The sequence below is a fragment of the Cantharellus anzutake genome (genome assembly GCF_015039405.1).
Source record: "Cantharellus anzutake strain C23 chromosome Unknown EI90scaffold_74, whole genome shotgun sequence".
NCBI classification, from domain to species: domain Eukaryota; kingdom Fungi; phylum Basidiomycota; class Agaricomycetes; order Cantharellales; family Hydnaceae; genus Cantharellus; species Cantharellus anzutake.
The window spans coordinates 145817-217905 of NW_024067024.1; the positions used below are offsets into that span (position 1 = coordinate 145817).

At 49.3% G+C, this 72089-nt stretch overlaps 5 protein-coding genes across 5 annotated transcripts; 2 read left to right on the forward strand and 3 right to left on the reverse strand.

Annotated features, from left to right (window-relative positions):
* Positions 1–774: 774 nt before the first annotated feature.
* On the reverse strand, positions 775–3309 carry EI90DRAFT_3157815 (uncharacterized protein). Its single transcript, XM_039066141.1, has 5 exons — positions 2954–3309; positions 2824–2900; positions 2737–2764; positions 2638–2679; positions 775–2581 (listed from the first exon to the last, which is right to left on the reverse strand). The coding sequence occupies exons 1-5, from the start codon at positions 3018–3020 to the stop codon at positions 882–884; spliced, it is 1914 nt and encodes a 637-aa protein (XP_038910800.1). The 5' UTR covers positions 3021–3309; the 3' UTR covers positions 775–881.
* Positions 3310–5399: 2090 nt separating this feature from the next.
* EI90DRAFT_3131247 (uncharacterized protein) lies at positions 5400–7702 on the reverse strand (the record flags this gene model as incomplete). The annotated part of the gene is made up of 3 exons (XM_039064377.1): positions 5400–6238; positions 6301–7219; positions 7334–7702. 3 exons carry the CDS (start codon positions 7700–7702, stop codon positions 5400–5402), a joined length of 2127 nt encoding a protein of 708 aa, XP_038910801.1.
* A 3683-nt stretch (positions 7703–11385) lies between these two features.
* On the reverse strand, positions 11386–16163 carry EI90DRAFT_3131248 (uncharacterized protein; the record flags this gene model as incomplete). The annotated part of the gene is made up of 5 exons (XM_039064378.1): positions 11386–13866; positions 13924–15531; positions 15589–15739; positions 15791–15936; positions 15993–16163. 5 exons carry the CDS (start codon positions 16161–16163, stop codon positions 11386–11388), a joined length of 4557 nt encoding a protein of 1518 aa, XP_038910802.1.
* Positions 16164–18831: 2668 nt separating this feature from the next.
* EI90DRAFT_2937713 (uncharacterized protein) lies at positions 18832–19611 on the forward strand (the record flags this gene model as incomplete). The annotated part of the gene is made up of 2 exons (XM_039055186.1): positions 18832–19159; positions 19238–19611. 2 exons carry the CDS (start codon positions 18832–18834, stop codon positions 19609–19611), a joined length of 702 nt encoding a protein of 233 aa, XP_038910803.1.
* An 18978-nt stretch (positions 19612–38589) lies between these two features.
* On the forward strand, positions 38590–39261 carry EI90DRAFT_3131254 (uncharacterized protein; the record flags this gene model as incomplete). Its single annotated transcript, XM_039064379.1, has 1 exon — positions 38590–39261. One exon carries the CDS (start codon positions 38590–38592, stop codon positions 39259–39261), a length of 672 nt encoding a protein of 223 aa, XP_038910804.1.
* Positions 39262–72089: the final 32828 nt, after the last annotated feature.

Sequence of the window (72089 nt, forward strand, 5' to 3'; positions counted from 1 at the left end):
GGAACGTTTTGCCGAATGAACCTGAAAGCATTCGTTGCAGTGGTGCCGATAACAAAGGCGCCAGCCTATTTACTTAAGTTCCATATGCTTCACCACGAGGGCGGGTCAGGCCCAGTCCGAAGGTACCTGTGATTTAACAGTTTGAATCTCCTGCAAGCAGCCTATCGTTGTCTGGGTGCCATTCATGAGCCAAAATCTCGTATTCTGCATCCAAATTCTTGTGGAGCCAGGATCAGCGGATCGTACGATCTTTCATATCTACTGAAATAGTTGACGGCGCCTTAATTTCTACTTGTCCCCCGAGTTATATCGTGGATCAATTGCACGTTACAGTTGCAGAAGCATGCCGTATATGTAATTGCGCACCGCTAAAGGGATCTTGGGATCAGGATACCTGAGCGGATTGAGGAAATCATCATTTGCCGGCCATTCCAAGGTATCAGGCCATAATTACGTAAAAGCACGTATTGCAGAGCATAATCCGCTGAGCGATTGGGGCCTCGCCGATATCATTGGGACGGGATTTTCATTCCACTGGATTTTCGTGTTTTTTGGTCACTGCCGGCTGCTCTCATTCTTCAATCTACTGTTTCATCCGCATTGCCCTCAACATTGTTCATTCAAAGGCACCTGGACAAATAAGAAAGAGCGACAATTTTTGGTGCTGACGTTTTATTAGCGAAAGCTTATCAGCGAACTATACGTATACGAGACGCGCGAGATGTCGGAGTGTGGTCTTCATTAATGACTTGCTGAGCTTCAACCATAGTAGCTCCTTGGAAAGCATACTGTATTGAGCTAGCGGTACACCCATTTTTTGGGCATTTCTGACATAATTATGAATGCCTGCATAAAATTTATCCCTGTAATTCGTACAAGTGCTAATACCAACCTGCCCATCGCCGATAAAGCGCCTTCATCGTAGCGGTCTCCTCTTTTGTTTCCTCAAACTGGCCGTCATAACTATCCCCATAATAATGATAACCAAGGGTTACTCGATTAATGGCTTCTTGCTCTCGTTCTTCAATCTCCAACTTCAGCCTCCTCGCCTTCAACACTGTTTCCTCGAAGACCGAGGCTCGATCCTCACAGAGCTCCAGGAACTCCGTCGGATCTCCACATTGACAAGCATTCGCCCATTGCCTCCTCATGCGATCCGATGACAATGCGCAAAACCCAAACTGCGGGGAATTTCGCGGGTCGCACTGCATCACGTATTGGGCTAACGGGCTGGTACGAATAAGGTCGAAATAACACTCCTCGCAGGCAACGAAGCTGTTTCCGTTCCCATACCATATCCTGCTTTCGCTGTCGTCTGCGGGTAGCATAAGTGGGCAAGGAGGTAAGTCTGCCCTTTCCTGGGTGTACTGAAGAAGAATATCGAAGTTGCCAACGGCACCGGCTTCATCAATCTTTCGGAGAAGTTGAAGAAAGCGTGGCTGGCTGGGATTCAGATCACAGACTCTCCGCTGGGAATCTGCTTCTATGTCTGGGTCCACAGTGTCACGGTAGGGTGAGAAATGAGGCCCAAATCCGAAAGTGTAAAACATTGCATAGTAGCAACCTGGGCAAATATTACAGAGACTTGGGAAAGAGGTAATTCGGTACCATTTCCGGCCAATTCCACCCTCAGAAGTACAAGGGTCGCAATGGAGAATTACAAGGGCCACGTTGCACCATATGCTTGTAGTAAGACCCAGAAATTTGACAATATCCCATGCCATTCGAAGGCGATAATCACCCATTGCGCACGAGAGAAAGGGCTGGTCTTGGTCCGAGGGTGAGAAGGGCAACTCGGACGACGATAAGGATTTGAAATCTGTGGCTCGGTCGGAAGGAGCGATATGCGATGCGTAGCAAGGGCCGCAAACAGCAAGTGAATTGTCATCTAAGTCACCCCGAAGTCTCCACCACGCCCCGGAACGATCGCCACTCTTTTCGTAACATTCCTTCCCGAATTCGCTAGCTAACTTCTTTACAACCGCATTCCACCCGAGATCCCGATTGTTGGGAACAAATGGATCAAATACAAACCGACCCCATTCGCGACCCACATCGCAGGACCACACCTGGTCAGGTAGTTGCGTGCGCCAATACTTTCGAAAGTGGATATGATGAGGAGTTGCCATTACGATATCCTCATAACATGCACGACAAACGATAAAGCCAGACAAGGGACCGCTGGGACTGTTGAGATTCGCTTTGAGACTGAACCATTCCATGCGTGGTTCGGGGCCTGGGACGTAGTCCTCGGCCCCCAAGCAGTCTGGTATTGAAGCCCTGATTTCGAGATGTGCAATAAGTGCGGACAAGTCACCAGATTTGAGGACTCCCTCGAAGAGCAGTCGCACGCGTGGCGCCCAATAGCCACAATTCATTGGATGTGGTGGAAGAGCAGAAATTTCTCTAAACGCTTGGCTGAACCGAGTTGCGGCGATGTGCTCCTCATAACAAAACGAGCAGAAGGAGACCCCAGGCGCTGCAGAGAGTTCGTACCAAGTGGCCGAAGGCCAGACCACGAAGTTATTTTTCGGACAAGCGCGGGCAGGCAGTGTAGTAATTGGCTTTGAGATTTTCGAACCTGGTCGCGCAACGCTGAGAAGATGCGCATTGGGGAAAAAAGCATCATGAACTCACCTTGATGTTGCGCAAGGTCATATGCGGAACGTTTTGCCGAATCTAAATATCATTCATGAGTGTGGGCATCTCGTGGATAAGGGACCTAACGGCGCTGACCAATTAGAATTTCGTACGCCTCGCTGATCTGTTCAAGAAGCGGGTTCAGAACCCACTCGACCCAACTCGATGACACCTGCTACTTGCCAGCTTAAACCTCTCTGAAGCAGCTGCGTTTCCCCTATTCTTGTCTGGATGCCATATACGAGCCAAGTGCTTGTATTCTATACCCAATGATAAATAGTCGCTTTTGAGGCAGGTGATTAGCAATACGTACGATGTTTGATCGTGTCTGCTGAAGCTGTTGACGGAACTTCGAGTGCTTCATAGTAGTTCATGGTCATAAGTGAATGCTTCAGTAGTCCTGGTGCAATGGTTCCCTTTTGACTCCTGCCGAACCCATTTGTACCTTAAAATCAATTGCACTGCCGAATGGATTTGGGCGCTTGGTGTGTGAAGCAGTGGGAATGATATACTTGATGGCTATACTCATTGGTCCCGGCCAAGAAAATCCGACGACCGGATCAGAACCAGGCACCAGCCGCCATTATATGAAGTGTTGCAGCGAAGGAAAGGCTATGGCCACCGGAACAATTAATGCAGAATGCCTGTGGCTTGGGTTTTCCGACGCAGCTAAGGTCAGGCAAATTCCTTTATTTCTTTGTGTTTGTACCGGAGAGTCCGCGGTCTTGGACTCGTGAAAGTGCCATCTGCTCCGCATGCCGGGTGGCAGCTTACATCGCCACTCGCAGCTCGCCAAATCAATGTGCCCAGCATACCTTAGAGCAAACCTGAGGATACCAGTCTCGAGCATTTATTTCCCCATGTAGATGATTGACTGAAGGGTGCCACTCCGAAGGAAGACCCACCAGACTCACCAAGGAAGAACAACCCTAAACCTCACACAGTCATCTACCTCTGAAGCGTCGAGCAATTGGTGGACCAATAAAAAATTATTATTGTTTGTACGGCATGTGTGATTGCTGCATTGGAGCACGGGTGTCAGGGATCAATAGCTGTCAGAGGGGTGAGGGTACTGCAGAGACACAGCTGTGCCTCAGAATGGAAGGAATCATTGTATATGCATGCTGAGCTCAAGTGCACCACAACTTTCGTATCATATCCATGTCATCTCCTTCCCTTTCTCAACATCCTATCAACCATAATAATTAGACCCTCAATAAGTTAACAGCTCCGATAGATTAATCGCTAACGCGCTCGGGTCCAGTGCCATCTTCAGAAGAATTTCCCAGTTTGAATACGCAAAGTCCTTCATTCGTTCAGGTCGCTTCCTGTGAATAGGTTCCCCGGAAAGAGATGAGATTGTGAACATGGCTAGTGTTTCTTCCATAACGGCATGACGAATGGAGGGGGGCAGTGGGTATTGGAATATCAATGTCCATGCTTACCAATATCCTTTTTACTGACGCGATATCAATCAAGGATATCGTATATACCTTTTGTCTTGATGCTTACTTCATTGCCGGTTATAGCAGGCAGTCGCTATAAGCGATATTGGCGCTAGGTGTATAAAACACACTGTGCGCGGAATTTTTCACACTCCCTCAGATCTCTCATTCGAGACTGAGTCCGTGCATTTAGCTTATTTACTTTAGTGGGAGAGGTAAACCTGGCAGTACTGGGAAAGCAGTGTCATGCCAGCGTCACACCCGTTTACTGAGCTTTCATATTCCTAGATTATAGGTAGCACTGCATGTATGCGTTCACGCATGAACAGGAAACATCTTCATCCTCGCAGTATGAAAGTTCGCACAACATACGAGTACAGAAGCGCACAACTATGGTAGAGCCAAAAATATCAATACCAACCTGCCCGTTGTAGAAAAAGCCCCCTTATCGTAGCAGTCTCCATTGTTTCCTTAAGCGGGTCATTATAATTATGCCCAATTGCCCCTGTTCCCGTCCTTTAATCTCCAACTTCATCCTCATCCCTCTCAACACTGTTTCCTTACATAACTCCAGGAATTCCGTCGGATCCTCACATTCGCCCACTAAAATGGACGGACCTGGCAAAGAAAACTCATGATTCCAGACACCAGCATCCATTATCATTATGTAAAAGTGCTGCGGGGAAGGAAAGGCCATACGCATCGGCATAATGCCTATAGTTTCTTCGGCCTTGAACGAGTATGTCTGTGGGGATTCATATCGGACATATTTCTTTATGTACCGAAGAGCTAGAGCTAGCGTCTATAAATAGAGCCTCCAGTGTGGGTGGTCTCAAGGCCCGAAACTATGCGGTGCCCTCAGGTTGCTTTCATGCTAGCCATATTATCACAGGGAGCTGCTCTGGGCAGCGATGTGAGATAGCTGGCAAAGCCGACAGTCAATAGTCCTTCTATCATCTATGGGCTATTCAAGGAGAACATGCTCCCAAGCGTCGAGTAGGTGGCGAACCAATAATAACTATTATTCTATGTAGATGGTTTATAGGTCATGCATGATTGACACTGCAGGTTAGAAATCAATAACCAAGGAAGTAATGGGGCCAATATTGCAATAACACAGCGGTGCGTGTAAGGCGATGACAATTAAAATACGGTATGGGGCAGGGAACTGGCCCGCCGCCGCTGCATGACTTGACCCTCTAGCAGTGCGCGCAACCTAAGGGCACATCTTTGTACGATTCATTCATTTAGCATCTTCATCATTCAGGCAAAAGGAAGCAAGGATAAGGTGGAGTCGTCTCACCCACACCCACTTCAGGGGCCGTTATCTCCTCTCGTCCCTCTCCCTTCCCAATAAACAACGACACCTACATTCCTCGCACTTCCCGAACAGATAGAAAACACATTCCTCCCCTCAACCCTCCACTTCCCTGCTTCCCTCTCCTTTTTCGGATCCCATTCCCCTTGCCCATCCCCACTCCAACACTCCAACCTCTCCAACCCTTCCGCAACATATAGCACCCTATCAACAACGATCAGACTCTCAATAACAGGTCCCACGAGCGCTTGAAGAACATGCAGGAGTTCGATTTGTCTATAAAGTTTTTTGGGGAAGAGATCGTCTATCCCTGTCCTCGGATTTTCTTTACCTGCATTTGAGTGGTTATGAGAAGGCAGCGACGATGGTAGCGGGACCGTCGGAGGGAGATCAAATCGTTCCAACGCTATCTTCAGAAACGTCTCCCAACTCGAATACACAGAATCTCGCATCCGTCCAAGTCTCTTCCCGTGAATAGACATAGGACCTGAGCCTGGCAGCATCTCTCCCTCATCCCTATCGCCTTCACAACTGCCGCCGTAACCCCTATCACCATCACGATTATCATCCACTCTGACCACATCGTGACCGTGCACCCTTTGCACATACCTCCCCAACAGCGCACGGTAAACAACTTTTCGTCTAGCGAGGGATGCTTCGGACCATGATTTACCCGAGAGAACCCATTGAGAAGGAGATTGGCAGGCTAGTTGGAGGTGTTGGCGTGTTAGACGTGGGGTGGTAGTGGTAACGATGGAAGGTCCGGTAGACGAGGTAGAAGCGGAAGCGCCCTTTTCTTCCCAAAATTGATGGACGGCCTTGGAAAGTGGGAAGTCTATAATAATATATATTGTAAAAATGAGATAAAGCTTACGAGAAAATCTAAGACCCACTAACCTTCATCCGTCATTAAATTATAACAGCAACCCACCACAACAAGCGAAACGTCCTCGGCCTTCAACAGGTCTCTCACCTTTGAACCGGGCGAATCAGAACTGGAATCATCCGCCGTCGTACTGGCATGACTTCCAGATCGGTGGGTCGTAAGATCGAGGAACGAATGCAGTATAGAGGGCGTAAGTGATCCGCAGGCGTGTAATCCTGTTAGAAGCAAAGCTGTAGTACCTGGGCTATCACCCTCCGTATTATCTTGCGTTGCCGTACCAGAAATGTTCTCGCGGATCCAAGAATATATCTCCTTCCTAAGGTTGTCCCTCGATATCCGTGCCTGTTTATATGTTAGGGATCCAATAGTGTCCGTGGATCCCAGACCTGCGGCTTGAGAACAGGCGTCGTGGAAATCACCAGGGACAGGACCCGGGCCGGTGCCAGAACGACGCGTTCGACCATCCCGTTCCGCCAGCTTAATGTTTCCCCCCACATGCACTGCATCTCTCCGAGTAGCTCCCTCAAGCTGATGACTCTCTGACTCGATAACTAAGACATCAATTGGAGGCAACGATGTGACACCCAAATCCGGACTGCTCTGACTCTGCCGAGCGTAAGGGAAGGCCAATTGTCTCGAGAGGTATCCTTGACCAGCACCCACGTCAACCACACGATATCGGGGTCGAGAAGTGTCACCCCTTGGGTCACCGCTCTCGCCACCATTAGCCACCCGCGACTGCTGCTCTCCCAAAACTTCATAAATCACCTTCGATAGCTGTAGGACCTCATGTGCTTTCTTGGCTGTAAGTCCCTTATAATTAAGTCCTTGTGCTGCCCTTGGAGCAAAGATCGGCGAACCGACCGTCCGATCGAGAGAAAGCATACGAGCGTAATTCACTAGATTCACCAGTTCCTGAGGAGCAGATGGCTGACTAGCAGGTAGAAGACCGAGTTCGACATCGTTCAACCGACAGGACAGTCAAAGTCAAAGTCAAGGTCAGAGTTCACATTCGTTTCGCAGAAGAGAAAGATTCATACTGACAGGAAGGATTCCATCCTTAACCAGTCCTCTCAAAGCGTCGTCACTCAACCCCTCTGTACAAGAATCCAACGACCTGGTATTCCCTTCAACTTCACCTCTCGAGCTTAGTCTCTCTTCACCGCCACTTAACAGCTCTACCCATCCACCCCACTCAATCTTCCTTTGCATTAGGTCGGAAAGCGCGAACTGGTTAGGATGTAACCCCGTCAACTCCGCTACCATCGGTTCTGCAAGGAAAGAAATGAGATCGTGAACATAGTGGGTGAGCTTTTCTTTCGTAACAGTACAGGGGGTAGGGAAGGGGGAGGATGTAGACAGGGTGTGGTACTTGGGTGGTAGACCCGGTAGACTGATAGTCACTGTTGACATTAAGTAATTTGATGTCGACCAACTTGTGTGGCCGTCAACTCAGATCGGCCGATGCCGACAATCGTGAATCACGCAGTACTCTATTAGCGGTAACGCAGATAGGCACACCTGTATGCTATTTCTGTTGTGTCGTGCCTGAGTGCTCATGACTATTGGGTAGCCAGCATGCCGTTATTTAAAATTCTGTCAGTGAGTTTACCATCTTCAGTGGAACAATCATTTGTTGGGCTTCCATATGGCACAATCTCCTTATCATGTTCAATGTACACGCGATATGACGCTAGTGGGAGCGCCGCTCTAGTGACACACCTATTTTCTTGGCACTGCGATGACTCATCTCTTCTCCGGATCCTCTAAACGGTTCAATGGCTAACTCGCTCGCTCGAATCCGGCGGAGTGCTTAAGTGGCACTATTCTAGGATCCGGTCGAACGTGAATGCTGGTGTGGAACTTGCAATATTGTTAGAATGATACATGCCTAGGTACAAACTGTTCTATGCAGCTCCGGTCATATAGCATGATTCGCTCCCTCATGAAGGCCAACCCAAAACTGGCTTAGAAATGATTTCATTGACCGATGCATCCGGTCAACGCACTGCCCATCGCTAATGCAACACCCTGAACGTCATCAGCATCGCAGAGTCAAGGCGTAATCAACAATACAAATGACGACATCTGCGTCATTGACTTGTTGTGACACTGTGCCCTTCCCACAACGCGTACACACACGCATGGCTTATTACATCATCACGACGCCCTATTTTAACTGTATTCGTTTCATTGTCGGTCCGGTGATAGCCTGAGGACTGCGTGCGCATGTGGGGGCCGAAGATCTAATTGATGCACCTAGTTCAAGTTGGCCATGGCGTGATGACGTCTATGACACGACACCATTACCATGCATACGGTGCGTGCCGGCGTGCACGCACTTCATATTGGCTGCGAAATACCCAATCTCAACATAAACCTGATGCGCTAACAGGTCTGTGACACTCCGTGTCCACGCTCGACTCGAGATCCGATTGCGAGCGCGTATGAGTCCCGGAGAGCACAGCTACAAGTGCACGATGTAGCTTCCTAAAAGAGGAAAATCCCTGCCACTGGCATGAACTTCTAGGCAGGTCACCCGCCTCTATTAGAATGAACTTCGGCTCCCTACTGCAAGGTTCGCTCGGTCTCGGCTTTGTTCTGTACCTATTGGTCAAACTTCAGCTCACCATGACGACTGTTAGTATCTGTCCTGAATTGTGCAAATTTATGTCACGCGTGCAGGTGTGCATAGAGCGATTGGCCTCACTGTGGAACGACGCTGGTGGCCGTGGTTAGCAGTGATCACCGGGCCCCAGTCTACTCCCACATTACACCTGGAGGTTTAATCAGTGTGTGTCTGTTCTATGTGTAAGTCGAAGTGTATCTCGGATGCATTGTTACAACGTAACATCCAGCTCCGGAGGGTCGCTATGTTTACCCCAATAAAACAATGCTATGGCCAGGGTTAGTATCAAAGTGGTAACGCGGTCTATTATTTGCAGAACTGTACATAATGATCGACCAAGGGAAAGTATTCACGCATTGCAAGGAATCCCTTGCGTGTCAGGGACTTAAGAGATGGGCGAGTGAGCACAGGGTCGGCCGTAGATTTACTGTATAAAGGTCCTCGCATCACTGTCACGCGCGCCTCTCTAGGCAGGCCACCAGTCCGTATTTCATTAATGATAGAGCGCTCGTGCGCTTGCTCCCGGCATTATTACACGCTAATCGAACGGAGATGTATCCCTTCCCCGACTTCCTAATGACAACGATTGGCCAGCTCTTGGTGTGAGTTTGGCTTTCTCCTTCGCCCCGATGGATTATCTCTTCCCCTCTACCGTATAAGCCCCATGTTACTAGTCGCCCATTTTCCACCCCCTGTCGTCTCAGCACCTCATATAAACGTCGTTCCTCTGATCCCCATCATATTCTTGATGATCTCCGCTTGATGCATCACGCACTTGTGAACAACGTGCTCTTCAGGTTGGCATCTGCGAACTGTGCATTCAGGAAAGTCATTTGCATATCAGAGGAGCGATGGACTCTCCATCTCACTGGGTTTGCGCATTTTACAATTACAAATGGCATACTGCCCACTGCGGGTACGCGAATGCATGCGAAAACCATTCCCGTACGTCGCATGTATGTTCGTACGGCTCAAAAGAAGAAGATACAACGTTCATTATGGAGTAAGAGTGTCAATGCCAACATTTCCACCGTTGATGCAGCTTATGTATGGTAGCGGTCTCTTCGCTCGAATCTCCGATTCCTCGCCCACGTATTGCTATCTCTCGACTCATCTGCTTTGCCCTCAACACCGTTTCCTTGAAAGCCCAGGCTGGACTCTCACAGAAGTACGTGAACTCCATCAGGTCTCCACGTTGACAAGTATTCGCCCATTGAGTCATGTCATATTGAGGTGAATTTCGCGGCTTCGCGTATTGGGCCAACGGGCTATTACGAAATAACACTCCTCGCAAGCAATGAAGTTATCTCCGTTCCCGTACCATTGCATGATACCGGGGTGTTCCATACACTTTGCACGCGGACAAGGACATAAATCCGGACGCTCTCGAACGTATTGATCAAAATTGCCGACTTCATTAATCTTTTGGACAAGTCGAGGATGGCGAGGCACGTCAGGATTCAGAATACAGTCCCTCCGTTGCGGCTCTCTTTTGACGTTGGCGTTGTGATGATAGATTGAGAAATGAGACCCAAAACTAACGGTGTAGAAAAATGCGTAATAACAACCCGGGTGGCAAACGCTCAAGAGGTTTGGGGATGAAGTAATCCGATACCATTTCGCCTTGACATCTCCTTGGTAGGTGCGGGGTTCGTAATGGAGAGTTGCAAGGACTGCATCTCGCCATGCGCTTGCAGTAGCAGGAAACTGCAAATAGACCAAGCGGCCAGAAGGCAAATATCACTTAAGACGCGCGATAGAATAGGTTGATCCTTGTCCGAGGGCGAGACGGGCTGCTCTGATGACGATAAGAGTTTGGAGTCTGTGACGAGGTAAGAAGGAGCGATGCGCGACTTGAAGCAAGGATCACAGACAATGATAGACTTGACGTCTGAGTCATCCCGTCTCCACCACACACCGGCGCGATCCCCACTTTGTTGATAGCATTCCTTCCTGAATCGGCTGCACAACTCCGTCACAATCGCATCCCACCCAAGACCTTGATTGGCCGGAACAAATGGAATAAATACAAACCGACCCCATCCAACACACCTTTTATTCATCCCTCTTCACATCCTCGCTATGCAGCCCGGCACTCTCGTTGTTCGGTGTAGTCAGTGCTAGGACTCGTTCACTTGTTCAGTGGCATGCTCTTCTTGTGTGGTTCTGTTAATGAGTGACTTAATGGAAATACTTGACTCTCGCGATCTCGCTGTTCTTCAGCCGATGCTGGTGCTGGAGAAGTCACCAATCCCAAGGATCTCCTCGAGATCCAAATTCACTGAAAATACTTTCATGCCTTCGCGCACTTGATAGTGTTCATCTGGAACCCCACGACGGGGAATCAAGCTATCACGGAGATCATGCGGGCTTTTACTCTCGGTATTGAAGTCACGATACCTCAGCGGTGCGTAGTTTGCTGGGGGGGTCGATTCCAATTTGGTCTCCGTCATGTACAGTGTAGGTGTCATAAGTTTTGCATGAGAGTGCGAATAGCCGCTAGCTCATGATACCTTCCAAGACCTTCCAACGCGTCAGCGATACAGGAATATGACCATCGAAGATGATTTGTATAGACGTCAGGGTATTGAGAATGAAGTTGACGATAGTGTGATGTCGACTCTTCGCCCACATCAAGTGCTTCTGTATAGCGTCCCAGCTGTGAAAACAAGCGGGATAGAACTCGCAACGACAAGGCTAAATCAGAGGAATATGAGGTTGGATGAGTAATGTGTAGCAAACGCCAAAGAGAAATAGTTTCTTCTATGGAAGGCAAAGCATCGGTAGGGCGACCAAGGAGATTGAATGAGCAAGCGAGATTGTGGAGTGATCGAGCCAAATCTGGGGTGTATGATGTCGGGTGAACAGCAACGAGCTCGCGCCAGAGCTTCACACATTCTTCGATCACTGGGAGCGCCTCGGAATGACGACCCAGTTGGTCCAATGAAAAGTTAAGGCTTATGAGCGATTGAGCTAAATCTGGGGTATATGATGTCGGATGAACAGCAACGAGCTCGCGCCAGAGCTTCACACTTTCTTCGATCACTGGGAGCGCCTCAGAATGACGGCCCAGATTGTCCAATGATATCTTAAGATTCCGGAGCGATCCAGCCAAATCCGGGGTATATGATGTCGGGTGAATAGCAACGAGCTCGCGCCAGAGCTTCACGCTTTCCTCGATCACTGAGTATGCCTCGGAATGACGGCCCTGATTGTCCAATGATGCCGTAAGGTTGCGGAGCGATCGAGCCAAATCTGGGGTATATGATGTCGGGTGAACAGCAACGAGCTCACGCCAGAGCTTGACACTTTCTTCGATCACTGGGAGCGCCTCAGAATGGCGGCCCAGTTGGTTCAATGAAAAGTTAAGACTTATGAGCGATTGAGCCAAATCTGGGGTGTATGATGTCGGGTGAACAGCAACGAGCTCACGCCAGAGCTTCACGCTTTCTTTGATCACCAGGAGCGCCTTGGAATGAAGTCCTAGATTGTCCAATGATACCTTAAGGTTATGGAGCGATTGAGCTAAATCTGGGGTATATGATGTCGGGTGAACAGCAACAAGCTCACGCCAGAGCTTGACACTTTCTTCGATCACTGGGAGCGCCTCGGAATGATGGCCCAGTTGGTCCAATGAAAAGTTAAGACTTATGAGTGATTGAGCCAAATCTGGGGTGTATGATGCCGATTGAATAGCAACGAGCTTGCGCCAGAGCTCCACACTTTCTTTGATCACTGGGTATGCCTCGGAATGACGGCCCTGATTGTTCAATGATGCCCTAAGGTTGCGGAGCGATCGAGCCAAATCTGGAGTATATGATGTCGGGTGAACAGCAACAAGCTCACGCCAGAGCTTGACACTTTCTTCGATCACTGGGAGCGCCTCAGAATGGCGGCCCAGTTGGTTCAATGAAAAGTTAAGACTTATGAGCGATTGAGCCAAATCTGAGGTGTATGATGTTGGGTGAACAGCAACAAGCTCGCGCCAGAGCTTCACACTTTCTTCGATCACCTGGAGCGCCTTGGAATGAAGTCCCAGATTGTCCAATGATGCCTTAAGGTCGTGGAGCGATTGAGCCAAATCTGGGGTATATGATGTCGGGTGAACAGCAACAAGCTCACGCCAGAGCTTGACGCCTTCTTCGATCACTGGGAGCGCCTCGGAATGACGGCCCTGATTGTCCAATGATGCCCTAAGGTTGCGGAGCGATCGAGCCAAATCTGAGGTATATGATGTTGGGTGAACAGCAACAAGCTCGCGCCAGAGCCTCACACTTTCTTCAATCACTGGGAGCGCCTCAGAATGACGGCCCAGTTGGTTCAATGAAAAGTTAAGACTTATGAGCGATTGAGCCAAATCTGGGGTGTATGATGTTGGGTGAACAGCAACGAGCTCACGCCAGAGCTTCACGCTTTCTTCAATCACCAGGAGTGCCTTGGAATGAAGTCCCAGATTGTCCAATGATGCCTTAAGGTTGTGGAGCGATTGAGCCAAATCTGGGGTATATGATGTCGGGTGAACAGCAACAAGCTCGCGCCAGAGCTTAATGCTTTCTTCATTTGCCGGGAGTGCCTCAGAATGACATCCCAGATTGGTGAGTGATATGCCAAAATTGTTGAGCGATCGAGCCAAATCTGGGGTGTATGACGTTGGATCGACAGCAACAAGCTCGTGCCACAGCTCCACACTTTCTTTGATCACAGGGAGCGCCTCGGAATGACGTCCCAGGTTTTGCAATGATACCCTAAGATTGCGGAGTGATCGGGCCAAATCTGGCATGTAAGACTCTGAGTCTGCTGACACAAGACAACGGCAGAGTGTTACACAATCGTTTGCCAACTCATATGCCTCCTGAAATCTTGAAAAGAATTCTACATTCGCTCCCACTTTGTCAAGCACTCGAGTCAATGCGTGGATATCTTCCTTTGAAAAACGATTAATGCTCAACTGAACGTGAATGAGACTCATTAAGAATGGCTTATGAAGCTTGTTGACAATTCATACCTTGGCCCACTCGGGAAATGATGATACAGTGATGTACCCTTCTGTTCTCACACAGACTTCTACCCAGTGCATTATATACTGATTCAAGAATGTGCGAACCGATCCACTGAGCTCCTCCGGTGGCTCCTGAACCTTGATGAGGTGATACACGATATGCCGACATGAGTAACTGAGCTGTTCAGACAGCGTCTCTTGAGGGATATGTGGTAGTTCATCCTTTCTAGCCAAATCTTCAATCAGCCCCAAACCCCCCACACAGCAAAGATCCTTATTCAAGATTTCAGTGAAACGCAGGGCCATCTTCGCATTCACCCTCGTCGGATCCACCCCATAACGATGACAGTTGGGTGATTCAGGCTCGATTTGGCCCATGAGGAAGTCGCGGAAAGACTGGTGAATGATACGAATCGGCATGTCGGAATACGGGTCCCATGAGAGGAGGGGAGTAAGCTCAGATAATGTGTCACGGATGGAAGACTTTAGGAAGGGCGACAAAATTGTATCCCATGCTGAGATAGACAGTGGTTGTTGGGCAATTAAGACCGCTCCCATAACAATTGGGTAGTCGTGGACAAAATCTTCATCCTTCCAACTACACTTGTCCAGAATGCTTGTATACAGGCCATCCATCATTCCGTCAGGAGAAGCCGTTGATCGGTTGGTACCTATGTTGAGCAGCCTATCCAGTGTTCTCCTCGGATTCTTCCCGCTCAACTTCATATAGCGGAAGACAACGCTGATCCAAATGAACAAGCCACTCGCCTTCTCCGATATCTTGTGGACTAGCGCATCCGCTTCAATGAATTCACTCCTCAGACTAGGATGGGCATCCTTCAGTCCACGCAGCTGTGCGCGGATGTAAACGGAGCAGTCATGCTTGTTTGTGTTATCTAAGAGATCCATTCCGAGGCGTTCGATTGGGAAAGCAGGTGAGAGAAAACGATCGACGAGATCAAAATGTCTCGAGGTGGCGAAGAATTTGATGTTGGATGGCAATCTCGGCACCTCTTTCCGAAGTATATCGGCAAGGTATTCGAAGACTTGCGGCTCACACTCATCCAAAGCATCAACGATGACCACCACAGGACCACTGGAGGGCGATGCCCTCAGACGGAGAGGTTCAGCCACAAGCTTTTGGAATTGCACCGTGAAAGGTGCAGTCGTGAGGGTTGGATCATCCTTAAGAATGGATACAATGGAAGTACAGTATGAAGAATCGCGCGTTGCTAGTGATCGAGCCATGCCACTGAACAGGTGGTCCGGCCGTGACTGCTCGCCTGCTTTGAAGAAAAACGTCAACAACAGTAGTCCTTCGCTCGCACACCTTTCTGCGATTGAATGAGCAACGGATGTCTTGCCAGCCCCTGCCACCGCCGTCAGTAGCATCACCCGCCTCGCACTGTCCTGCGTGTTGCGACACCAGGTCATGATACGATCGATAAGATTTGTTCTAGTTCCCTCCAGGCACCCCTCAACTGGGTCATGATGGGCGATGGTCGGATATCGCAGTTCACTCAGAACTGAGTCGCTCTCTAGCCTGCGACTCAAACGGCCTTGATTATTTGCCATGTCTGTTACTTTGGCGCCAGTTGTCAGGTTAGTTCTCAGCTACACGGCCCCGATTGGTCAGGATAGTGGTGGAACAATAATGCGAGGAAGAGTTACCTGAAATGATGCTAAAGCTCTGTCGAGGACTTTCTTGAGATCGTCAATCCTTCCTGGATGCTTCAAGTGTGAGAAGAAATTGGTGACAGCGGACCGTTTCTCCATTTTTGCAACGATTGGTTTCATTTCGGTCGTAATCTGTTTAAGCGCGCTGTGAAATGTAAATGAAATAGCCTATCGACCGAGAATTAACTGCACGCACTCATCCAGCTTCTTGGCGTTCTCTAGCCAAGGTTTTGCTTCTTCCGTTGAGGTGTCATAGGACTCGATGGCCGCTAGTACTTCCGCTACAACGTCAACTACATATTTCCCAAACTCGCCCCATTCTTTCCTATCCGACTTGAACTTCTGTGTGTTACGAGCGATGAGCCTTGGTTCCTGATTCATCGTAACCCATCGCTTACTTGGACTTCATTGGAGATGAAGAGCGCGCCGCTAGTGGGACCTTTTAGGGGAGGGAATGCATCGGATGCAGCATTGATGGCTGTGAGAATTGGGATGGCGATGTCACCTCCTGCTGTGAGGATGCGATTGACATCTCGTCTGAGAGCATTAGCCTTTTCCTTGAGTGACATGGTTGACAGGGAACGGATCGGTGTAGAGCGCTAACGATACAGTGATAGTGAAGCAAGCATATACTGCACTGCCCTGTGAGGCACTACGGTTTTACTTATGGAAAAAGCCGACCTGTAGGACAGGTAGTCGCTCAAGATATTGTGATTCACCATTTGACATATCCGACTCGAATTGTGCAAGAGTGACGGGACGAGCATAACTCGAAGGGAGGCTGGTGGGTGAACCGCACGGATTGACCGTGCGAATCTCCGTGAATTGCTCATCGTTTCGCTGGTGTGCAAAGAGCAGAAGAAAAAGGCTAAGTCGATACCTCAGTTGACCGTCACTGACGCAAGCCCTAAAAGCAGATGTCAGCTGAGGAAACAAAAGAGCTAATTTCCGCAGCGGAAGCAGTTCTTCCACAACGCTTCCGCAACACTTGACGCCCTTTACACACTCAACGGCTTTACTCAACGTCCTTACATGAACGCCTAGACCGCATAGAACATCCGCAACCCAGCCCACCAACTGGCCCCAAGGCTTAACCACCACCAACCCAAAAGCGCGCTAACCTCAACCCTCAACGAACGCATGGTCCGCACCCACTCTCAACACGCCACCCTGCATCAAGTTCGCGACACCTCGTGTGATGCCCCACTGGCTCAAAGGACAGTGCTATGATGGTTCCATTGTCTTGTGCTTTTGGACGCGGAGACTAACCCCTACACTCCGGATCTGGCGCTGTGCACGAAGAGGAAACGGGGTTCCATATATATAGTCCCTGTGCTTGCGCTAGGAAGCGAGTTTATTCACATGTCCCTCTAGTGGCTGCCAGTTACACTGTATACATGGAGATTGAGAATCCCCCATCTCGCAAAGTCTTCGCAATGATTAGATTATACTCCCTGCGTCCCAATACATATGAACCAATCACGACTGTAATTACTCGCCTGCGGTGATCATCGACAAGCAACGCACATTTGAAATCTGTTTCAGCGACGGCCTTGGGTAACTCACCCACTTGATGTTTGCTGTCTACAGAGTTGGAACTCGCCGATCTGGCTGTTTTTGTCGCTCTGCCTGGAGTGGCAAACAACCATTAGTTCTCATGCGTACCCAGAACATCGCGGAGAGGAACAACAGGAATACGTCGTACGTTTGGTTAGGGCACTGATGGACTCGTATCTTGAGTATATCCCAGGTGAGAGGATACAGGGAAAGTGGTTTATGTTTTATATAACGCGGACATACGGAGGGCCTCCATTACCGTAATATAGAGGGTATGTCTCCCCCTGCTGCATCATAAGTTTCTGCATGAGCGTGCGTATAGCCGCGCGCTAGCTCACGATGGTTTCCAAGACCCCCCAATGCATCAGCGATACAGGAAATGTGATATACAAAGACCGTTTGCAATAGACGTCAGGGTAATCAGAATGAAGCTGACGATAGTACGATGTCGACTCTTCAACGGCGCCCCAGCGCCCCAGATAGAAGTCCCAATGTCAAGGCTAAATCAGGGGCATACAGGTAACGTATAGAAAATGCAACAGGGGAATGAATTCTTCAACGAAGGAGATAGGTGAGGCTAGATTGAATGATAGGCTAGCTAGCATCTAAGTCTCACGCTCTCTTCGATCACTGGAAGAGCCTCGAAATGACGTCTTCCTGGTTTGTCCAACGTAATCTTAAGATCCTCGAGAGATCGAGCCAAATATTGTGTGTATAATGTCGGATGAACATTATGTAACGAGCCCGCGCCAGAGCTGCAGCCTCTCTTCGATCACCGGGAGCGCCTCGGAATGACGTCGGATGAATAGCAACAGAGGAGTGCCTCTGGATGACGTCCCAGATTGGTTAGTAAGATTGATGAATGATCGAGCCAACTAGTCTGAGGTGTGTGATGTCGCGTCGGGTGAACAGAAAGACTAATGAATAATATGGATCAGCGTGACGGAATGATAGTTCCATGAGAGAATATAACGTGTCTCGGACTGGAAAGACTATATCCCACGCCGCAATAGATAGTGGCTGTTTGGCAACCAGGATCACCCCATAACTACAAGGGCCGCTGCGCTGCCCCTTGACCTTCCTTGTGCCATAGAGAAGAAGCAATATCAGTTTTGCTTGTTGGAATCATCCAGAAGATCCAACGCAAGCCGCTCAATGAGGGAAATCAGGTGGGAGAAAACGATCAACGAGGTCAAAATTGTATTGAGCTAGTTGACAAACGGTAATCGCCGTACCTCTTTTCTGAAGTATATCGGCAAAGACTTGTGGCCCGCCGCACTCGTCCAAAGCATCAACAATGACCACCACAGGATCACCGGAGGGCGATGCCCTCAGACGGAGAGAGGTTCAGCCACGAGCTTCTGGAATTGCACCGTGAAAGGTGCAGTCGTGAGGGTTGGATCATCCTTAAGAATGGATATGAATGATCAAAGCACAGTATGATGGATCGTGCGTTGGCTAGAGATCGAGCCATGCCATGCACTTAGCTCGAACCGACAATCGACAAACAAGGCTAAATAGGTCAAAACATCCGTGCTTCCCAACTGCTACATGTAAGAAGTGCTTTTCACTCGTTCCACACTGTAGGGCCACTTTCTGTTACATAAGTGGGCACAACCACAACCACAACCCACTCATCCAAGTTGCCGACCCCACTTGAACGGGATGGACTTTCAACCTATGTCTGATAAATTCGACCTGAACTGCTGGATACTTGGCGATGATGCTCGCCAAGTGTTCCCAGTGGAAATATCCAATACGAAGTCTGTCGGTAGCCTCATGGAAGCAATCAAAGCCAAGAAGAAGCTTGCAATTGGTCACATCGACGCAGACGCCCTCACACTCTGGAAGGTCTCCATCTCAATCGACAGCAGTTTCAAGGAGAATGTAGAGGAGGTTGAACTTGAAGACGAAGAAGCACTGCCGTTTATGGAGAAATTGTCCTGCATTTTCCCGGATCAACCTGATGATGAAGCCCTACACATCGTTGTTCTGTTCCCGCGTGTTGGTGAGTGATAGTTGGGAAGCTTCTCTGTTTGTGACCTATTTCCTCATTCACCGAGCCCCTTTTTAATGGCACAATTAGTCGAACTGTGCTGTCTCATTTGTAACGATGATGCTAGCCAAATCTTTCCGGTCAAAATTGCGATTACAGAGTCTGTTGGTACTCTCAAGGAAGCGATCAAAGACAAGAAGCTTGCTCTACAGCACGTGGACGCAGACAGCCTCACACTCTGGAAGGTTCCCCCCATCCGAATCGACGGCAGTTTCCAGGAGAATCTGAAGAAGGTTGAACTTAAAGATGAAGAAACGCTATCACCTGTGCAGAGGATATTCCGCATTTTCCCCCGTCGGCCTCAGGATGGACTTCTACATCTCATTATTCAGTCTCCTGGACCCGCGACTGACAGAAAGAGGAAGCGTGAGGATCCGGGTAGGTCTTCGCCACTTTTTATTTGAAGTAAAAATTTCTCATTTGTCTGCAGTGGATATCTCAAGGAAGTTGTTGGATAAATGGAATGTTCCACTCCCATTCATGCCTAACGCTACTGATCTGAGTATCCATCTGGATGCACCTCTTGATCCCGAGGAGAAAATCCCCATTTCCGATCTGGAATGGCGGGACCTTCTGCAAACGAACCTAATGATCCCTAAATATCATTGCTCTTCAGATGACCTTGAGATGCTCTTCGTCAAGAATGAGGATGAGAGGGCTAGATTCATCTTCCCCATATTACGGGCAGCAATCCTCCGGACTCCACCGGACTCATCAGGTACTGAAGATTCGTTCATTTCATTCTGGGACCGCAACATCCTGGATATTCTCACGACGTGTCTTGACGGGCCCAAGTGGATACGCAACAGCAATAGCGGTACGCATACTGGGTCTTTCAGGCCTGATTTTGGTCTCCTCTTGCAATTGGCCTGTTTATTCCGGGGGGAGGAGAAGAGGCCATCGTTTTCTGGAAAACATCCTTGTCAGGAGCTCACTGAAAAGACTCGATGGACCTATGACCCCGCTCCGTATGTGCTTGGTATGTGATTCTTTTTCCTTAGTACTTGTTATTGACCCATGTGTTCAGGCTACTATGCTGTTGGTGCTGATGTCACACTTGTAGCAATCCAGCCTGCACAGGGGGGGAACCAAATCGTTCTAAAAGACATTCTAGCAGCAGATCTGTCAACAATGCAAGGACGTATTAGAAATGCGGCAACGATGATTAGAATGGTCAAGGTTCTCCGGGCATTGGAATGTATTGTTGGAAAAGCTGTGGATGCTGATATGTTGATGTTGGAATGGTGAATATCTTTTGTGTATCTTGAACCTAACCCTGAGGTTAGCAATGGTGGAAAATCCATTGAATTTTATAAGAAGAAGATATGGAAGAAATATCCGGCAGAAGATGAACCTCATGGGCTTTCATGGGCTTCCATGGGTGTCCATGGGTGTTCATGGCCCCCCACGAAAGCCCATGAAAGCCCATGAAAGCCCATGAAAGCCCATGAAAGCCCATGAAAGCCCATGAAAGCCCATGAAAGCCCATGGAAGCCCATGAAAACCCATGGATATCCATGGAGCCCATGGGAGATATTACACTTTTCAGATGTTACTCTGCCTAACAGCACCACCCTCAGACTACCCAGGAGTGAACAACTTCGCCCAAAAGGCAAAGGAAAACCTCATGGCAGCACATGACATGATAATACACAATTGCACTGCCCAAACAATCCAGGCAAATAAGAAAAGACACCCAGACCCACCTTTGAGAAAAGGCGAGCTTGCATACTTATCCATGGATAAGTTGAACCTACCCAAAGGAAGGGCAGGCAAACTAAAGCCCCTGTATATAGGGCCTTATGAAATTCTGGAAACAGTTCCAGAGACATCAAACTACATCCTCAAGTTGCCACCACAACTTGAACAACATGGAGTCCACCCAAGATTCCACATATCTTGGCTCACACCTCACAAGCCGAATGACCAAGAAATCTTCCCAGATAGGGAAGTAAACATATTTTACGATTTCAGGGAAGACCCCAATCACAAAGCAGTAGTTTGCAAAATCTTAAACCACATGTGGGTTCATGAAGAACTCTGGTTTAAGGTCAAATGGGAGCTAGGGGACACCACATGGGAACCCCTAGGAAATTGCAATGACCTTGTCCACCTGGACAAGTACCTCACATTACAAAATGTGAGGGAACCAGAAAAACTCCCTATCAAAGAAGATAGGGAACTCTCGGCATCACTATGCCCCCAAAAATGAAGGTGGAAAAAGTGAAGCTGAAGGGTGATTGCCCACAGCCAAGAGCATGGGAAATTTTTGGGCAAGCAACTCACCCGGACAGCCACACCATGTGCCAGAGATCACATGGGCTAGGCAAGTAACTCGCCTAGAACCACAGGCTCATGTGTAAAACCATACACAATTGCAGTGAATCCCACACATGCAAGAACCAAAACCCCTCCCACCACCATGAGAAATGAAATGATGAAATGTCATTCTCTGGGGGAGGCAACCCTTGATTTGGTCTGAACAAGCTGCTGGACATCGAGATACAACAACCTGGGGAGCAAGGCACCTCGGAACAACAACAACACCAGGCGCAGATAAGCACCATGGACTATATGATGCATGTGGCACAAATGAGTGCTATGAACCAACAACCATCCACGATGCCAACAGGCACTGCATACCCCCAGCCTCCACAAAGGGGCTTCCAACCATATGCGGTGCAAACTGCACTGATGGTGCAACAAGTGTGTCAGGGCAATAGCCCTGAACCCCGAGTCACATGTAAATTAGATACATATAGTCATGTGGGCAAGCGGGAACCTCTGGGTAACTGCTTACACACCACCGTAAAATACACTATCTTGTATCACTTATGGCCTTGTGTGCTGAGCTACCCTAAGACCTCACACTTTTTTAAGTGCATGAGGTGTGTTTTACAACACAACCCACAACTCTACAATCTTAACATCTGACTCGGAAGCGCCTATGGCACCTAAACACGCCCGCAAGGGCAAGGTCGCATCTGCAGCAACACTAAAAAGAAACAAGTGGTTTATAAAGAAACTGCAATCTCCCATCATGGGAGATTCAAACCAAAAGCTGTCGTCAGACGACGATGAGGATCAACATGATCCGGCATTAGCAACCACCTCAGGGCTGGTCCCTGAAGGTTTTAGAAACTTACGTGGAGTAAGTGCGGGGCAAAATACCCCCAGAACTCCACAACATACCGATCTAACCCAAGCTGGGGAAGATCCCTCACCTCCTCACGAGTGTCAGGGTTCAGCACCCTGCCCTAGGGTGCCCCAGACTCCCCAACCAATCCCTTCCTTCCATTCCTTCATTGTTGCCTTGTTGTTGCCTTTCTGTGTTGTGTACACACGCGCGCACGGGATAGCGTGGGAACTTTCTGAGCGAGCAGCTCGCCCAGAATGTTCCCACGGGTCACAGCCACAGTTCTGGGCAAGCAACTCGCCCAGAACGTTCCCACGCTTACTGGGCACTGCCACCTGGATGTTCCCTCCGGGTCACACTACACAACTCTAGGAGCTGTATAGTTGTGGGCATGTGACCCATTCCTTTATATAGCAACCATGCGGGGAGATGAGACCTTTACCCTTCTTCTCATCTCATGCCCCGCATAGGCAAGTGTATATATTCCCTTTCTTTTACTATACATCTCATGCCCTGCATAGTGTGAGGACAGGCCAGATGGGGGTTGAGGTCAGGGAGCCTCCGAGTCCGAGGCCGGGCCCTGACAACGAGGTGATTGACTTGTGCAAAAAACACGTAAGCGCCGAACGATCAGCCCAAAAAGCTGATCGGATAGAGTTGCAGGAAACTCCAGGGCCCCACTATCCCCTGGAGTCCCCCCCTCACGTCCCCAAGTCAAGCCCCAAAGGCAGACAAAGGGAAACAAAGGGAAGAGCCTGTCAGGGCACGCCCCACCCGACCCTCGCTCCGCTCCCCGCTCCGCTCCCCCGCTCCGCACCGCTCCGCACCGCTTCTCCCTCTTCCTTTCTCCTTTCCCCTTTCCTTCTTTCTTTCTTTCTTTCTTTCTTTCTTCCTTTCTTTCTCACATGGACCACCTTTCCCGCTGCTCAATGTATCACCGGCGCGCATGCCCATTTCCCCTCTTGTATCTCACTGTTCCTATATCGCTGCCATCGCCGCCGCTGTAGGCGGGATAATCGCCCACGCGCAGAGCCGGCTCGGATACCCGCTTCCAACATTCAGAAACCACTTCCATTCACGCGACAACTCGATACGAATTTGGTATCCAAAAATAGTGCTAATTCGTATGATTCTGACGATACCAAGAACGTCCCAATCGGTGGAGATTTGACGGAGTTCTATGTTGGGCAAGTTAGGCATGGCAGGTCACGAGTATGTGCGGGCATGGGAATCTCAAGCGGCAACCCAGGATTCCAGCCTCACTCGTTCCCACGGCGTCTAATAAATTGGTAAAAATGCTTATTGGCTGTGTGAGAGTTATCTCCGGCTACATTTCCAATTTAGGCTCTTAATTCCGCAAATCCATTGAGAAATCGCTTATTTTCATATATTTTCATATTTTGCCATCATTTCAGTTATTGATCAATATTCTTTTATTGATACTGTTACCCTTTTTTATTATTTCGCCTAATAAGGTACCCAGGTGCCATATGGTACCAATATTCCCCATCTATTCTTTCTAAAAATAATTATTAGATATAATCCTGTACATACCGGATTTTTGAAAAGAAGTTCTCCCCTCCCCCAAAATTCTCTAAGGTGCTAGGACGTGCTAGAGTGGGTGTGAGTGTGTGGAATTCCAACAGTAGGAATAAGGGCAGTGATCTAGCTCACAACGAGTGAGTAGTGGACACTGAGCCCGGACCTTGCGGAAATCCCGGAGAACCCACCACGGAGTTAAGGATCGAGATAAGCAGAGTCTAGTCAAGAAGTAGGAGTTTTGGAGAGTTTGGCCCCACGAGCTTAGTCAGCATAGAGAGCCGCTAGCCCTCTTGCACCGCACTTACCCTGCACCCACAGCGGGCCCTCTCGGGATCTCCCGTGGAGGCACCCGGAGAGCCGTGGCTGTGTGTGAGGGTGATGTGGCACGCCCCACGTGACCGATCCCGCATGTATATAATAACAGCTGGAGTGGGAACCGAAGAAGTAGCCTTCTTCTCACATTCCCACTTCAGGCAAGTAGTGTAGCCTTCCCTTTTAATAATAACTCACATTCCCACTTCAGACTAAGTGGTTGGGGACACTCACCCCATGACGAGATCGCCGCTACGCACAGCCGCTACTCGTCCCACCGAGTCCCGCACACCGGGACCTCGCTGCTTTCAGAGCTGTCCCTGACAGAGCCCCCATGTCGGCTATCCGAAAAACTACTGGACTTGTTCCAGGTTCCGTCTGAATGGAGGATGGAAAGTGAAGATCAACTTCTTAGGCTGAAAGCCCGAGAAGGCACGAAAATATGCCCTGAGAGCAGGATCTCCCAGAGCGCGGAAGCTCCAAAAGAACTTCCGCTGTTTACACTCCCACACACCATGCCAGACAAGGCAAGGTCGCCAACCTCGGAGGAGGTCTCCGAGATAATGAAGAGGAGGCGAACTGAAATGAGGGAGTTCGCTGAGGAAGCCTTACATAAAAGTAAGGAAAAACCAGCAAACAGACCCCTCTATGAAAGGGAAGCACCCTCTGCAACGGCCTTGCCTAAACAAAGCGAGCGTGGAGTGTTCACTCCAAGAACCCATTCTGGAACCCCCAGAAGCGGAAATGTCAACTGGGGAGAGTCTCTGCTCGCCCAACCAAACTTCCTCCTGGAAAACCAGGAATCATGCATAATGAACGCGATAAACTCGATCCAAAAAAAGATTGAGGAAACGAACCATAATAGCATGGCTCGTCTAGAGATAACTCTAGAAAGAATGGCCAATGCAATTGATGCGTTGACTGAAAAAATCAGTGAACAAACAGACTTGCTGAAGGAAATAAATTTCTCACAAAAAAGTGAGGAAACAAATAAACACCCCTGGACCACGGTCCAGGACATAAATAGAACTCGTGAAAAATTCACAAAAAGAACCACCAGTGAAAGCACACTGGAATATCATCAGCGACTCGACAGAGATGCCAAGGAGATCCTTCTCCCAAGGATAGGAGAAGATGATACCGAAAGAAGGCATTGTTCAGAGATTAGGAGGAGAATTGGCACGTACCAAAGGTTCGGCCAAACGTCCACTTATGATGGACCTCTCGAACAGAGAGGTAACTCATTCACACCCTCTCAAAACAATGAGAGAATACAAATACAACTTCAGGCGAATTCACCTGAAACCAAAGAAATGCTGCAAGGAAGATTTCCCCCAGCAAAAACCCCCCCAAAGGAGAGATCTCCATTGGACAGCGACCCCGCGAAGGCAGGGGAGCAAGAAGAGTACCTGGAGAAATGGTACGAAAAGGCCATAAGAATGGCCGAAGTGAGAATACTCACTCCCTACCCAGAAGGAGTGAAACCAGAAGCCCTAAAGAATGGGCCGGCATTCCCTGACAAGAAATGGTCAGGGGAGAACGACATGGAATCGTTCTGGCAGTGGTTCACAGAACTACTGGGATTCCTCACCTCGCGAGGATGCAAAGGTCCCCAATTTGATGAAGTCCACCTGGACTGCTTGATTCGTGGATTAGGGGGGCCCACGTTCAACCTCGGAATTAGACTCCGAGACGAAACTCTCCTCAGAGGAGATGAGGGCATGTTCCTCGAAGTTCTCAACATATTGATGAGAACCTTCATCAAAGCCTCCGCCACGTTGAACGTGACAAAGAAATACTGCAACGTCAAATACGAAGCGGAAAAAGGCCTAAAACAGTTCTACTTAGAACTGTCAAAAGCAGCGTCCCAGATGGTGACGCTGCCAGACCAGGTGTCCTTCAACGCCAGGTTCCTAAACTACATTCCCCTCGAATGGAAGAGGGAAATGATTGCTCATGATAGAATCAGAGCAGACTTCTCCTCAAACGAGGAGATGTTAAAAGCAATATCCTGTGTAGACAAGATAATTGATGGGCTGAAGATGTCTTCAGTCTACAAATCAGGTTACTATACCCAAACAACGACCACGGCAACCACGAGCCATGGCAGAGCCCTCCCATCAGGAAAGAAGGCGGAAGAGCTGAAACCCAGATGGAAAGAGGATACATCCTCGAAAAACTCGAGGAAAACTGACCAAAAGTCAGTTCCAATTTGCGGCAAATGCGGCAAAATAGGGCAAACAAAAGATTGCCCAAGACACAATATAACGAGCGATGAAAAACCAAGGCACATAGCTGCCATGGAGATCGCAAACTCAACGGATGAAGAGTCGAAAGGCTCATCAGATGAGAAACCAGAGAACAACTCTGGTAACTCCAAGCATCAAGCTTCGAAGTAGAGGACCCATACGAAGGACCTCAATACTCACCCGACTCAGAGGGTGAGGAAGTCAACGTTGGGACCATAAGAATGGGCCCAATGTCAGTTGTCGACCACGATGACATAAATTATAAAATCAAACTGGCTGTAGCACACCAGTTAGAAAACACGGCAGACGAAAAAGTCGCCGAAGCCTTGGTGGAAGCACCAAGAAAAGACGCCTTGGGGAAATACACCAAAGTACCCAAGGAAAACAAGGACAAAGGGAAGAAGGACCAAAAGTCCATCGAAACCCAGTCCCCCTTGTTTGATGTGAAATTCCGCATCTCAAAAGATGCGGGAAAATACCCTGCAAACAGACCGCTCTCAACGAAGAGAATGCTAACGGCTCACATAAAAATAGCAGGCATAAAAGCCTATGCGCTATTCGATAGTGGAGCCGAAACGGATGCTTTATTGCCGGACTTTGTCCGTGTGGTCCACATCCCAATTCTCCAATTGGAGAACCCAGTCGTCCTTCAAATGGGGACGAAAGGAACAAGATCACAGATCCTGTTCGGAACCAACGTGGACGTTGAGATCAACGGCCACGTAGAAAAACACTACGATGTAATTAACATCGACAGATACGACGCCATCTTCGGCGCCCCCTGGTTAAACAAAAACCAGGTAAGCTTAGACTTCCGGTCCCACAAAGTGAGAACGGTGAACAAGGGCAACATAGACACCCTTGGAATAAGCGAAGACCATGTGACGAGATCACATGGATGGAAAACACAAGCAAGAGCCCGAGAACAACCAAAAAAGAAGCCCCCCTGACAGGGAGGTGGGATTGAAACACACCTCAGGGTAATCACAAGAAAATACCCTGAAGGTTGGCCCAATCCTAGTCCGGAAGGACTAGAACTTCCAGACGTACCACACCTGGAAGGTCTCTCCATGAACAACCCCGAGTTCGAAATACTCAGGGAGTGGTGGAGAGAAAAATTCGAAACCGTAATGGCGCCAGTGCCATTAGAAATGCCTCCCTTGAGGGAGGTGAACCATCGAATCCCGTTGAACGATCCGGGCAAGAAATTTCGGGAAAACACCCTGAGATGTCCCGCAGCACTGCAGGAAGCACTAGCGACCAAAATAGATCGCTATGTAAAAGCAGGATGGTGGTATCCTGCGAACAGCGAGCGAGCATGCCCGCTACTGTGCATCTGCAAAGCAGATGGATCTTTGCGCACGGTAATAGACACGAGGAACCGTAACTCAAACACGATCCTCGACGTCACACCAATGCCAGACATGCAACTGATCCAAGAATCAGTCGCCAGAGCAACATACCGATCCAAGATCGATATGTCGGATGCGTACGAACAAATACATGTGGATCCAGACGACGTCCATAGGACGACATTCTCCACGCCCCACGGGACGTACAACTTGAACACGATGCAGCAAGGAGACTGCAACGCTCCCTGCACCTTCCAGCGTGCACTGACCTGGGAACTATGAGGAGAAGTAGGCAGACGCCTACACGTCTGGTTCGACGATATATTCACCAGCACAAGCTCGGTGGAAAACCACAATAAAGCACTATTGTGGTTATTCACTTGCCTAAACGGGGCGAAATTCTACATAAGCCGGAAAAAATTCCAGCCATTTGCCCCAATCCTAGACATTCTAGGAAGCTGAGTGGACGAACAGGGCATCCACGCTCAAGCGGATAAAATGGAAAAAATCCGCAACTGGCGAGAGCCAGTAGACCACACAGGAGTCCTAAGATTCCTGGGAATGGTAGAATATCTATCGATATTCATGCCAAACATTAGCGGTTACACAGGACCACTGCAAACAATCTGCTCAAACAAGCAGACATTCAGGTGGACACCACTCCACCAGAAATGCTTCGATGAAATCAAACGTCTAGCATGCAGGGCTCTGATCCTGAAGCCCATCCAGTGAAACCCACCAGAAAGCCTCTCAGAAGAAGAGAGGACCAAACTCCACGTCTGGGTCATAACAGACGCATGCCCAGCGGGCATGGGTGCATTAATTGGACAAGGTGAAAGGTGGCAGACTTGCTGCCCAGCCGCATTCATGTCCAAAAAGTTCACCAACACACAAGGTAGGTACTTCGCCTACGAGCTTGAGGCACTGGGTGTCCTCAAAGCACTCATGAGATGGCAAGACAACCTCATGGGAGGCCATGAATTCACAGTAATCACGGACCACAAAGCTTTGGAATATTTCAAAGCGAAAAACCACAACTCAGGGAGACACCTGAGATGGCAAGCCTTTTTCGCAAGCTTCAATTGCAAAATAAAATATGTGGAAGGCCACAAAAACAAAGTGGCAGACGCACTCTCACGATACTACGACTTGTCAATGGACGAGGATCTGCATTTTGACGACTATGTGTCGGCAGACATCCACCTGGACAAAAATGCAGAAGACATTGTCCCCGACAGAATCGAGGAATACGAAGAACTGCTACTAAGCAGTACCCTGAGTAAAAACTCAGAGAGGAAGAGACTTGCAGCGATACGCACGAGAAACACCCTAGAGGAAGCTCTAGGGGGGAGCGCCCAAAATCTGGAAGAAATCATAACTCCAGAAGAGAACCTTCGAAAACAATTCGAAGAAAAAGACCTCATTGAGGCAATAAAATCTGGATACTTGAAAAGCCAGATCCACCGGGAAATCCTAGAGAACCCGGGGAATTTCAAAAACTTCTCTGTAAAAGATGGGCTGATAACCTGACTTGGAGAAGGAGGAACGACCCAAATAGTAGTCCCGAAAGGAAACTATGAAAGGAAGTCCATTCGGGGAATAATCCTCGAGAACATCCACGAAACACTTGGACACTGTCAGAGTCTGGAATATTGTCGGAGTCGGAATACTGTCAGAGATCTGGATTGCTGTCGGAGACTGAAGTACTGTCAGAGACTGGGGATATTGTTAGAGTCTGGCAGACTGTCAGAAGATGGATGGAAGACGGATTGGGTTCTGTCTGAGTTGAGGTCGGAGGTGATGCAGAGGTCTGTTGGAGCGCACACGCGGATATGCGGGCGGAAATATGCGGCGCGTCCGGAAGTGCTGTTCAAGGTTAGCAGAGTGGGATCGCGGCCTCAGCGACTCAGGTGGAGCGCTGTGCCCTGAGCTTGACGTTTGGGGGAGATCCCATATTTACGGACTGACACTTACAGTGGACTTCAAACAAGACTTGCGGGCGGAGCAGACCTATAGGAGGAGCATGGACTCCGCAAGCACGGACTCAGAGGGGGGGAAGCCCCCTTTGCAGAAGGAGAGACTCAGACCAGACAGGGGGGTACTCTGGTTGATTTCAGACTAAGGTCCCTGAAAGTATTTACAGGATATAAATAGGCAGGAGGGAAACACAGAAGGACCGGTCAGTCCGGCGCGGTCCGGCGCGGAAATAAGCAGGGATTGTCAAACTGAATGAAGGACAAGAGCCCGGGAAATGGGAGGCAATGAACTAAACAAAAGCAGATCAAGTGCCAATATTGGCAAGTTAAGTGAATGAATGGATGAACAATATAGGCACTCAGCAAGGAATGAATGGTATGCTGCCGAGTGACAAGATGGCCAGAGAAAAGCGGAGGTCAGCGCGCGGCGCTGATACAAGTCCGCAAATAAGCGGGGTCGGTGCGGTGCCGACACAAGTCCGCGAAGGGACATGGAAATCAGCACGGTGCTGACAAGTCCACAACAGAGGGTGGTCCATCAGTGCTGTCACAAACAAGGGCAGCATGATGGCCAGCAAGGTCGGAGGGGAGTGTTGGCCTGACCACAGGGTGTGGAGGGCAACCAGGAGTGGCAGAGGTCCAGAGGGTGTGGAGGTGGGCAGAGGTACAGATGCGGGTGGAGGTCTGGATGTGGGCAGAAGTCCGGATGTGGGTGGAGGTCTGAATGCAGTGCATGGTTGATAGGGCAGGGGGCCAGACATCGGATTGGGGGCTGGTTAGGATGGGTTTCGGGTCGGCGGATTCGCCTATCGGCATTGGTTCGCCACTGACGGAGCCCCGGGATTTGTCAGTCATGACAGACACCTAGGATCCAAGAAAACAGTGGAAACCCTCCGTCAACACTTCTGGAGAAAGGATACCCACAAGTTCTGCAGGTCTTGCGGAACTTGTCAAACGACAAAGAAAAGCACCAGGAGAAATCCCGGAATGCTTCACCCACTCCCGACCCCAGAGACACCATGGTCGTCAATAGCCATGGACTTCACAGGTCCATAGCTTGGGATATGATTACCTCTGGGTAATCATTTGTAGGTTGATGTCCAACGTCCACCTAATTCCAATAAAGACAACAATGAATGCACTAGAACTAGCATTCGTATTTCTTCATGAAGTTGTAAGACTCCACGGTCTACCACACTCGATCATATCAGATCGAGACTCAAAATTCACGTCAAAATTTTGGCACGAACTACACCGAATACTCGGTGTACAGTTGAAATTCACAACTGCATTCCACCCGCAAGGCAACGGCCAAGTGGAAAGAATGATACAAAAAGTAGTACAAATACTACGCACGATGGTTAGACCAGACCAACGCGACTGGGCAGCGAAACTGTCGATGGCGGAATTTGCGATCAATGTGAGCTCGAACACATCGACAGGATTTGCCCCGTTCGAATTAATCTACAGCCATATGCCAAAGATGTGCCTAACAGCACCACTCTCGGACTACCTGGGAGTAAATGACTTCGCTCAAAAAGCGAAGGAAAACCTCATGGCAGCACACGACATGATAATACATAATCGCGCTGCTCAAACAATCCAGGCGAATAAGAAAAGACGCCTGGACCTGCCTTTGAGAAAAGGCGAGCTCGCATACTTATCCACAGATAAGCTGAACCTACCCAAAGGCAGGGCAGGAAAACTAAAGCCCTTATACATAGGGCCTTACGAAATTCTGGAAACATTTCCAGAAACATCAAACTACATCCTCAAGTTGCCACCACAACTTGAACAATGCGGAATCCACCCAAGATTCCATGTATCCCAGCTCGTACCTCATGAGCCGAATGACCAGGAAATCTTCCCAAATAGGGAAGTAAACATATTCTACGATTTTGGGGAAGACCCTGATCGTGAAGCAGTAGTTCATGAAATCCTAAACCATGTGTGGGTTCACAACGAACTCTGGTTTAAGGTTAAATGGGAACTAGGGGACACCACATGGGAACCCCTAGGAAATTGCAATGACCTCGTCCACCTGGACGAGTACCTCACCTTACAAAATGTAAGGGAACCAGAAAAACTTCCTATCAAAGAAGACAGGGAACTCTCGGCATCACTACGCCCCCAAAAATGGAGGTGGAGGAAGTAAAGCCGAGGGACAATGGCCCACAGCCAAGAGCGTGGGAAAGTTCTGGGCGAGTAACTCGCCTGGACAGCCACACCATGTACTAGAGATCACATGGGCTTGTCAGGGACAGCTCCGAAAGCGGCGAGGTCCCGGGGTGCGGGACTTGGGGGGATGGATAGCAGCTATGCGTAGTGGCGATCCCGTCGCGGGGTGAGCGTCCCCAACCACTTAGTCTGAAGTGGAAATGTGAGTTATCATTAAAAGGGAAGGCTACACTACTTGCCTGAAGTGGAAATGTGAGAAGAAGGCTACTTCTTCGGTTCCCACTCCAGGTGTTATTATATACATGCGGGAATGGTCACGTGGGGTGCGCCACGTCACCCTTGCACACAGCCACGGCTCTCCGGGTGCTTCCATGGAAGATCCCGAGGGGGCCCGCTGTGGGTGCAAGGTGAGTGTGGCGGCGGTGGCGGCGGTATAGGGATGTAAGATACAGGAAGGGAGATGGGCATGTGCACCGATGATACATTGAGCAGGGGAAAGGTGGTCCATGTAAGAGAAAGAGAGAAAGAAAGAAAGGAGGAAAGGAGAACAGGAGAAAGGAAGAGGGAAAGGAGGGAGAGGCAGTGCGGAGCGGGGATCGGGCGGGGCATGTCGGGGCATGCCCTGACAGGGCTAGGCGAGTAACTCGCTGTCAGAGTCTGGATTATTGTCGGAGTCGGAATACTGTCAGAGATCTGGAATGCTGTCAGAGACTGGGAATATTGTTAGAGTCTGGCAGACTGTCAGAAGACAGATAGAAGACGGATTGGGTTTCTGTCTGAGTCGAGGTCGGAGGTGGTGCAGAGTTCTGTTGGAGCGTGCATGTGGATATGCGGGCGGAAATATGCGGCGCATCCGGAAGCGCTGTTCAAGGTTAGCAGAGTGGGATCGCGGCCTCAGCGACTCAGGTGGAGTGCTGTGCCCTGAGCTTGACGTTTGGGGGAGATCCCATATTTACAAACTGACACTTACAGCGGACTTCAAACAAGACTTGCAGGCAGAGTGGACCTGTAGGAGGAGCGCGGACTCCGCGAGCACGGACTCAGAGGGGGGAAGCCCCCTTTGCAGAAGGAGAGACTCAGACCAGACAGGGGGGTACTCTAGTTGATTTCAGACTGAGGTCCCCAAAAGTATTTACAAGGTATATAAATAGGCAAGAGGGAATATAGAAAGGCCGGTCAGTCCGGCGCGGTCCGGTGCGGAGATAAGCGGGGATTGTCAAACTAAATAAGGACAAGAGCCCGGGAACTGGAAACGAGGAACAGATCAATAAACAATAAGTGGCAAGGGTTATTGATGAATAACTGAATGAGATCAATAACCTAGTGCCAATAAAGAGGGGATCAAATGCCGATATTGGCAGGGAAGCAAACAATAAGTGGCACTTGGCAAGGAATGAATGATAAGCTGCCAAGTGACAAATGGCCAGAGGAAAAGCGGAGGTCAGTGCACAGCACCGATACAAGTCCGCAAATCAGGATGCGGGGTCGGTGTGATGCCAACACAAGTCCGCAAAGGGATGCGGGAATCAGCATGGTGCTGATGAGTCCACAACAGAGGGTGGTCTGTCAGTGCTGTCACAAAAGGACAGCATGATGGCCAGCAAGATATGGAGGGGAGTGTTGACCTGACCAGAGGTGTCAAGGACAACCAGAAATGGACAGAGGTTGCAGAAGGTGCGGAAGCGGTGCATGGTCAATAGAACAGACATTGGGTTGGGGCTGGTAAGGGTGGGTTCGGGTCGCGGAATCACCTGTCGGCATTGATTCGCCGCTGACAGAGCCCCAGGATTTGTCAGTCGTGACACTCGCCTAGACCACGTGAACCACAGGCTCACGTGCAAAAGAACACACAACTGCGGCGAATCCCATGCATGCAAGAACGAAAACCCCCCCCACCACCACGAGTAACATAACAACGAAATGTCGTTCTCTGGGGGAGGCAACCCTCGGTTCGATCCAAACAAACCACCGGATATCGAAATACGACAACCTGGGGAGCAAGGCTCCCCGGAACAACAACAACACCAGGCGCAGATAAGCGCCATGGATTACACGACGCACGCAGCACAAATGAGTGCTGTGAACCAACAACCATCTGCGTTGCTAACAGGCACTGCATACCCCCAGCCTTCCCAAAGAGGCTTCCAACCATACACGGTGCAAACTGCACCGATGGCGCAACAAGCGCCATTCCAGGGGCAGCATTTGCTGCTGCAGCCCCAGGCATACTCCCCAGGGAACTTCCCTGGCCAGATCAACCCCTGGATTAGCCAATTCGGCCCAGGTCCAACAACACCCCAGCCAAATGCAGGCTGGGAATCAGCCATCGCGTCAGCAGTAGCTGCTCAGACAGGTCGGCTCCGTGAGGAGCTGAAAGAGATGAAGTCCCTCGTAGGAGGGAGACAAGGGAGCGACAGCGGCTCCTCGTCCAGACCGTCCAAATGGGCATGGTCTGATAACTCGAGGGCATCAGAAGACGCCTGCGACCATTGCGCCCACTGGAAGCACGAATACAACAGAGCACGAAGAGATGCTGAGGGCATCTTTGACTCTCTGAAAGACACAGAGAGAGAAGTCGATCTCCAAAAAAGGGAGATCGAATTACTGAAACACGAGCTCAGAGAGGCATGCGCACTGGCAGACCTCGCTGCCAAACCCATCATGACGGGGGCCTCCCAAGTCAGGGGGAGGGGATACGGTTCCGGGCCTCATGAGACGCGACCCCACATGGGGACTAGCGCATCAAGGGGTGGGGCACCGACTATCCCGCCACCCCGTGGGCAGGCGACCCTGTCTGGGTTGCATAAGGGCCCGCCCTCAGAGGGGCAAACCCATGTTGAGGGGAAGAGGGAGAGCGGTAGGCAACCGATGGCAGACCCTAAAACGGGGACCACTGCCAGAGGCGGTGGGCCACTGAGTACCTCAGCACCCTATGGGCAAGCTACCCTGCAGGGAAGTGTCCACATGCTATATGAGACCGCCGAACTCAACGAGTTCGGCAAAGTCGAAGCTCCAGTCGACATAACAATTGACCCCAACTTCCCCATGAGGAGAATAGCGGGGTCAGAAGTGGTGCATGGCGCCGCATACGCTTGGTGGACAAGCATGAGTGGGAAAGAATTCGTACACTGGTACGAACAGGCCGAAGCTGCCTTCAAAAGCGGCAAGGTACACAGAACCCTTCATGAAAAAGCGAAGGAAACCGAGAAATACTTCTTGGGACTCCCGAGTATTGCAAGACTCGCGGAGGAATATAATTCCCCAGAGAATAAGGGAAAAATCTCCTGGGAAAGTCTAGGCAAAGCTGCCTACTTAAAGTCCCAGTTCAAACCACTCAGGACTCCTGAGGAATGTGCCACAATGTTATGGGAATGGACCTAGAATCTTATGGTCCATGACTATAGACAATCAAACCTTAGCCCCTTCAACTTTATTTCTTTGTCAAACCCCATGCCAAGCTTTCCCACTGGGTTTTGGTGCTGGCTGGGGGATTTGTTGAGTTTCAAGGGACTTCCTTTGACCATTATGATTTTTATATTAGATAGTTAGAAGTCATATGATGTATAAGGCAGATGCTGGAACTGTTCTCGATCATAAAATATACAATCTCAGACTATCACCCAGTGATTGTAACTGTCATCCCAGTGTGCCACCACCTGTAAACCTTCCCTGTAACATCTGACTTGGTCCATATTGATGTCTACATCAATATTCTTACAATCCATGAGGAAGCCTCAACGACCCAGTGAGTGCTCAGACACCAGACCTCACCCTTCCTGCTCCCACCCCCCCACTGGGTGGTTGAGCTCCCATTCCTACCCTTCCTGTAGTACCCTACCGAGTCCTACAACCCTTCCTCCCTTCTTGGGAGGGAGAAGTGACCCAGGCAGCCCCAGGATGCCTGGCCACGTACCCACGGGCCCAAATTCCCACGGTCACTCACTACCGTGCACTGGTCAACCAACCTGCCTGTCCCAACAAATCCCGCTACCGGTACGCTCCCTTGAGCGCCAAGTAACCGATAGACAACCACTGGGCTACTCCCTCAAGGAGTGCCAACTACCCACGCTACCGGTACGCTCACATGAGCGCCAAGTCACTGCTAGCCAACTGTTAGATGGCTCCCTCAAGGAGCCCCCATCATACCCACTGCTGGTACGCTCCTTGGAGCGCCAAGTTGCCACTAGCCAACTGTTAGGTGGCTCCCTCAAGGAGCCCCCATTATACCCGCTGCCAGTACGCTCCTCAGAGTGCCAAGTTACCATTAGCATGACACCACACCCGCTGCCGGTACGCTCCTCGGAGCGCCAAGTTACCGTTAGTACACCCGGTCTCAGATCTCCTCCTGCTCTCCCTTCAACGGCTATGCAGTCACCTCTATCTGTGAGCAGAACGGCTCAGGTTGGGTTCCCCGGAACCCATTCCTGTAACAGGCATGGTCTGGAGGAACCACTACCTGTCAGGGCACACCCACCCGACCCGGCTCCACCCACCCTCACCCGGTATCCCGCTCACCTCTATTCCTCACCCTTCATCACTCTTCCTCATTTGTTGTTCTTCCTTTTGTCCTTTTGTTCTTTCTTCTATCTTTATCTACATGGATGACCTTTCCCCATATCTATGTATTATTGACCTGCCTGTGATGCATGCACAACACACCCAGCCCTGGATGACCTGGATGGCCTCACAGTGCCACCCAGCACATGTGCATGCAGCACACACCCTCAGGATCCCCCACAGGGACACCCAGATGACTGCGGCTGTATGTGGGGTGACATGGCAAACCTCATGTGACCCAAGTCACATGTACATAAAGGTACCTGGGGTGGGAACCAAAGAAGTAACCTTCTTCTCATGGTTCCCACTTCAGGTAAGTAGCATAGTTTCCCCTTTTAATAACAACTCACGATTCCCACTTCAGTCTGAGTGGCCAGGGACCATCGTCCCACATCAGGCCCATCAGTATGCACACCTGCTCCACACCCTGCAACAGCCTCAGTGCCGGGCATTACACCCAGGCCCCCTCAACCCCAGACGCATCCCTGACACTACCTTCCTATTACGGAAGAAAACTGGCCTCAAAAACTGAGGCCAAAAAGTCCCCTGAAAGCAACCCAGTAGCCCCCTACAAGGCTATCAAGCCAAAGGGCACTGGTCCGAGAAGGGGCTAGGAGTCGGGTACCTATAGATGAACCTCCCATCAAACAGATGAAGATTCCCAGTGTTGGAGGAACCGTGTGCTATGGGAGGCCGGACAAGTTTCCGTACAGCCACATTCCCACGGTAGCGTGACTACTTGGTCACAACACCTTTTCTTCTTACTTATTTTGGTCATTTCGGACTTATCCGCGAAGTCCACAAACTATATTCATTCATTTGGATTAGTTTCCTTTTTCCCTCAGTTCTCGCGCATTAGCTTGAGACTGAGGTTAGTTACAACATTCTTTTACTCTGATTTCTTATACATTGTAACTCATTGTATATTACCTTATAGCTTTAGCATTAGGTAATATTATAGTTCTTGCACATTAGCTTGAGACTGAGCTTTAGCATTAGAGCAAGCGGTTATTCCGTTACCCAGTACCCTGGGTAATCCCGAAAAGGATTAGGCCTAAAAGAGCCATGAAGCACTACCAAGTGCCCCTCATCCCGCTCTTGTAAAAATGGAAGTGCACCAGGAAAGTGTGTTACCTGAGAGCAACTCCTAAATAAATACTAATAACTACACTACATAGTGGTTCTCTCCCACACTGCAGGCGCACCTACTACCCCTTCCCCACTGCCTAGCCCAACCACCATGCACTACAGAACACCCCAACAGTGTCCAGCGCACTCGATGTGGATATGGTAGCACACATCTCCAGGAACGGCCCCATCCCTGGGGTGAACCCCCAATACTCTACGCTCCCTGTATCTCTCAGCAATCACATGTGCCCCCCCCGGCCCCCAGGTGCCCACTGTCACGGCCGTGCATTCTGGCCTGTTAGCCACCTGTCCCGATGCTGCCCAAGCCCATTCCCACTATGCAAGCATGAGCGTGAGCCCCAACCTCAGCCCTATCCTCCCTGAGGACTCCCTGCTCATTCCCCCACTTGCCCTAGGCTCCCCTGCACCTGGCTGACTCCCCCACAGCCACACCAACCTTCCTGCCCCGAGTCTGCCTCCGGCACTGTGCCCAGCGCAACTCCTCTACCCCACCCACTTGGCCCCTACAGGGCCACTACCATTCCTGCACCCAACTCCGGCCCAACTCCGAGTCCAGTGCCGCTACGATACCATTGCCGCTATTGCAGCCCTACACTCCTTCCTTTATTTATCTGTTATTGTTTGTTTTGACCCTCGGTCATTGCCGGCCGCTGTGTGGCCAACCCCGCTCCTTGTTCCCTTTTGCTTCCGGACCCTTCGGCCTTTGGCCCAGGTCCGCTTCAATTCATTCTGCCTTCATATATATATCCTGTATACTACATTATAGTACTTTAGCTCTAATATCGATTTGACCACAACCTCTCAAGTCCTGACCCCAACAAGGCAACCCCAGTGAGTCTGAAATGAGGGCCACAAGACAGCTAGGGGGCACAGCACTCCTTTAGAGTCGCTGAGGCCAAATGCCCTACCCTCGGGCCTTGTTCGTGGCATCATGGCCATCGCGGCCTATAGCGGCCTGCAACAGCGACCTTCGGTGCCGACCCTGGACCAGTGTCTAACACCCACAAGCTCTACATCTGAAACTCTGAAACACCTCCGGTCCCCGGAATCCGCAAAAATCCAAGGCCCTACCCTCACCCCACCCTGTGTCATGTTCTGGGTCCCTGCTAACACCAACGACCCTTTCCTTGCAAATTACAATGCCTCAGTAGCTGTAACTCTACCCATTAACAACCGCCCAATTACTGCTACAATCGACACCAACAGCTCAACCATCGCCCCCTGCATAACTTGCTCCCCTGCACCCATGGACACCCCCACACAGGCCACCGCCACCGCTCTAAGACCCCTAGATGACAACCTGGAGTATAACTACATCAACCTCACAGGAGAGCTGGCTAACTTCCGCACCCACGGAGCCTGCCCAGCCTGCATCCTAGCAAACATTGATGAAACCCACTTCAACCAGTGGATTACAACTCCGAGAGCAATCCTAATCTACCCCCTCAATGCTAAACATAACCCCGAGAACGACCACAAGATGAGGGACGACCTCACAATCTTCCTAACCAGAGCTTTCCCCTTATTTGCCCCCTTTATCAAAGTCTTCCCCCATTGCCAAAGGATACGACCCCACTGGGGCTCCCTGGGGCTTCCTAATTGAGGGTCTCCACCCCTCCCATGCCCACCTTCTGGTGACCAGACACCTCTGGATGAGCTGCTCTATTTGCTTCATCGCCATCGAGCTGGCCACCTATTGCCCAACAAGCTATGTCATGACCCTTAAAGACTTAGGTGCGAACCTTGATGAAAGCGTGGTTGTTGCCAATGTGGTAGCCCAGAAAATCCAAGAACCAAACTCAATATTCAAAACCTTCCTCAAAAAAGCCAACATCGACAAGGACGATATCACAAGGATTGCCAACAGCTGTGTTGCAACCCCAAGAGGATATGGCCCTGCTGCCCACCTCTCTCATCTCACTGCAACGGAACACAGGAACCCCCCAACCAACATTGATGCATCCATGTGGGAAATCCACCTCCCATCCCCCTTCTTCCACATCATGGACCGTGCCCCAGGGAATATGAACAATATACATGACTGTCAGGGCAATAGCCCTGAACCCTGAGCCATATGTAATTACAAGATACATATATGTAGTCACATGGGTAAGCGGTGTAGGAGAAATAATGGTCACACTATGGAAACCCATTATGGAAATATGCCAGATAAATCACAAAACCTCATACAACAAGTAGATATGAGAAAATAGAAGGACCTGAATTTTAATGAATTTTAATGAATTATTATGACTATACGCGATAAATCGAAAGAAAGAAAATTAGCAAAAATATTTCAAGCTTAGCATCAACGAGACGGAATTCTCGGGGGAATTTATAGCAAATATTAAACAAAGAATTAGGACAATCGACCAAGATTTGACTATAAAAACAATCAGAGAACCTCCACGGAAGCTACTTTCCCATGTCCGCACACGTAGCCAAGGATGGAAGTACCATGGAACAAGGATTCCTCAGGAACTAATGCAAAATTCAAAGTTGTGTCTATAATAGGAAATGTAGATGTCCCCCAAATGGACCCAATAAAAGTAATTACAGGGGAAACTACCCATAAACAAGGGGGATATAACTAAAACTCCTGCAAAATGAGGACAATGTCTAAAAAAAAGCAAGTGCAAAGACTAACCAGTAACGACCGAGACAAGCTTGATAACCCATTAGAAAGGAAGGGATCTAATCTTAATCCTCCCAAATTTTCGTAATAAAAGGATCATGCATTAATGAGATATCCAATAACGGGAATAGCAACATCAAAAGTCTGAGCTCAGGGAAAAGACGATGTGTGCATAGGATCCATAATTAAAACATACAACGAAATTTACACGGAAATTATGAAAAATGGGGAACTATAGTTATGCAAATTTTCAGCCCAAACGGTCCAGCCATTGTGAAGTTATACCCATGACGGGAATATAGAAATCCGCATCATGTTTAATGACACGTGAGGGTGGCGATGCAAAGGGAACCGGCCGTCGGAACCGAGATCCGCACTTTGGCAGATTGCGAAGACCAATTTCTGTCCAAATAAGGAAGAGCCCGGTCAAAACAAAGCACGGAAAGTGCAAAACAACCTTAGATCATGAGGGAAAAATCTGAAATAAATCACAGAAGCCCATATGAAAGATATAAACACCTGCGCATATCATAAATCCCAAACAATTAAACGGAAACGGCACCCACATACGAACGACTATGGGAACGATGCATGTGATTACTGAATGTGCATGCAAACTTTTGCTAACTCAACGAATACCAGGAAATGGGACACAACTTTAGTACCATTGGAAAGGTGGGAATAAATGAAAAATTATGATACCAAGAACGTGAGAAAAAATTCAGAAATGAATGAGATACAAGGACATGAAGTTAGAAACCTGAAAACGCGCGGGTAGACAGCTTCAAGAGGTCCAGAGCCCTAAATAAAATACATAAAAATATGATATCTTCAAGGACAACCTACTATAACAACGAACAATACATATGGAGGATTAGGATGTGATAATACAAAGGGGAATCAGGGAATATGAACGAAATTCATGAAAACCACTAAACTACGACGGACCATGGCGGGAATTTTAGGGAACGATATTCTAATGAAGTGGAGAGCTATAACACATCCATTTGAGTAATTCTTGACTACTAGCAACTTTTTCTTTCGGTTTTAAACCTGAATAATTCACTCATTTACCATTTCAGTCTCATTTTAACTAAATGTCACTAAATAAAAATGGAATAAATCAGCTGAAGGTCTTGGCACAGCCATACGCATAGTAATGCGAAGTTTGAATTCAGAATCACCGAGTCATAGCAAATTTAATAATAGCTTAGGTGAGGGAGGACAATAAGGATTCTAGGTGCAGTCTGACCGCAGTAGAACTGCAGTTCAGCGCAGCAAAAGCACAGTAGAACTATAGCATGAAAATTTCATTTTTTATTCAGTTTGAGAAAAATACATTGTAAATAAATCCTGTAAATAGAAGGTAGAGCATGAAAAAGGAAGGTGACCCAAGGAGTATAAAAGGGAGACCCTTTCTGCGACTTTTCGCCCCCCTTAGAGGAGTAAGAAAATAGAGTATTATTTTTCTCAAGCATTTCTGGTTGTCACCCCAGTGCGAAAAAGTGATATACAGTTAAGATTGCCACTGTAGTAAAAGGCAGCAATTAAGGAGAGAAATATTTAGATATTTCAACAGGAGAGCTGGTTAACACTCCAGATTTCAAAGTGTAAACACAAAACAGTTATTTTGCTACTGTTAAAACAAGCAATAAAATAAGACAAAAATAAAAACAAACTCAAGGGACACTCCAGACACAATCCAAATCCATTAACTGAATAGAATCTTTGAAACTTCACCAAGTAGAAGATTTAATTCAAGTTAAATTCCAAATTAAACATCGCTACACAGAATTACACCTAGACAAATTAAGAAATTTCAATAAAGAAACAGCTCCACAGGGCTCGGTTTATCTGTAAGTCAATTCCCAGGAACTTTAAAACTAACCCATAAAAATAGAATTAGCCAAAACACTCGGATTGGTACTATATTTACAATAAATACTACTAGTACACTTCCCCATCCTAACTAAAGAACCAGGGAACAGCTTGGTGGTGGTCTCGTTTGAACCTCCCAACTGACCTTCCTTCGTTCTCTCCTTCAGCAGTAACTCCCATTAACTGCTTACACACACCATAAAATACACATCTTTGTATCACTTATGGCTCTGTGTGCTGAGCTACCCCACTGAGACCTCACAACAACCAATGGACTGGCCTCTTCAAACTCTCAACCTTCTCAGGCGACACAACTGGAAATGGCTGCACAGTTGGCAGTCTAATCTATTGCCACACATGCAAGGTGTCAGGGCACACCCACTGACCCGGGTCCACCCAGGTCCACCTGGCCACACCTCACCCACTGCCCCGCTGCCCATCCTTCTCCTCCCTCCTTCCCTCCTCTTTCTTTCTTCTCTCTCTCTTCTCTTTTCTTTATTTCATTCTTCCCACCATTCTCCTCCTGTTTATTCTTTCTATTTACATGGACTGCTTTCCCTTGCATCAATGTACTATTGACCCACCTGGCCCAGACACCCTGGACAGCTCCCCGCTGTGCCCAGCACACGTGCCTGCACTGGATGCCCTTGGGATCCCCCATGGGGACACCTGGATGGCTATGGCTGTCTCCAAGGATGACATGGCATCCATCATGTGACTCAAGCCACATGTACATAAATGTACCTGAAGTGGGAACCAAAAAAGTAACCTTCTTCTCACCTTTTCCACTTCAGTCTGAGTGGCCAGGGACAGCTGTCCCATATCAGGCCTGCCAGTACACATGCCCAATCTACCCCCTGCAAGGTCCTCAGCACCAGGTGCTATACCCGGACCCCCTCAACCCCGGACATGTCCCTGACACAAGGCCATCAATCACATCTTCTCTGTCTGCCTGATTCATGACCACTATGCATGGCACAAGCTCAACTCATCTGTGGGAAAGCCAGAACCCGGCCCCTCTACTCCCCAGTCCCCCCCACCCAACCGCAATGGGAAACCCTGTGGAAGAGGCAGAGGAAAAGGAAGAGGCCTAGGCCCCAGCAACCACACCTGGTCCTAATACCTGTCCCCACCCACTGTAAAACCTGGCCCAGTCCTTCCTTCCTTCCCCTCCCTCAACCTCTAAACAAGAGAGAATATAGTCCGGCCCCCCAATCAGCTGCTAGCTACTCCTTGTAATTACATCATGGCTATCCTTCTTTTTTCCTCCTCCTTTTACCTTCCCAAAATACAATCCCCCTCTCACATTTAACACTAACCAAAAAGATACAGAAAAACTAACCCCACTTAGTGTTGAAGTGTGAAGCATGAAGCTAGAGGTAATTCCGAAATAATAGAAAAGGATGGTGGCTGTCTGGGCAAGTCCCTCACCCGGCTGTGGGAATGTGGCTGTGTGAAAACTCACCCGGCCACAGCTCCCCTAGCACACTGTTCCTCCAACACCTGGACCATGAGTGCTAAGAATAGCCAGGTTGGTTCCACCATAACAGATGGTATCGTGGCCTCAGCAACCGCAATCCTGTGCAACCCTCCTGCCCCAAAAACAATGCCATGCTGTCATATCCGTGCATACCCGACCCTGACCCGACTTCCGGACCTCCACCCTCTTCCCTCTCCGACCCTATCTCCGTCCGCTCCGATACTCACCTTCGGACCTGACTACTCTCCTTTCCGCCACTCCCTCTCCCTTACCTTTCCCCTCTCTCCCCCCTCTGTTACTCCTCCGCCACCCTTCCGCCAAGTTACGACCTTCCACTGCTGTCCCGTACTTCGCACTCGGACACCGCTCGTACCTTGCTCCGAGCCTCCGTCATAGTCCCTACCTCGGACTTTGACTCCACCTCGGTCTTAGTCCATTGCATTGGTGACCTCATACTACGTAAACACCATTGCCAATATCCCTCGGACTTTCAACCCCACCTCTGTAACCTCCGTAACCTCCGCAACCCCCAAGCTTCGCGGATCGCCTTCGGCACTCTTGCCGCTTGTAATGTATTTCTTGCGTTTTCCCCTCATCCCTATTTGGACTACTGCTTCTTCCTATTCTAGCCAGTTAGTCATCATCCCCACTTCCCCTCATCCTCCTGCCCCTCTGGGCCTCGCCCTCCCTACCTCCTTTCGGACGTATCACAGGTCCTACCTTATGACCTTCGGTACCGCTCCGCTCCTTCTACCCTTTGTTCCCGTTCGGACGTCTTTGTTCTGATTCGGTTACCCTTTGTTCTCCTTGTGCTTTTGCCCCTTCCATTATATATATCGGCGCTTGTACATACTCGTTTTGGTTTAGTCTGAAACCGACCTGAAATGCCCCCTAGAGACTTCCTGCTCACCTACTGTGAAATTAAGGACCAAATGGACAAACAGCAATGGCACAGCGCTCCGCTTGAGTCGCTGAGGCCAAGGTCCCTCCACGCTAAGTCTCCGATTCCACTCCGGAGTCGTCTGTTTCCACCCGGTTCTAACAGATTGTATGGATATGACAGCAACCTCATTTCCACCAAAGCACTCTCAGACGGTTGGAGAGTTACCCACCCAGCCCCCAAGAAAAATTTCACCATCGGCCACTCCTCTGGATCATCCCTGTCCAGAATCGACAGGATTTATGCCTCTGACACCATAAGAGAAAAAACCCTTACCTGGGACATACAGAGCCTGACCTCCCCACTGCTGACCACCAACTCATCTCTTTAGAGCTCCATGATGACCAAGCTCCCCAAATTGGCAAAGGCCAATGGGCCATCCCCCTATACCTCATCAATGACAACAAATTCTTGAGTGAGGTCAAATCCTTGGGTAATGAAGCCCTTGAGAAATGTGCATGGAGTAATAACTCCCAACACATATTCCAGAACTTCATTTCCACAGTATCCCACCTCTATCCCACCTCACTAGAAAAACCGCTAAAATAAAAGCTGGAAAAGTTAACTCAGAATTAACCTAACTATCAGAATTAATGAAATCCAAAAAAATCTAAGCTAGCCAAGACTAAAGCCTGATTCGGGGCCAATAAATGCCTTCTGAGTGAATCCACCAACAAATACTGGTGCAGCTGGGGCAAGGAAAACAAACCATGCAACTCCATAAACAAACTGAGAATCCCCGGATCCGACCCCCCTAAATATACCTACAAAACAGAGGAAATGTCCTCAATAGCCACCTCACACTACAACACAGTCCAACACAAAGACATATCCCCCCACTGCGACTCAAGAGAATCTCTCATATCAGATTCCCTCACTTGAATTCACAACCACGTCCCTCCAGACACATCTGAATACCTAGCCAAACTCTTAAGCCAGGACAATATTGGGCATGCTCTTAGCCAATCTCCTAACAGTAAAGCCCCAGGCCTCAATGGCATTCCCACAGAACTCTATAAAAAACTATTCACAAGATGGAAAAAGAGAGAACACGATGACCAGGGTCTACACATAGTAAAACTCCTAACCCTCCTCACCAATGACATTGAGCGGAACAGCACTACCTGCCCCCAGATCTCCAAAGGCTGGCTCTGCCCGCTATATAAGAAAAAAGACAGAAGGGAAATTGTGAACTACAGACCAATTACTGTACTCAATGCCGAATATAAGATCATTACCACTGCCCTAATGAACAAATTATCCCTGATCGCCCCCTTCCTCATCCACAAGTGCCAAGCAGCCTTCATAAAAGGCCGTAGCATCTTCAACCAGATTGACCTTGTGAACTGAATGACAGACCTGTGTGAAATCATTAGTCAGGATGGCGCAATCATTGCCCTTGACCAAGAAAAAGCTTACAACTGCATCCAACATGACTACCTAAGGTGAAGCTATGGGGATTCCCACCTCCTTCATCTCAACTGTCAAAAGTCTATATGTGGATGCTAAAACCAGAGTAATCCTAAATCGGGATATCAGCGAGGAATTCCCCATCATTAGAGGAGTCTGCCAAGGGGACCCACTATCATGCCTACTATTCAATATCCCCTTTCAATTGCCTTAAGAGAGTCCCCCTCCCTTAATGGCCTTGAAATCATAACCCCCTCCCTCTCCCAAAAGGTAATCATATCCCTCTTCGCTGACAACGCCACTGTCTTCCTCTCCAAAGACGACGATCTAAATGACCTGCTCAACACCCTCAAAAGCTGGTGTACCGCATCCGGCGCCAAATTCAACCAAGAAAAAACTATTGTCCTCCTGGTTGGCTCAGCTGAACACAGAGATTGCGTGTTTAACAAAAGAACCTTAAACCCCCAGTCTGGCAATAAACTTGATGAATCTATAACAATCCTCAAAGATGGGCAATCCATGAGATACCTAGGGGCCCAATGTGGGAACAACCCCAACCACAAAGACCCCTGGCCTGCTATAATAACTAACATAGAAAAATCTCTTACCCAGTGGAACAAATCCTATCCCTCAATTGAGGGCCACTGCCTAATCACTCAGATGATCATCGGGGGAATGACACAATTCCACACCCATGCCCAAGGCATGCCCAAAGACGTGGAATCCTACCTAAACAAAAGGATTCGTGAATTCATTTGGAACTCAGAAAGTCCCCCTCCCCTAAGTATGAACCTCCTAAATAGGCCAAGAGACAAGGGGGGGAATGTCAGGGCACACACCCTGACTAGCCCGGACCCGGACCCGCATCCGGACCCGCTTCCACCCACTGCGCTTCCCGCATGTGTGCACGCTCCGCGCACTGCATGCTCCGGACCCGGTTCCTACCCCTTCATGTGACTTCTGGGTATCCCCGGAAGTTTTGCTGATATTGTGGCCACTGTGGGAAGATGAGAAGTTAGCTTCCTTCTCATCTCCTTACCCACAGTAGGTTGTGCCCTGGATAGGGCTGGTTACACCTCAGGGCTGTGGACCATAGGGGAGGGTCATGGGGACCCGGGAGTCGTCCCCTGACAGGGAAACATCCTAAACATCCTAGAGAGGAACAAAGCAATCCGACTCACCAAACTCCAATTAATCCTGGACAGATCCCCGGACCGACCCCCAGCCTTGGCCGCTGCAGAAGCTATCATAATGGCAACCCTCCCCAATAAACTCTTGCCCAATGACCCCAAATACCCCTTTATTGTTGACATACTCATCCAAAAACCCTTCCTCAAAACCTGCCACCACAACAGGAACATCCCAACAGAACTGCAAGACACCCTGAATACCGGCTCAAAGTACAACCTAAGATTAGAAAATCCAATCATAGACCTGAGCACCAAACTCAACCTACCTGCCTGGGCCCATCCCGGCCTAGAAGACAACCCCCCCCCTCAGTGTCAGGGGACGACTCCCGGGTCCCCATGACCCTCCCCTATGGCCCACAGCCTCAGGTCTGGCCAGCCCTATCCAGGGCACAATCTACTGTGGGTAAGAAGATGAGAAGGAAGCTAACTTCTCATCTTCCCACAGTGGCCCCAATATCAGCAAAACTTCCGGGGATACCCAGAAGTCACATGAAGGGGTAGGAACCGGGCCCGGAGCATGCAGTGCACAGAGCATGCATGTGTGCAGGAAGCGCAGTGGGTGGACATGGGTCCGGATGCGGGTCCGGGTCCGGGCTAGTCAGGGTGTGTGCCCTGACACTCAGCGACCGCTCCAAAACAGCCCAATGCCTAAGAAAATCCCACAACTGCCTGAAAATCGGCGACCTCATATCCTAGGCTGACAACCAAGAACACCCAGACCACAAGCCCACAAAGAAGAAATGCCCTGCCCACCCTGTCAATCCTACCGTCAAAATGGCTGTAAGAACCCGGAAGCTTGCTACCAAACTGCAATAAAAATCATTACAAACCTCAACCCACTCTATAACCCACACAGCGACACACATCTCCACCTCACCCCCCCCAGGTCCCCATGAACTTGCATGCCATCGGACCCCCTGAAAACATCAAAACCTTTGACCCAACCCCGCATCGCAACTTACCTCTCCACCACTTCTTCAGAATCTTCAGGGAATCCCCCCCAACTCAACCAATCCAACCAATCCAACAGGAACCAGAAGCCCCCATCCCCCCCCCAAACGTCATTGCTTACACAGACGGATCTTGCCACCTGAATGGGAACTCTGATGCAAAAGCCGGCTTTGGGGTCTGGATCAGCCTGGATGACCCAAGAAACGCCAGCATAAGAGTCAACCCCTCCCCCAAACCAATAATGTGGCCAAAATGCTCGCGATCCACCATGCTGCCTCATCCACCCCCTCCAAATCCAACCTCCACATCAAAACCGACTCTGAGTGGTGCATCAACACCCTTTGCCAAAACCTGAGCTCCCTAGAAGACTCAGACTACACCCACTCTAAACACAGATTTGCCACTAAGCTAACCATGAATGCGCTGAGGAACAGACAAAGCCTCACCTCCTTTGAGTGGCTCAAAGGCCATGCCAGCATAACCAGCAATGAAGAAGCTGACGCCCTAGCTGCCCAAGGCACCCTGTTGAACCCCCTTCCCAATCCCCCTGCATTCCCCCCACTCCCCTGGCAGTGCCTGCCTAATCGCCATAACCCAATCCACCGCAACCAGACTAATCCATAAGCGAGACTAGGAAAGAATCCTGAACTCCAAACCGGAACATCCAACAACATCGCCCTAATCGAATCCACCCTTGAGAACATGAACAAGTTCTCCTTCCCAGGACAGGATATGGCAAAACCTAAGCAGAAACAAAAGAGATGCACTGCCTGAAATCAGAAACTTCCTGTGGAAATTAACTCACAAATAGGTGGCTACTGGAAGAAAATCCCAGGATATGAACAGCATGGTGAATGCGAGCACTGCCAACAAACCGACTCAATCTCCCATATCCTATTCAAGTGCCCCCAGAACCACAGGGAGAGACTATGGACAATTGCCAAAGCAATATGCGACCAAAGAAAGATTCCCTGGCCTGTGAACCTTGACATCTTGTACATCATGGCTGCCCCGATCATTGAGATCAAAGCCACTAGTGGCCAATTGAAAGTTGGCAAGACAAGACTTTTCTGCATCGTAGTCCTAGAGTGCACATGGCAACTATGGAAAGCCAGATGCTGCAGGGTGATGAACCCTGATCGCCCCCAAACCACCTATAAGGAAGTTAAGAATGCCCTAAATGTTAAAGAAATGGGTTCTGGTTAATCCATTTCTTTCCATCCTTATAGACGACTTGGAATTGTCAACCTTGTGTATGTAGGGTGGCCTAATCGTGTAATGAGCATCATCCGATAACCTTAGAGCTTTTGACAGAAAGCTGGGACCTCATGGTAAATGGGAGTCTGCTGCGATGGATACTTGGTGCTCGTTACATGAGTGTACCATGCATGGATGTATAGGATCACAAGTAAAGGGGATATCCCAAGCGGGACCAGTTGAGGGGCAGGAGGCTAATGGGTACTTGGCACTCAAGGGAGCGTACTGGTAGCGAGTGATATAACAGCTCCTTGAGGGAGCTTCCTGAGGTTGGGTTGACAGGTACTTGGCACCCAGATGGGCGTACCGGCAACGGGGTATAAGACCGTTCATTTGGCAAATGGTCTGTGTTCATGTCAACAGGTACTTGGCACTCATATGAGCATACCAGTGATGGAGGGGGTAGTCGTTCATAGGTTGAATGACATGTTGTGGGATCGGCAGCTACTTGGCACTCACAAGAGCATACTGGCGACAAGGGGAACAGGCTTGTATTGAGTACTAATCCATCTATAGAGTTAACCAGATTCTCACCATGTGGTGAGACAGACGAGAGCCCGATACCTGGGTGAGCAACATGAGTCGTAACAGAAGATGTTCACACATACCTGAGTTGAGTCATGTGCAAACTTGATGATCCATGCTAGAGTTGTCAACCTCGGTAGGGATGACCCATATAGATGGTGTCCGAGACATATACTGTCAGGGCACAGCCCTTGACCCCACTCACCCTCAGACACCCTCACCCTTTCCCTAACCACCCTCTCCCCACATTTGCCCATTCCCCCTATCCTTCCCCCCACTGTTTCACACAATGACATGTGCATGCAAACCTGTGGGAACGTTCTGGGTGAGCGACTCACCCAGAAATGTACAGCCACAACCGTGGAAACATTCTGGGTGAGCAGCTCACCCAGAACTTTCCCACAGGTCACACCCATTATGGAAAGTCGGCAGCAAGCGGGAACTGTATAGTTCCTAGGGTCCTTTTGTGTCGGCCTCACAGGGGGCTGAGAAGCTTACCTTTCTTCTCAGCTCATTCCCTGTGAAGGCTGAGGCTAGTCCCCTCAGCGACTTCGAGGAGTCAGCAGCTGGGGAGAGTACCCCAGCTTCCACACCCGGCCTCGCCCTCTGGCCACTCCCAGCTGGAGTCCGGATCCTGACATTTACAACCTTACACAGACGTTACAATGTTGGCACAAGGAGGTTTACAGTTGTTGCACAGGAGGTGGGAGTGTGTTATTTGTTAAGTTCCATCTTTCTCGGCTGTAGCTGTAATATGAATGATTGCGAGAAGTCTCGCAAAATGGAATAAATAATCTGGCCAGCACCAAAACCCAATAAGGGAAAGCTTAGCATGGAGTGAGTGTATAAGAAAGGAGGGAACGAGGAGAATGTAAGAAAGAGATGGGAGGATGTGGACAAGGAGGACCTGCTGTGGTTGACGTTCAGTCGACACGGTGTAGGCGGGATAATCGCCCACACGCAGACCTGGCTCGGATATCCATTTTCACCATGCAAGAATCATCTTCATTTGTTCTGTGCATACCTGACCCCAACCCGACTTCCGGACCTCCACCCTCTTCACCTCCGGAGTCATAACCTACCGCTGCCGTTCCGATACTCACCTTCGGTCCTGGCAACACACCTCCTCCTTACCTCCCCGACCCTATCTCCGTCCGCTCCAATACTCATCTCGGACCGAACACCGCCCCTCTCGCCACCCTCCTACTACTCCACTCCCCCTTCACAACACCTCCACCCTCCCGTTATCCTCCTACGCTTCCCCCGTCCACTCCGATACTCACCTTCGGACCTGACTACTCTCCTTCCTGCCACTCCTTCTCCCCTTACCTGTCCCCTCTCTCCTCCCTCCGTTACTCCTCCGCCACCCTTCCGCCAAGTTACGACCTTCCACCGCTGTCCCGTACTTCGCACTTGGGCACCGCTCGTACCTTGCTCCGAGCCTCCGTCATAGTCCCTACCTCGGACTTTGACTCCACCTCGGTCTTAGTCCATTGCATTGGTGACCTCATACTACGTAAACACCATTGCCAATATCCCTCGGACTTTCAACCCCGCCTCCGTAACCTCCGTAAGCTCCACAACCCCCAAGCCCCGCGGACCGCCCTCGGCACCCCCGCCGCTCGTAATGTATTTCTCGCGTTTTCCCCTCATCCCTATTTGGACTACTGCTTCTTCCTATTCTAGCCAGTTAGTCATCATCCCCACTTCCCCTCATCCTCCTGCCCCTCTGGGCCTCGCCCTCCCTACCTCCTTTCGGACGTATCACAGGTCCTACCTTATGACCTTCGGTACCGCTCCGCTCCTTCTACCCTTTGTTCCCGTTCGGATGTCTTCGTTCCGATTCGGTTACCCTTTGTTCTCCTTGTGCTTTTGCCCCTTCCATTATATATATCGGCGCTTGTACATACTCATTTTGGTTTAGTCCGAAATCGACCTGAAATGCCCCCTAGAGACTTCCTGCTCACCTACTGTGAAATTAAGGACCAAATGGACAAACAGCAATGGCACAGCGCTCCGCTTGAGTCGCTGAGGCCAAGGTCCCTCCACGCTAAGTCTCCGATTCCGCTCCGGAGTCGTCCGAATCCGCCCGTTCTAACAGTTCCATAAATCGATACAAACTTGGTACCTAAAAATACTCCTAATTCCTACGAATCCGTCGATGTCAAGATCGTCCCAATTGGTGGAGATTTGGTGGAGTTAAGTGTTGGGGAGGTTGGCCACAGTGCAGGTCACGGGATCTGGTCATGTGCAGGTGTAAGCGGGAAGTCAGAAAAGCATGCTTCACACATTCCCAAGGCATCAAATAAATTGGGAAAAATGTTCTTTAGCCGTGTAAAGGTTATTCCCAGCCACATTTCCAGTTTCGGGTACTAATTTTGTGAAATCATTGATAAATTCCCGATTTTCCTCATATTTTCACATTTCTACCATCATTTTGATATATTGGATGATATTCTTTTATTCTTTTGATGCCCTTTTCAAATATTTCGCTTATGATGGGGTCCAGGAGCCATATGGCACCAATATTTCCCATCAATCATTTCTAAAAATGTTTATTCTTTATAATCCTGTACATACCAGGATTGAAAAATTAAGTTCTCCCCTCCCTAATTTTCTCTAAGGCACTAGGACGCGTCAGAGTTAGTGTGAGTGTGTTAGGAATTCCTACAGTAGGAGTAAGGGCAGTTGTCTAGCCCACAAAGAGTGGGTAGTGGACACTGAGCCCGGACCTTGCGGAATTTCCGGAGAATTTCCCGGAGTTTTAGGATCGAGGCCAGTGGAGAGTTTCCCCCACGAGCTTGGTTGGCACTGAGAGCCGCTAGCTCTCTTGCAACGGTCACAAGAGACTCCATTCCTATAACACTAAAAGCCGGCCTTAATGACAAGCTCCACCAGGACATAGCCCTAACAAACCGAAATAAGTACAGATGCAAGGCCCTCCCACCAAAACTAGTGCTACACACCTGGAGCAGGAACCTACAGAATGAAGAGAGTCAACCGGACAACTGGCTGAGCAGCAGTGGGGTTTCAGTGGGTATACCAGACCCCCCATGACTGGGGGCACCTGGGAGTCCCACACCACGTGCATAACTGCATTTCCTCACAGTGGCAGTCCCGGTTCAAGTCCCAATCTATTCCTGGGGATCATTGATCCCCATCACAAACCCCACATACAATGTATCCATGAAAGCTACTGGGGTTCCACCAAAAAAAACAAACAAACAAACAGGCACGGTCTGACAACTCGAGGGTGTCAGATGATGCCTGCAATAATTGTGCCCACTGGAGGCGCAAATACAATAGGGCATGCAGAGATGCTGAAGGCATCTTTGCCTCTCTGAGAGATACAGAGAGAGAAGTTGATCTCCAAAAGAGGGAGATTGAATTATTAAAATGCGAGCTCAAAGAGGCACGCACACTGGCAGATCTCGCTGCCAAACCCATTATGATGGGGGCCTCCCAGGTCAGGGGGAGGGGATACGGTGCCAGGGCATTGACTATCCTGCCACCCCATGGGCAGGTGACCCTGTCCGGGTTGCATAAGGGCCCACCTGTCAGGGCACACCTGCCTGACCCGGCTCCACCCAGCCCAACCTGACCCAGTACCCCGCTGTCCACCCTTCCTTACCTCCTCCCCTTTTCCCTTCCTCCCTCCTCATTCTTCCTTCCTCACTTTCTTCCTATCTTACTTCTTCTTTATTCTCTCTTTATTCTACATGGAAAACCTTCTTTGTATCAATGTACCATTGACCCATCTGCAGCATGCCCACCATGTACCTGGCCCAGGCACCTCAGGCAACTTCCTGCTGTGCCCAGTACGTGTGCCTGCACCGGATGCCCTCAGGATCTCCCACAGAGACACCCGGGTGGTTACAGCTGTGTGCTAGGGTGACATGGCACCTGTCATGTGATCTAAGCTGCATGTATATAAACGAACCTGAAGTGGGAACCGAAGAAGTAGCCTTCTTCTCAACTTTCCACTTCAGTCTAAGTGGCCAGGGACCACTGTCCCACATCGGGCCTGTCAGTATGCATGCCCAATCCGCCCCCTGCCAGGCTCTCAGCCCTGGATGCTACACCCAGGCCCCCTCAACCCTGGACGTGTCCCTGACACTGCCCTCAGAAGAGCAAACCCATGTCAAGGGGAAGAGGGAGAGTGGTGGGCAACTGATGGCAGACCCCAAAGTGGGGACCACTGCAGGCTGCTGAGTACCTCAGCACCCTATGGGCAAGTGTCATATCCATCTATGGCCATCGTCCTCCACTCCTTTGTCACTAACCTCGGAGGCTCTGTATTCCGCAATCACCTCCAACTCCCTTGATGGTCACCACCCCTTCAATTCAATATATTACCTATGCCTCCCTAAGTACAGATTCCCAAAGGCTTCTGGACAGCTCTGACATCTGCTAGCACACTCCTGCCCCTGCTGGGCAATTCACTTGCTTGCCCTGCAAGCCTACCTTCGGGCCTATCCCTCCTGGGTTATAGTCTGCCATTCCACTAACCCCGTAACCCAACTTGTTGGTAATATTCAGTCAGCTAACATGTAACTCCATTAGCTCCGCTCCGCTCGGTCCTGCCATTCACAGGCCCACCCTCTATGTAACTATATATACATAACTTGTAGATAGGTTACACCCTAGTGATAAAATCGACTAGAGTTATCCCCCTTTAGTTCTCGCTGCCAGTTAGTAAATTAGGGCACAGACGTGTAACTAGGCACAGTGCTCTTGGTCTAAGTCACTGAGGCCAAAGCCCTCCGCCACAGGGATGTCTTCCTCATCCCACATCCGGTCTCTAACAGCAAGCTACCCTGCAGGGAAGTGTCCACATGTTATACAAGACCACCAAACTCAACAAGTTCGGCAAAGTCGAAGCTCCTGTTGATGTAACAATTGACCCCAACTTCCCATGAGGAGAGTAGTGGGGTCAGAGGTGGCGCATGATGCTGCATACGCTTGGTGGACAAGCATGAGTGGAAAAGAATTTGTACACTGGTACGAACAGGCCAAAGCCACCTTTAAAAGCGGCAAGGTACATAGAGTCCTTCACAAAAAAGCGAAGGAAACCGAGAAATATTTCTTGGGACTCCCAAGTATCACAAAACTGGCAGAGGAGTACAATTCCCTGGAGAACAAGGGGAAAATATCCTGGGAGAGTCTAGGCAAAGCTGCCTATGTAAAGTCCCAGTTCAAACCACTCAGGACTCCTGAGGAACATGCCACAAAAGCTGTGGGGCAGGAAGCGGAAGCTTCCAAGTACCGAGAGAGAGATGTAAGTCTCCATACTGGACAAACAAGCCAGCAAGCACCCTTCCCCACGGGAAGAACAGTAAACTTACCGTATTCCACACCCGAGCCAAGTGGCTCAGGAACACAACAACCCGCTCCCACCCAGGAAGCGCCCACCTCATCGAGTCCACAGCTCAACACCATAGCTCAGGCTATGTCATTGCATCCGATGCAGCAATTGGATGTCCAGATGAACAACCCAGAGGAAAACCCTCCTCTGGGGCAATAACTCTACCCTTGAGGAAAGGGAAAGTGACACAGTAATATGCCATTGAGGCGCCTGTGAAAACACCTTCCCCCAACTTGAGGCCCTGCACACAATATTGTATGTGAGGAACTGCAAGTAACAATTGCAGAAAATTCTACTCCATCCAACCCACATCCACCACCACTTGTGTGTAAACACCATTTACACACAAATCCTCACAGAACAAGTGAGGAGGAATACCAAGGATATATAATCCTTGGGTCGAAATTTATTTTCGAAAAAACTTCTTCTCTTGATCATTTTTCCCCTTCACAATACCCATGTATCACTGTTCACTTCAAAGTGACAGCCCCACACCCATTCATTCCCTCAATTTCTCTCACTGACATGTACAAATTGTCCACTTTAAAGTGGCAATAATAAAACACTCATTGATATTTTCAAACTCAATGTAACTTCTTTTTTTTCTATTTATTCTCTTCATCATTAACCATGTATGTGTTGCAAATGCAATGCAAGGGGGGAGAATGTCAGGGCAATAGCCCTGAACCCCAAGCCATATGTAATTACAAGGTACATATAGTCACGTGGGTAAGTGGTAACTTCCAGGAAAACCACTTACACACACCATAATATACACACCATCATATCACTTACGGCTCTGTGTGCTGAGCAATCCCACTGAGACCTCACATGAAGCCAGTGGACCCACTGAAACTCTGCCCCCTCTTGCATTTTAACTAATCCTCAGTACGAGTCGTGCAATCCATTTGGTTCTCAGGCCTAAGGAGGGGATACTGTCATATCCATCCACCCTCCATCACCCTCCACCACCTCCAGTCCTTCCAGATTACCTCCACTCCTTCATCACTAACCTTGGAGCCTCTGTATTCTGCAATCCCCTCCAACACCCCCAATGGTCATCACCCCCTCAAAATATATTACCTATGCCTCCCTAAGTACAGAGCCCTGAAGGCCTCCAGACAGCTCCAATGTCTGCTAGTGCACCCCTGCCTCTGCTGGGCAATTTAGTTGCCTGCCCTGCAAGTCTACCTTTGGGCTGATCCCTCCTTTCTGTTCCTGGGTTAAAGCCTGTCACTCCGCTATACTGTTCTCCAGGTTGTTTCTGGTGCAAAGTGGATCATTGTTAGTAGTGACAATGAGAGGCTCTTCAGCACTGAGGATGCTTCTGAAGACTTGTTTTCTCTGGCATATCAGAATGATCCATCAACACAATCAATAGTGTTGGAACCTGGGTTTTCCCTGTGGGCTCCTTTATTCAGTATGTGAACACTCACATACTAATAGAGTTTCTTCTTGTTATTTGTAGTGTCTTGCCACCAGGGACTCCTCACGCTGTTCTTTCAGTGATTGATGCCTCAAGTGAGATATCATCAAAAGGAGGCAAGTGCATGATTTTGAGCCCACTGGTCATACAAGTCCTGGTGTCTTGATGGTGGGGCACTGTTAGAGATGGGCGGAAACGGACGACTCCGGAGTGGAATCGGAGACTTAGCGTGGAGGGACCTTGGCCTCAGCGACTCAAGCGGAGCGCTGTGCCATTGCTGTTTGTCCATTTGGTCCTTAATTTCACAGTAGGTGAGCAGGAAGTCTCTTGGGGGCATTTCAGGTCGATTTCGGACTGAAAACAGACGAGTATGTACAAGCGCCGATATATAAGGAAGGGGCAAAAGCACAAGGAGAAACAAAGGGTGACCGAATCGGAACGAAGATGTCCGAACGGGAACAAAGGGTTAGAGGGAGCGGAGCGGTACCGAAGGTCATAGGGCAAGACCTGTGATACATCCGAAAGGAGGTAGAGTGGGCGAGGCCCAGAGGGGCAGGAGGATGAGGGGAAGTGGGGGTGATGACTAACTGGCTAGAATAGAAAGAAGCAGTAGTCCAAATAGGGATGAGGGGGAATTGCGAGAAATACATTACAAACGGCGAGAGTGCCGGAGGCGGTCCGCGAAGCTCGGGGGTTGCGGAGCTTACGGAGGTTACGGAGGCGGGGTTGGAAGTCCGAGGAATATTGGCAATGGTGTTCACGTAGTATGAGGTCACCAATGCAATGGACTAAGACCGAGGTGGAGTCAAAGTCCGAGGTATGGACTATGACGGAGGCTCGGAGTAAGGTACGAACGGTGTCCGAGTGTGAAGTACGGAACAGCGGTGGATGGTCGTAACTTGGCGGAAGGGTGGCGGAGGAATGAGAGAGGGGAAGGTAAGGAAGAGTAGTCAGGTCCGAAGGTGGATATCGGAACGGACGGAGATAGCGTAGGGGATGATGGGAGGGTGGAGGTGTGGTGAGGGGGAGCGGAGTTGTAGGAAGGGTGGCGAGTAGGGAGATGTTCGGTCCGAGATGAGTATCGGAACGGACGGAGAAGGGGTCGGAGAGGTAAGAGGAGGGGTGTGTTGCCGAGACCGAAGGTGAGTATCGGAAAGGCAGCGGTAGGTTATGACTCCGGAGGTGAAGAGGGTGGAGGTCCGGAAGTCGGGTCGGGGTCGGGTATGCACGGATATGACAGGCACCATTTCTACAACTTTGGTACCATGGACCTTACACTTTGAGCCTTCTTGCTTCAGTGCATAAGGCCAAAGTGGTCCAATCAGGAAGAGACCAACAGCATCATGGTCCACGAGTAACATCTGAAAAGTGTAATATCTCCCGTGGGCTCCATGGATATCCATGGGTTTTCATGGGTTTCCTTGGGTTTCCATGGGCTTTCATGGGCTTTCATGGGCTTTCATGGGCTTTCATGGGCTTTCATGGATTTTCATGGGGGGCCATGAACACCCATGGACACCCATGGAAGCCCATGAAAGCCCATGAAAGCCCATGAAAGCCCATGTACAACAATCTTCCAATTTCTGTGAAATTCCATGGGTGTTCATGGAGGTTTATGGAGGTCCACAGAAGTCCATGACAGTGCATGAACAACAACATACTTGTCAGGACTCAGCCCTCATTCAGGGGCAGCCTGACCTTGGAGTTGGGTGTGTGCAGTGTTCTGGGCAGTGGGGCACTAGATCCTGCCTGTAGTTCCTCAAACTCACTGAGGGGGCTAAGTGGGGAGTGAGTTGAGAAGAAGGGTGAGTTTCCCTATCCCTGCTAAGCTACTATAAAAGGAAGTGGACTGTGCCAGTTTATAGTGTGACTGCAGGCAGAAGCCAGGCACATTCCCACAGCTTGGAAAGGGTGTCACATGGGTCTGTATGTGGGCTCCTGGTTGTAAATACACATGAAAAAATAGGGAAAAATGGGGAGAGACTGGGGGGAGGGGTTTCAGGGTTGTATGTTCAGGTGAGGTGCCCTGACAATACTATAGCAAGTGAAAATATCAGTTGAAATTGCAGGACTCAGAGACCCATGGGGACCCAACCAAAAGCCTTTATACATATGTCTTCACAGGTGTCATATCCATCCTCTGCCACCACCTTCTGTCACCTCCAGCCATCCCTGATTACCTCTGCTCCACTCATACCAACCTCAGAGCCCCCAAATCCCATCTTCCTGTCATATCCATACAATCCCGACCTCCGCTCCAGGCTCCCAGAACTCCGAACTCCGACTTCCGGAGCCCCACTTCCCTTCCATCACCTTCTCCTTGCTGACTCCCAAGAGGTTATCCCACCTCTGGCTTGGACACCACCTTCGGTCCGACTCCGGAACATTCTGGGTTCGACCCCAACCTTGACACCTTCCAGATGAGTACACAAAACCTATGCTCCCGACTCTGGACCTCTGCTCTGGAATCCCATTCGCGTCTCTGTCTCCAGAACCTCCGGTCTTAGCTCCAACCTCGGAATTTGACCCCACCTCTGCTTATACCCATTGTATTGGTTAGCTCATTGCATTTAATTACATTTGCCAATATTCCGGAGTTTAACTTCTGAGTTCGGACTTTCCGGACTTACCTCGGACCTTGCAACTATTGCATTGTCCTATTCAATTCTGCTATTCTCCCTCATTCCTATTTGGGCTGCTGCTTCCTTTCTATTCAGTCAGCTAGCCATTCCCCACTCCCAACCTCCTTCCTTCCTCCTTGGGCCTTGGCCCTTCATTCCTCCTTTGAGAAACACCATTGAGTCAAACCCTTGACCCTCGGTGTTGTTCCTCTTTCCATCTCCCTTTGTCTCCTTTCGTCCTACCCTCGCTCCTTTTGATTCTGGACCCCTCCTTATATACAATGTACATAGTAACTTGTAACCTCAGTCTGAAATCGACCTGAATTCCCCCCAAGAGACTTTCCCTCTGCTAGATCTGAAATTAGGGACCCCCAGGACAACCAGCAATGGCACAGCGCTCCGCCTGAGTTGCTGAGGCTGAGGTCCTTCCATGCTAAGTCTCCGATTCCACTCCGGAGTCGTCTGAATCCGCCCGTTCTAACACTTCCCCTCAGAGCCCCCCCAATGGTCATCACCCCCCCATTTCCATATATTACTTACACCTCCCTAAGTATGGAACCCCAAAGGCCTCCAGACAGCTCCAATGTCCACAAGTGCACCCCTGACTCCATTGGGCCATTTAGTTGCCTGCCCTGCAAGTCTGCCTTTGGACCACCCTCTCCATTCTCCTTTTGGGTTGTTGTCTGTTAAACCTGTAACTGTCAGGGCACACCCGCCTGACCCCACTCCACCCGGTCCGACCCCACCTGATCCCACTACCCTCACCTGGTGCCCCCATCCTCCCTCCTCTCTTCCTTTCCCTTCTTCTTTCTTCTTTCCTTTTCTACTACACAGATGACTTCCTTGCTCAATGTACCATTAACCAGGCTGCGCAACATGCCTGGACCCAGGCACACTGGGTGACGCCCTACACACTGGATGCTCCTGAGATCTCTTATGGAGATACCCGGGTGGATACAGCTGTGCAGGTAGATGACATGGTGCTCCCCACATGACCTTTGACCACATGTACATAAACACAGCCTAAGTGGGAACTGAGAAGTAACCTTCTTCTCACACTTCCCACTTTAGCCTAAGTGGCCAGGGATGTCCTTCTGTGCCGGGTCCATTAGTACATGTGCCTGTGATACACCCTATCGGGTCCTCAGTGCCAGGTGACACATCTGGGCGCTCTTGACCCCAAGTCGTTCCCTGACAGTAACCCAAGTTGCCAGTAATATTCAGTTGACTAACCCTTGACCCTGTTATGTCAACTCTGCCTGGTTCCTGCCATTTATGGGCCCTCCACCTAGACTTCCCATGTATCTGCAAATTAGGGCCCCAACATGCTACTGGGCACAGTGCTCCTGGCTTGAGTTGCTGAGGCCAAAGCCCTCTGAACACTGAGTCATACCTCCCTTTTGAATCCAGTCTGTATAAATGTTAGAACTGTGGGGCTGAATTGGTCCATTTCCATAGGTTTTGGGTGCAGTATAGGGGGTCAGCATAGGGATGATTCTACAGATAATGTGGCAGAGGTTGTGAGAGCTACTGTGAGTGTCCACTGAATATGTTGGTGTGCTTGTTTAAGCACTGGTGTAGCCACACACTCCCAGTCCATCAGTGCATGCCATAATGAGGCTACATATATGGTCAAGGGTGGGGAATACAATCCTTACAACCAATCACAGGTGCATCATACATGTGAGGAGCCCAGGGAAAAACATGCATACATCTCCATCAGTTTTGATCACAGAAAAATTTATGTAAATAGTATTGGTGAAGATAGATATGTCAGTGCTACCTGTCTTCAGTAACTTTCATCATTAATTATGGCAATATTTGCTTCACACTTGATGGAACAATGGAAACCCCCCCCTCTGCTCTGACCATCTGCACATCACTGTGGCAGCATTGAGTGTCAAATCCTTGTAACAGAGCAAAATAACAAGCACATAGAAGCTGTTACATAAATGGCCTTTGGGAGTTCATGAGCATCCATGGGTGTCCATGAGAGTCCATGAATGCCCATGGGAGTCCATGAATATCCATGGGATTCCATGAACATCCACAGAAGCCCATGACCACCCATGGGAGGCTGTAAAGTCATGTAATTTGTCAGAAAATCCATGAAATTTCAACAAATCCCATGGAATCCCATGGAATCCCATGAATTTTCATGAATTTTCATGAAATTCCATGGAGCCCATGGAGCATCTATCACTTTTCACGAGTTACTGTGGTCCATGGCTGGATGCTGTTTCTGATGTACCTCCAGGCAAAGCTTCTTCATCCCCCATCCCTACCTCCAACCATTCCAGTCAGGTCAGGTTCGTCGCTGGTATACCTGGTCCTTGAGCACAAGAAGTTTTGCTTCTCAGCAGTGACCAATGACCGCTCATTTGGCCACTTTTGTCATGCAGCAGATGACTTTCGACACAAAATTGGTATCCCAATACTGCCACTTTGCCAGCAGCATTGACTTGATGCTTCAGCAAAACAATATTTTTCCTGTCAATTCTTGGCTTATGTAGTTTTGTATCATCACCATATTATATACTCATGCAATTTGGATTGTGACGACAAGTAGCTTGGAAGCTGAGCCAAGGGGTGAAGCATATGGTTCCAGAATAGGACTGGATTAGATATGGATTACACATGTCTCGCCATGCTTGCTGCCAATACATTCTGGGCCCTTTGGCTTTTCCTTTTTTCTGATTTCTAACTGTTTCCCATTTTGCATGTATTGGCTTTGGTATCCTTTCCTGATTTCTAACTGCTTCCGAGTTTGCATGTATTACTAGTATGTGCTCTTCTCTGACATCGGCTGTTCCCTCAGAACTTTCTTGTACATTTATGTTCTTTTGTCTGGAATACCACATAAGTCTTATTTAATCTCATACCTCCATCAAAATTGATCACGCCACCATCAAGAGACACAGCCACAGCCACAGATGCCCCACAATGTCATGTACAGTTCCTCACACTAGCTCAGTGGCATCTGGCAGCAAAGAGTCATTCCAGGGTAAAAATGAACAAGCTTTGGGAAAGGTATGCAACTGATATGTGCTTTCAGGTTGGGTATGGTGGAAGGTTGCAGGTGAGGTGTCAGGGCACACCCACCTGACCCGGCCCCACCCAGCCCCACTTCACCCGGTACCCTGCCACCCAGTCTTCTCCTACCTCCTCCCCCCTTCCTCTTTCTTTCTTTCCCCATTTCACTTCCTCTTCATTTATTTCACTTTCTCTTTATTTTCTCTTTATTCTACACAGACAACCTTTCTCTGTATCAATGTACCATTGACCCACCCACAGCATGCTCATGACATGCCCAACCTGGGCACTTCAGGCGACCCCCCACTATGTCCAGCTCTGTCAAAAACCCGGATCATAGGGGAAAATGTGTGAGTCCAAATGCAGGTGGGGCTCAACTAGAGGGGGTCCGAGAGCTCCGGTAGTGGACCGAAGCTTCTCCAGGAAGCCCAGTTCTACAAGAGGCTCTAAGAAGGATGCAGCCTCAGCGACTCGGAGGGAGCACTGTGCCTCCATTACGTCTCAGTTAGTCCTTGTATTTCTTATGTCTGAGGTATCTTGTAGAAAGGGGCCAGGATTCACTCAGAGGGACTTGGGGTAGCATTTTAATTAAAACTAAGGAAAACTACAAGTTCTAATCTACAGGTATTTATAAGGAGGGATGGAAAGGACTTTTGTTATGGAAATGGAGAATCTTATGGTCCATGACAGGCAACCAGACCTTGAGGCCCTTTGCTATGGAAATGGGCCTAGACTCCTATAGACCAGGCACACAGGTAAGATATTTCTTACTTCTTCTCACTTCATTCTCTGCCAAACCCCATGCCAAGCTTTCCCACTGGGTTTTGGTGCTGGCTGGGGGATTTGTTGATTTCCAAAGGACTTCCTTTGGCCATTATAACATTTGTATTAGATAGATACAAGTCATATGACATGTATGGTAATTGCCAAGATGTTTTCTCATTATCAAATACAGAACCCAAAAACCTTGTACCGCGATTGTAACATCCTCACCATTGTGCCACCACTGTAAACTCAACCTGTAACCCTGGAACCATGTCCACCTCCCTATTCCTCCTCTCCATGACAAAACCGCAACAAGGAGGGCATTCCCATGCCCAACCTCCTGCTGTCCACTCCCACCAGTCCACCAGGTGGTCGAGTGGTTACTCCCATCCAACCAGAAGTTCCCTATCAGGAACTGTAGCCTATCCCACCTCCTCAGGAGAAGGATACGGTCCAGGCAGCTCCAGGATGCCTGGCCACACACCCGCGGGTCCCACTTCCCACGGTCACCCACTACCGTGCACTGGTCCACCAGCCCGCTTTCCCCAACAACTCCCGCTACCGGTACGCTCCCATGAGTGCCAAGTCACCGATAGCCACCAACTGGGAGACTCCCTTTGGGAGTCCCAGTATCCCTCACTACCGGTACGCTCCATTGAGCGCCAAGTCACCGCTAGCCAGACACTCCCAACACACCCGCTACCAGCATGCTCCCAGGAGCGCCAAGTCCCCGTTAGCAGACAGCCAGGTGGCTCCCTCAAGGAGCCCACATCATACTCGCTACCGGTACGCTCCCAGGAGCGCCAAGTTACCGATGGCCGACACACAGGTTGTACTCCCATACCCTCATCCTATTCTGCTCTCCCTCCGATGGCTACGCAGCCACCTCCATTAGTGAGCCGAACGGCTCAGGATGGGTTCCCCAGAACCCATTCCTGTAACAACTTTAGTCAAAGTCTGAATGATAATAGAAAAAACACCAAAAGGTGCCGAATGATACTGAGAGGTACCAAAAGGTCCTGAACAATATTCTTAATGGGGAACTGAGGTGTCGGGTCAAGGAGGGCGGAGTAAGAGGCCGGAAAATGAATGGGAACGAGAAATGGGTAAGAGGGGGTTAGCTGACTGAATGGTAAGAAGAAGATAGTTGTGCTATGAATGGAAGGTGACTAATAAGTGATGACGTGAGTGGGGTCACCGAAGGATGCAGGTAGCTCCGAAAGCGGAGTTGTGTATCTGAAGGATGTTGGGTGACTCCAATAAATGAAATGGGTGGAGAAATGGTTTAGGGGTATATCATGGGGTGTTGGAGATCCATCGGGATATTGGAGCAAATCTGGGGTCTCTGAATGTTCTGACTCGGGACCAAACTTCCGGGATGGGAGTGGCCAAGGTTGTCAGGGGACGCGTGTGCTCACACAGGATGCTCCGATAACCTAGTTGTGATTAAAGCCAGGGGAAAGGGATGTCCCCATCTTAGGGTCAGCTATATACATGTAGAGTCTGGCAATAAGGAAACCAAACGGATTGCTGATAGAATCACGTGATCATAGAATGTTCCAGAACAATGCCGGAGATGATCCAGGTCACTGGGGCTTAGGTAAGCAGAGTAGACAGGAATTACCAGCATTTTTCCCACATGCATATGCGCAGCCGGCATAGGGTCCAGGGTTATTACTGATCCCTGACAAAGGTTCGGTGTGCTGCAACCAGGCTGGAGCTGAGACAGTTAGGAAGGAAGGTGACTTGGGCAGTGGGGAGGCATGGTGTAGGGGATGGTGAAGTTGTTAGGAAGGTGTGGTGTGGTGGGAGTGTGCAGGGTCGGGATTCCGGGATATGACAAGCTCGTGCGTTCACAGTGGACGCCCTCGGGATCCCCCATGGGGACACCTGGGTGACTACAGCTGTATGCGAGGATGACATGGCACCCATCATGTGACCCAAGCCGCATGTATATAAACATACCTGAAGTGGGAACCGAAGAAGTAGCCTTCTTCTCACCCTTTTCCACTTCAGTCTAAGTGGCCAGGGACTGTCTCCTGAGCTGGGCCTGCCAGTATGCACACCCGCTCCACACCCTGTGAGACTTCTAGTGTTGGGCATTGTAGGCGGGATAATCACCCATGTGCAGAGCCAGCTCGGATACCTGCTTCCACCATTCAGAAAACCCCTTCCATCTATGCGACGACTCAGTACAGATTTGGTATCCAGAAATAGTCCTAATTCGTACGATTCTGACGATACCAAGAACGTCCCAATCGGTGGAGAATTGACGGAGTTCTGCATTGGACAAGTTAGGCAGGGGCATGTGCAGGCGTGGGAATCTCAAGTGGCAACCCAGAATTCCAGCCTCACTCGTTCCCACGGCGTCTAATAAATTGGTAAAAATGCTTATCGGCTGCGTGAGAGTTATCTCCGGCTGCATTTTCAATTTTGGCTCTTAATTCCGTAAATCCGTTGAGATATTGCTTATTTTCTTATATTTTCATATTTTTGCATCATTTCAGTTATTGATTGATATTCTTTTATTGCTGCTGTTACCCTTTCAATTATTTCGCCTAATAAGGTATGCAGGTGCCATATGGTACCAATATTCACCATCAATTATTTCTAAAAATAATTATTAGATATAATCCTGTACATACCGGATTTGTGAAAAGAAGTTCTCCCCTCCCCCAATTTCTCTAAGGTGCTAGGATGCGCTAGAGTGGGTGTGAGTGAGTGGAATTCCAACAGTAGGAATAAGGGCAGTGATCTAGCTCACAACAAGTGAGTAGTGGACGCTGAGCCCGGACCTTGCGGAAATCCTGGAGAACCCACTGCAGAGTTAAAGATCGAGCATAGCAAAGTTCAGTCAAGAAAGTAGGAGTTTAGGGAGTTTGGCCCCATGAGCTTAGTCGGCATAGAGAGCCGCTAGCCCTCTTGCAGCATCTCACCTGGGCCTCCTCTACCCCAGATGCATCCCTGACATGAGGGCAGTGAGTATTTCCAGGGTGATTTGTGCATCCACTCTCCCTGGTATACTGGAGGTTGTAGTTGAGCATTCTTTAGTGTCCTGGATGGACAACTCTGTTAGAACTGGGCAAGGGCAGACGATTCCAGAGGGGAACTGGAGACTTAGCAAGGAGGGACCTTGGCCTCAGCGACTCATCTGGAGCACTGTGCCATTGCTGTTTGTCCATTTGGTCTTCAGAGGCAGTGAGCAGGAAGTCTCTAGGGGGAATTTCAGGTCAAGAAGGTCCAAAATGAGTATGTACAAGCACCTGTTTATAATAGGGAGACGATAGCTGTTAGAATGTGTGGATTCAGACGACTCCGGAATGGAATCAGAGACTTAGCGTGGAAGGACCTCAGCCTCAGCGACTCATGCGGAGCGCTGTGCCATTGCTGGTTGTCCTGGGGGTCCCTAATTTCGGATCTAGCAGAGGGAAAGTCTCTTGGGGGGAATTCAGGTCGATTTCGGACTGAGGTTACAAGTTACTAGGTACATTGTATATAAGGAGGGGTCCAGAATCAAAAGGAACAAGGGTAGGACGAAAGGAGACAAAGGGAGGTGGAAAGAGGAACAACACCAAGGGTCAAGGGTTTGACTCAATGGTGTTTCCCAAAGGAGGAATGAAGGGCCAAGGCCCAAGGAGGAAGGAAGGAGGTTGGGAGTGGGGAATGGCTAGCTGACTGAATAGAAAGGAAGCAGCAGCCCAAATAGGAATGAGGGAGAATAGCGGAATTGAATAGGACAATGCAATAGTTGCAAGGTCCGAGGTAAGTCCGGAAAGTCCAAACTCGGAAGTTAAACTCCGGAATATTGGCAAACGTAATTAAATGGAATGAGCTAACCAATACAATGGGTATAAGCGGAGGTGGGGTCAAAGTCCGAGGTCGGAGCTAAGACAGGAGGTTCCAGAGACGGGGACACAAATGGGATTCCGGAGTGGAGGCCCGGAGTCAGGAGCATAGGTGTTGCATACTCACCTGGAAGGTGTCGAGGTTGGGGTTGGACCCGGAATGTTCCGGAGTCAGACTGAAGGTGGTGTCAGAGCCGGAGGTGGGATAGCCTCTTGGGAGTCGGCAAGGAGGAGGTGACAGAAGGGAAGTAGGACTCCGGAAGTCAGGTTCGGAGTTCCGGGAGCCCGGAGCGGAGGTCGGGATTGTATATGACATCAGCAACTTATGCCAAGAGCGCTGTGCCTAGTGACACGTCCATGCCCTAACTTACTGACTGGCAATCAGAACTGAAGGGGGGGTAACTCTAGTCGATTTTATTACTGGAGTGTAACCTATGTACAAGTTGGATATATATATGGTTACAGCGAAGATGGGTCCGCAAATGGCGGAGCTGAACGGAGTGGAGCTAATGGGGTTAAACATTAGCTGACTGAATGTTACCGACGAGTTGGGTCCGGGGTTAGCGGAAAGGCAGGTGAGTGTATTGCCCAGCGGAGGTGGGAGTGCGCTAGCGGACGTCGGAGCTGTCCGGAAGTCTTCGGGGCTCTGTACTTAGGGAGGCGTAGGTAATAAATTGAAAGGAGGGGGTGGTGACCATCAAGGGGTACCGAGAGGATTGCGGAATACGGGAGCTCCAAGGTTAGTGAGGAAGGAGCGGAGTTAGACTGGAGGGATCGGAGGGACCGGAAGTCGATGGCCGGGGATGGATATGACAATATAAAAGGGTGCTTGCATCAACTGTCTTCCCTGTTGTCAGGGACAGCTCTGAAAGTGGCAAGGTCCTTGCATGCAGGACTCGATGAGACGAACAGCAGCTATGCATAGTAGTGGTCCCATTGCGGGGTGAGCATCCCCAACCACTTAGTCTGAAGTGGAAATGTGGGAAGAAGGCTGCTTCTTCTGTTCCCACCCCAGGTGCTATTATATACAAGCAGGCAGGGTCACGTGGAGAGGCGTGTCATCTCTGCACACAGCCATACCTCTCTGGGTGCCTCCATGGGAGGTCCTGGGGGTGGACGCTGTGTGGGGAGAGTGCATGCAGCAGGTGCAGCGATGTAGGAGGGCACAGCAAGTACCACACAAACAAGACCAGAAACACGTTGTTCGAGGCTCCAACGAGCACCCTCAAGCCTCCGACACATCTACAATGCCCACGGAACATTTCCACATTTTTTCCAATTTTTTCCATCCTTTTTTCTCAAGACTCATATTGTCACTTCCCCAAAATTCACGGTTATCCACCATTTCCCCCATATCTCCACCAATTTTCCACCAATTCACACTATTTTGAGCTTGAAGGACAGCGACGGATCAGGAGAAGAGGATGAAATGACGGGACAGGAGTTAGGGAGACAGATACGCGGTGGAGAAGCGAGATTAATGGTTGATATTGACCTTATGGGCCTCAATTATTGATTTTATTGTTACCTTGTGGACACTTTTTTTTGCCTTATTGTTTCTTAGCCGAGTTCTCAACACTCTTCCTGTTTCCATTGACACCATCTATCGGCTTTTTTTGTTCTGATTTCCCTTTTTTCTTATATACACCCAGTTTGCATTGTACTTACAGTTGTTGGACCCCTCTTCTGTGCTACAAAGACTGTGGTGTTGAGCGACCCTTCCACACGTTTTAAGAGCTTAGTTTGACTCCCTGACGACTGTCCAAGAAGGACTAGGGTGAGTTCTGAGTTTAAGAGAATTTATTAGTATCATGCACTTGCACCGGGACCATGTGCAGCCATACTAGTAGTAAGATTTTCTTTGCCCCCCTTTTTCTTTTCTTGTTTGCTGCTGGGTTACATCCCTAGCATGCTTACACTGCTACTGTGCATCCACAAAGCAGACGGATCCTTGCACACAGTAATTGATGTGAGAAATCAAAACTCAAACATGATCCTTGATGTCACTCCAATGCCAGACATGCAACTGATCCAAGAATCAGTTGCCAGAGCAACATAATGATCCAAGATCGATATGTTGGATGCATATGAACAGATACGCATGGATCCAGACGACATTCTCTACACTCCACAGGACGTACAACTCCAAAACAATGCAGCAAGGAGACTGCAACACTTCCTGTACTTTCCAGCATGCATTGACCTGGGAACTATGAAGAGAAATAGGCAGACATGATGATATCTTCACCAGCACAAGCTTGGTGAAGAACCACAATAAAGGACTATTGTGGTTATTCATTCGCCTCAAGGGGGCAAAGTTCTACATAAGCCGGAAGGAATTCCAGCCATGTGCTCCAATCCTAGACCTTCTGGGAGCTGCGTGGATGAACAAGGCATCCATGCTCAAGTGGATAAAATGGAAAAAATGCACAACTGGCAAGAGCCAGTAGACCACACAGGAGTCTTATGATTCCTGGGAATGGTAGAATATCTATCAATATTCATGCCCAACATCAGTGGCTACATAGGGACACTGCAAACAATCTGCTCAAACAAGCAGATATTCAGGTGGACCCCACTCCACCAGAAATGCTTCTAAAATGTCTCGCATGCAGGGCTCCAATTCTGAAGCTCGTCCAGTGGAATCCACCAGAAAACCTCTCGATAGAGGAGAGGGATAAACTCCATGTCTGGGTTATAACAGACGCATGCCCAGCAGGCATTGGTGCACTAATTGGACAAGGTGAAAATGTTAGAACTGGGCGAGGGCAGATGATTCCAGAGGGGAACCAGAGACTTAGCAAGGAGGGACCTTGGCCTCAGTGACTCAAGTGGAGCGCTGTGCCATTGCTGTTTGTCCATTTGGTCCTTAATTTCACAGTAGGCAAGCAGGAAGTCTCTAGGGGGCATTTCAGGTCGATTTTAGACTAAGGCCTCCAACGAGTATGTACAAGCGCCGATATATATAATGGAGGGGGCGAACGCACAAGGAAACAAAGGGGATCCAAACTGGGATGAAGGCATCTGAACGGGAATAAAGGGATGACAGAAGTGGAGCGGTACCAAAGGTCATAAGGCAGAACCTGTGGTATGTCCGAAAGGAGGTAAGGAGGGCGAGGCCCAGAGGGGCAGAAGGATGAGGGGAAGTGGGGATGATGACTAACTGGCTAGAATGGGAAGAAGCAGCAGTCCAAATAGGGATGAGGGGAAAATGTGAGAGATAAATTACAAGCGGCAAAAGTGCTGAAGGTGATCCATGGAGCTTGGAGGTTGCAGAGCTTACAGAGGTTACGGAGGCAGGGTTGAAAGTCCGGGGAATATTGGCAATGATGTTTACATAGTATGAGGTCACCAATGCAATGGACTTAAGCCAAGGTGGAGTCAAAGTCCGAGGTAGGAGCTATGACAGAGGCTTGGAGCAAAGGTATGAGCGGTGTCCGAGTACGAAGTACGGGGCAGCGGCGGAAGGTTGTAACTTGGCGGGAGGTTGGCAGAAGAGGACCAGAGGGGAGAGAGGGGAGGTGTCAGGTCCAAAGGTGGGTATTGGAGCAGACGGGAGAAGAGTAGGAGGATGATGGAAGGGTGGAGGTGTTGTGAGGAGGGAGCGGAGGAGTGGGAGGAGGAGTAGGAGGGGGGGTGGCGAGAGGGGGGGGGGGGGGGGGGGGGGGGGGGGGGGGGGGTGGCGAGAGGGGTGGTGTTCGGTCCAAGGTGGTTATCGGAGTGGACGGAGATAGGACAGGAGAGTGGTGGAGGAGTGGAGGTGGCATGGGAGGTGAAGGGTGGTGTGGTGCCAGGACCGAAGGTGAATATCTGTCAGGGCAATAGCCCTGAACCCCAAGTCACATGTAAATTAGATACATATAGTCACGTGGGCAAGTGGGAACCTCCAGGTAACTGCTTACACACCACCGTAAAATACACTATCTTGTATCACTTGCGGCCTTGTGTGCTGAGCCACCCTAAGACCTCACACTTTTTTAAGTGCATGAGGTGTGTTTTACAACACAACCCACAACTCTACAATCTTAACATCTGACTCAGAAGCGCCTATGGCGCCTAAACATGCCCGCAAGGGCAAGGTTGCATCTGCAGCAACACTAAAAAGAAACAAGCGGTTTATAAAGAAACCGCTGTAGGAGAAATAATATTCAAAGAATAAAACAATGATCTATCAGAATAGTCAACGAACAGGTGACAAGTTCAGACGTTTAACAGATCTCATGATCTTTATGAGACTGGACAGACATTAGATCATTATAAATTATCTACACCCATGTAGCATGAGATTTAATCTACTACAATCATGCCTAGAACTTGGCATAGGTGTAATATTCAAAGAATATATCCCTACAACAAGAAAATAGCACATAGACGGCAGAATAAGAAGGAACATTGGGAAAGAAATGTGAATATCTCAAGAACCAGTAAACTTTTGACTGTAATATTTTTACCATCTGAAAGGACTGTTTCTTAACTTTATCCACGGTTTTGTTTCATTCTAAAAGCTTCACAACTGACGGAGATATTGCTCAAACGGCGAAACACCTTATAATTCATATATATTTATTTGCTAATTCTTACAAAAAGTAATGTGACTCAAGGGAAATATATTGGCGCCCGGAAGTCTGGCGGACCGAATACCATATGATAGAGTATTCCCCGGCGCGGGCGGACAGTTTTTGATCGCATCAGAAGAGGAGAAAATGCTAAAAAATCGGATCTTGTATATTTTCCCATGATTCATCAAAACTTTTTGATTTTAAGCTCAAATAAATCGGAACAAAGGAATGATTGATGATCTGATCTCGGATCATAAGCATGAAGTGATTCAGAAGTCCGCGGATCGGTTAATTAATTGGGAAGGTTCTAGAACATTAGTAATGATGCGGCTTCACAAAAAGGGGTCAATTAGAGAACAGTCTAGAAGGTTCCTTTATAGCCGAGTCATTTCTAAAGATAACCGTTCGTAATTAAGGCGGTGTAGAGCATAGCTTCAGCGCTACAAGATCTCGCTAAGATCGGCCCAAAAGACAAAGAAATGAATTACTTATTGCTGAGTCATGTCCTAAGTCCATTATTAAGCTTACACAGCCCAAGCCCCTATATCATT

What these genes read in the sequence shown, in the direction of transcription:
- EI90DRAFT_3157815 (XM_039066141.1), bottom strand. Translation starts at nt 3,020, where the DNA reads ATGACCATGAACTACTATGAAGCACTCGAAGTTCCGTCAACAGCTTCA. An exon ending in CTTCAGAGAGGTTTAAGCTG is followed by an intron (nt 2,765 to 2,823) that starts GCAAGTAGCAGG and finishes CTTCTTGAACAG; the next exon opens with ATCAGCGAGGCGTACGAAAT. An exon ending in GGCGTACGAAATTCTAATTG is followed by an intron (nt 2,680 to 2,736) that starts GTCAGCGCCGTT and finishes AATGATATTTAG; the next exon opens with ATTCGGCAAAACGTTCCGCA.